This window comes from Chlorocebus sabaeus, chromosome 21, assembly GCF_047675955.1.
Source record: "Chlorocebus sabaeus isolate Y175 chromosome 21, mChlSab1.0.hap1, whole genome shotgun sequence".
Lineage (NCBI taxonomy): Eukaryota > Metazoa > Chordata > Mammalia > Primates > Cercopithecidae > Chlorocebus > Chlorocebus sabaeus.
In genome coordinates, this window is record NC_132924.1 from 91,041,378 (window position 1) to 91,113,466 (window position 72,089).

General features: G+C 35.8%; 1 protein-coding gene across 2 annotated transcripts; it reads left to right on the plus strand.

The window, feature by feature from the left end:
* Positions 1–23,823: 23,823 nt before the first annotated feature.
* On the plus strand, positions 23,824–46,879 carry ANKRD7 (ankyrin repeat domain 7). 2 transcript variants are annotated; one of them, XM_007982704.2, is made up of 5 exons: positions 35,125–35,330; positions 44,704–44,818; positions 44,974–45,147; positions 46,004–46,110; positions 46,738–46,879. In XM_007982704.2, the coding sequence occupies exons 1-5, from the start codon at positions 35,125–35,127 to the stop codon at positions 46,877–46,879; spliced, it is 744 nt and encodes a 247-aa protein (XP_007980895.2). The 2 variants fall into 2 exon arrangements, 1 of the variants encoding a protein (XP_007980895.2); XR_012090070.1 differs by lacking the exons at positions 35,125–35,330; positions 44,974–45,147; positions 46,738–46,879 and adding an exon at positions 23,824–23,937 and having other exon boundaries at positions 46,004–46,180.
* Positions 46,880–72,089: the final 25,210 nt, after the last annotated feature.

A 72,089-nucleotide genomic window follows, 5' to 3' on the forward strand; every position in this document is an offset into this window, starting at 1 on the left:
AAGAGATGTTTCTTGGCAAGATATTTTCATTAAAGTTATTTGGAAAGGGCAATTAACTGCAAAAAGGACTTTTTTTTTTTTTTTTGACTGACAAGATAATATCTAAAATAATAGTTTAAAATAACATTGCTTTTAGGTCAAAGCACTTTGGTAATTTGGCCTCACATGCTGACAGTTTTGGCTTAAATATTACAAATCTTGATCCCAGAAGAACAAGAGAGAAAGTTTTACTAATATTTGCTTAAACATCCTGTTTAACATCCTTCCTAATTTTTAAGCTAACAATGTGAGATATAGGGACGATAAAAACAACTTTTCAACGTTATTTAATGCAAATACAGAATAACGATGTCAACATTTTCCTCAGCCGTGTAACCTAAGATTCATCATGTGAATGAGAAAGTAAAGTCCCTTTATAATGGCATGTGAACCAGACAGTTTAGTAGCCAGGGTTGTAAAGCAACTCTTCACTGACAATATAGTATATTCTGGGCCTTCATCTTCAGAATTAATAGGTAGCATTTATTGAGTGCATATCATGTGCCAAGCCTGATGCTGAGTGCTTACAATGATCATTTTATATATGGGAAAATTGAAGCTCAGCAGGGTCAAGTGCCTTATAAGAGGTAGCACTAGTAAGTAACAGTGCTCAAATTCAACTAGGTCTTTCAGCTCTTTATACAATACTGCCTGTTATCAGAAAGTATAGTCTCAAAATCTGCTATCAAGCATCTATCAGAAGCCTGATGAGAAATATTCAGATGATCTAACGCAGTTCCCAAACCTGCATTGTGGGTCATTTTCATACCTAAGGTGCTTTAAAAATGTTCTTGGGCCCTACTCATTGTGGTTCAGCAGCTGTGTAATGGAGGAAAAAGGAATAGTCGCTAAACAGCGAAGGAAAGCGTGGTGGAATTATTAAAAGACCTAGCACTTACGTGCTAGGATGAGTCTCTAACCACACAGAATTGAATTCAAACACAGGATCTTATTCAAGATAAGGATAATGACATCTATCTTCTTGGGTTGTAAAAAGTAACATTAGGCTGCATTTTAAACATTTGGTATGATTTTGAGGACCTAACAGTAAACAGCTATTTAATACTATTCCAGGTAGTCAAAGGCCAAATGTATAAAAGTTACAAATACAGGTCTTGTCAGCTTAGCTTTTTAAGTGTTTGTCCCACTGACTACCATATCTCTACAAGAGAACAGATTCAGGTTGTGTGGGAAGTATGTATAAGTTTACACTATTTTAACAAATGTACAATAAAATTTGTTTCTATGTCAGCATATACTCTTGACTCAAGGAGTTTGAAAGTGTAAACTCAAAGGTCTTTCACACGTAAAGAGGAACCTCTCCATTCTGTACTTGTATAGTCATTACCTCATATAGATTTAATTTTATTAAATTAAATTTTACTTATTTTGGGTTTAAAAAAACTTGGGCTGTGAATCTCAGTTTTAAGTCATGGGCAAATTTGATAAAAATTGCTTTCTGTCTACATGTAATACTGAAAAAAATGACAAGGTAAAGCTATCTCCATTTAGATTGATACCCATTAAATAGCATAGTGCTCCCATTAAACTAGCGACAAATTCATTTAATTGTGAGATATCTAGTACTTATGCTTCATCCTGTTTATAGGGATTATTGATGTGAGATTTGGTCAGATGCTTTGATGTGATCTTCATTCCTCTGGATAGTGGGAAACTATGAGACATGCTTAGTCTTCGTAAATCGATGCTGCCTCCTAGTGGCCATTGCTTTCTTTTCTACCTGTCCACAAGCTTCAAAAAAGTAGATTTTGAAATTTTGTCAAGGACATTTATTAAGCCATTAATACATGCCAGGCATTGCGCTCAAAGCTGTGGATAAGCCAGGGAACAGTATTCTGCACCTTGTGAAGCTTCTACCTATCTGTATCTATCTCAACCAAATCATCTTGACTCAGATTTACTGTCCAAGGTCATGTGTTATTTCATCAGATTCTTTCAGTGTTCTGGGATATAATTTACGGGTTCTGGATTCATTCAAAACAACTAGAAATAGTCTTGTTTAAATGAATATAATTCAAATCAATTATTTTCCCCATCTATTTTTTTTCTTTTAAGATTGCTGAGTCTGTAGGTTGCATATTTCTAAGGATAAAGGCGAAATAGGACTTCACCAGGAGAATTTCTTTCATTAGTTAACAGTATCCATCTGCTGCCTACTGGCATCATTTGTGAAATGAAGGAGCTGAGAATTGTTCTGCCAGATATCTTTCAGACCTCTTCTTGGTTTTGGCATTAAGTTTTTTTTTAAACTCAATTTTTGTATTAGTTTTTTGTTATGCCTTTTTATTTCCTTCCTTTTTTTAGTGTTTCTTTTTTTAAAGTCCTTTAATTTTTGTTTATTCATTTTTGAGACAAATCTTGCTCTGTTGCCAGGCTGGAGTGCAGTGGCACGATCTTGTCTCACTGCAACCTCTGTCTCCTGGGTTCAAGCGATTCCCCTACCTTAGCCTCCCAAGTAGCTGGGACTACAGGCGCGCACCACTACACCCGGCTAATTTTTTTGTATTTTAATAGAGACGGGGTTTCACCATGTTGGCCAGGATGGTCTCGATCTAACCTCATGATCTGTCCGCCTTGGCCTCCCAAAGTGCTGAATTACAGACGTGAGCCACTGTGCCCAGCCAAAGTCTTTTTATTTTGCAGAGTATTACTTGTTGGAAGTGGCACAGATCAAGCATTGCTACAACTAGTATCAAATTCCCAACAATGTCCTTTCAACCATATGATATGCTTTCTTCTCTTTAGGATAATGTTCAATTATACTGTAAATATTTTGCTTTTACATAGTTTTTTTTTTACCCCGCATATACTGCCTTTACAAATGCCATATAATTACTATGGTACCAAATTGTTATTACATTTGAAATATGCTAAAAAGAATCCAGGAGTCAGGGTGGGTGGGAGACATCTCCAGGGGGACACAATACATTGTGTCTTGTATTAAAAATTAGTGTGTGTTGGGGTGGGGAACAGGCAGGAAACTAATGTGTTTCTGTTTGATATATGAAAATATGCACAAGCTATCTTATGTTTCATCTCATATCAAGATGGTTATAATAAATCATACTCTAGAAAACTCATTAACTGATACAAGTTGCCAGAAAATGCTGCACTATGGCTTATTTAACATTTTAAAACAAATGCCCTGAAAGTGATCACAATGATAGTTAAAAGTTAAATTTTTTTATTTTAAAATTTAAAATTTTATTTTAAAAAGTAGCTGTCTCAATCTGACTTGGATAAGCTTTATTGTAATTGTGCTTCTGCCAATTACAGAGACACTTCAATTCACACTAATAGGAGGTATGATTTTTAAAAGGAAATTGTTAATTAGGGTCTTGAGCTAGTCCAGTGTAGCATGGCAGTGAAAGGCACACACTCTGGAGTCAGATTTAGTTTGTAGAGTTTAGCATATTAATCTTCCCGTGTCTTAGTTGCTATGAAAATGAGTACCTGCCTCCTTGTACTGTCAAGATTAAGATAAGCGTTAGCACTCCCTAGAACATACTAATTTGTCAATATTAATGATAGCTAACAATTATCCTGATATTGAATGAGGGACTCTAAATTATTTATTGTGGCCTAAGAAAAGTACTAAGAAGTAATTGATAGCATTCCCTGATAATTTTGATGAAAAAAAAAAACCCTGAAAATTCTGGACAGACTTAGAAATGTATTGGAAATGAAAGTATGTTTCCCTTGTGCAAAGATAATGTGATGTTTTATCACATTTTTTAAAATTAAAAATTTGATCAAATTTTTAAAAGTAACACGAGGCAGAGAAAGTACAGAAAGGAGCAACCAATGTCAAAGTGATTAAATTATAAAAAGGTTAAGATTTCTTTGGTGTGAAAAGATAAATGAGAAATAAGAATATGCCAGAGATCTGAAATGAATGGATAAGAAGCTTGCATATCTAATTTTGTATGTTAAAACCAAATATTCTATGAAGACAGGAAGGATAATTTTAGGTCAAAATGAAATTCTACATTAAAGAAAGAATAAACCTTAACTCATTAGTAATCCTTCATTTCCTGAGTATTTACTGCATGACAACAATAACAGAGATGACATGCCCGGTAAAGTGGTGTTTGAAGGCAATATATAAAAGTTTCCCATGCATGGCAAAGGTGCATTTGCCTCTATGCATAGCAATATGGGAGATGTTGGAGGAGAATCTTCATGGAAATGGATGACTTGTGCTGGAGTCTAAGGATAGTAAGGATTTCCATAGATGGTTAGGAAAACTTCAAATTGGCAGACAGGAAGGCAGGAAGGAGTAAGATGTGGTTGACTAATAAGGAGTAGACTGACCTCTCTGTACAGTAAAGGCTCAAATCCTTTATATTGCAAAGAAAGGACCTGTGTTTCACCAGTTCCTGGAAGAAAACCTCATGAGTCCTTGGGATATCTTACCTGTTACAAGTGCTTTTGTATGCCTGAGACCATGGGCCTTGCTGTTACAGTTTAAGCTCTGGGAAACTGGAGATTCAGTAGCTAAGGTCAGTTATGAGGGAGCTGAATATTTATGTGACTGAACCCCGATAAAAACCCTGAACACCAAGGCTCAAGAGAGCTCATTAGCAATACTTTGCAAGTGTTGGTAAACACCGTTGCTGAATTAGGTGCTGTCTGTGCAGCTCCACTGGGTGAGGGCATCTTAAAGTTTGTGCCTGGTTTCTCCTGATTTTCACCCTGCATACCTTTTCCATTTACTGATTTTAATCTATATCCTTTCACTGTAATAAACTGTAACTGGGAGCATAGCCGCTTTTCTGAGTCCTATGATTCCAAGTGTATCATTGAACCTCAGTATGATCTTGGGGACCCCCAACTCACTATCTAAATAAATTTTTCATTGAAAATTAGTGAGAAGGGAAAAGATGGCCTTCAATACTAGTGCAAAGTTAATACTTTATTCTTAGAGCAGCAAGTTGCTTTTAGGGGATTAAAAATGTAAAGTGTGTTAAAGGAACATGAATTTGGATGCATTGAACAGAATTGGTAACCTGAAAGAGAAACTGGAGGCAAATTGTTAGGAGGCGATTGCAGTAATTAAACTGAGCTGACACATTTTCAGGTCAGATTTTCAGGTATGATAAAGGCTGGCAGTACAGAGTTTCAAAAGACGTATATGAATTTATGGAAAGGAAATTTTGGAATGGTGATTCTAACCTTTAAGGTTGGTGCCAAGGAAGAAAAACAACTAACTTTACAACAATCTGTTCAAAAAACAATGAGAGTTACCAAACGCCAGACACTGCTAAGTGCTGGGAACTTAGATGTAACCAGACTTACAAGATACTAGTCTTTAAGACAGGCTTTAAGAAATGTTCAAGTATAGGGTAAGGCCACCTCCCTAGCAGGTAAATACTGACATGGTGAAGATATGTATTGGGTGATATGAGAGCCCATAGGATAGACATCTAGAGAAAGTTTAATAGCAACACTAGGCTGGATTGAGTGGTGAATGGGTTGATATAGCAATTTAATAAATGTGTTATTGTCACTGTAGGCATTTTGCTCATAGCTTAGGGCAAGTGATAAAAAATAGAGCTTAACAAAGACTGGATGTTTTAGTTTGACAGCAGTGTCTAAATTACAGATTAGAGAACTAATGACCAGCCATACTGAAGACAATTATCTGGAAATGCCTTCCCTAAGTGCCAACAGATAATGAAAATACAATCAACAGCTTTAAGTGACCTCATGCATCTTAATGCCTTGCAAGCAACATGTTTTTCTGACTTCCAAATATAAACAACCTAAGCATTGTGCAGTAGCCATGAGGGATTAGGTATCCAAGTGCACATTATATTGGCTTTGTACAGCCATTGGAGGGAGTAATAGTTTCAGAGTCATGAAATAAATCATAAGTGGCTGTTCTGGTGCTCTCTTGAGGCAGAACTTGCTGAACTTGAAGACTGTTAATGGTGCAGCTCTCACTGGAACAAGTGAAAAACCTCTCAGCCCTACATAGCATCTTTAAGAAAGCTTTAATTTTGGTTTTTCAGAGCAATATTCACATGACATCTTTAGGATCTGGAATCTTATTACCATTAGGTTGGAACTCTACCTAAACTAAACATAAGTGGTCTCTATCAAGTTGAAATTACTTGAATATTTTCATACTATTTATTTAAATGCGGAGAACATGTCTAACCATTCAGGGCCATTTAATTATCAAATTATTAATGATTCTTCCATAATTAAACAAACATAAACTGTCATATTTGTTGACTTATATTTCATTCCGTGAAATTCAAATTTAATTAATTGATAAAGCACATTGTACTTTATAGTAGTTTATTCCTTAAGTGTTTGAATTCACACTTTTTTCCTCCTGTAACAGAATCTATTCCCAAGGCAATCAACATTTTAATGGAATGAACTGAGGTTTGAAATTGCTAATGTTATTCTCCCATCCCAGTTTTTACTTGTTTCTTGTAAAAAAGGTTTCTAAATCTTGACTCTTGATTGACAATTAATGGGCCAAGTTTCCCGTTAGCAAACACTTTTCACTACACACTAATATTAGTATCTAAATTATATTAAAATCTCTGTAATATGGTAGCAATTGACTTGAAATTTGTGATACTTCAACTTGTGCTAGGTTGTAGTTTTGCTTGTATTACTCATAAAGAATTACTAAAAATGCAAAGGGCAAATTTGACATAACTAAGAATAAACCTTTAATGAACTTTTTAATATAAAATACTCAATTATAAATAACCATTATCTTTACTGAATCAGGAGATGTTTCATTAACTGTTACCAGTTATTTCGAGTTATTTATATATTACAGAATTTTGAACTAAAGGTAAAGATCATCTAGCTGAATTTCCTTTATATTAAAGAAGAGGAGAAAATCTTAATACTAAGTATGTATGAGCCTGGAGCAGCCATGGAGCATGTAGAGAGAGAGTCTCCTAGGTGATACCAACTCAGGAAAGCAGAGTCAAGCAATAAAGAGACATTTTGGGCCTGATGACATCATTTCAGCACCTGGATCCAGCGATGCCTGAAGATGTGACTCCTAGACTTTTCAATTACATGAGCCAAAATGGTTCTTTTGTGTCAATAAATTGCTCTGTGATGCATTTTATAATGTACAACCAAGAATCTTAATATTTATTATTTTGCATTAAATATCAGTAAGTTTGATATAAAAATCTCAGTAAAATTCATTAATTTGAGAATGTGTCTGTATCATAGTTAAGTTTTAAACCTACATAATTTTCAATATTTATACCTTTTACTGCAAAAATAAAAAATGAGTTTATCCTTGCCCTAAAGCTGTGAAATTAAACTCTGTACAATTCTAGTTATTTGAAATATAAAATAAAATTATTGGCCATTTCATGTATACATTTGTGGTAATACCTTAACTTTTTCCCTGTAAGGCTATCTTTTGATGTTTCTGTTTCCATCAAGCAGACTTTGAATGCAGCTTTATCTTCTGGGTTTCCCTATTCATAATTAAGGGTTTGTCCCTAGTTCACAAGTAATCTTCTAGCACAAATTTTATAAACAAATGCCCTGTGAATCTGCATGGCATAGATCAAGTCTCTAGATCCTGATCACTTCTATGTGAATTTGTGATATTCTGCTTTTGGACTTGTAAGACCAAGAGCAGACTCCCTAAACACAAAGGAGGCAGTAATTTAGGACAGCTTAAACATTCTGGCTGACTGCCTCATCAATGCTATTTAATAACAGAATTCTAGGGATGTCTTGAAATACATACATTGGCAGTTTTTTTTTTGTTTGTTTTTGCTTGTCTCACACATAATGCTGATTAAGAATTCTGGAATTTGTTTAGGGTACAAGTTTCACAAGAAAATATGCATACTGATTCTAAACAAGGGCTAGAATCTCAGATTTATTTGATCTTTCGTAAAATAAATCCCTAATGATTGTATTGGGGTAGGTTAAATAAGTAGGCTCAAATGAGACATTTAAAGAGCGAGGGGAAACTCTTTACTAGTAATAATTACAGTTCTACGTGCATAAAAAGATAGCACAAAGGTGTCCACAAGTCTGGACAGAATTCCAAACAAATTTATACAATAAGGTAGAAGAAAGAACAATTGAATCTTCTCTTAATTTCTCAGGAGACAAATAGATGCACCTCGTGATAGTCTCCTGTACACCTCTTAAGAGTTCATTTTGGAGGAATGTGATTATTCCTCCAAAGGCCAGAAGGTCCATACCTTGCATTGTAAAATCAAAAGGTCATGTCTCCTATTAGGCCTATTATGTTTTCAAAGAGACACCCTAATAAGAGGAAGGTAGACAGCCTTTCTCCTCAAAGAAAATCTCCCATTTTACCTTTACAATTTTCCCATTTTGTTACTAGTTTATAACATAACTTTCTAAATAATGCCATTTGCCATATCTATTTTTCTTTGAGCAATAGCAAAATACAAAGCAAAGCAATTATCAAAATTACAATAGGATGAATTAAGAAATTAAATAGTATGAATACGACAGCAAAGCAATCTACTTGCTTAGTAGCAAGCTTGTTAGAATATCCCTTTTTCTTAGGTTGGTGCAAAAGTAATTGCAGTTTTGGACCATGAATTTTAAATCATTATAACTACGCTCAAACACGTCTTTATTAATCAAAATAGGAACCATTACAATCAACACATTTTTACCAATGAGAAATAAGTTTATTACTGTAGTGTAAAAATCCTTGCTTCAGGATTTGACAAACTCTTGGAAAGTATTTTCTGCCTCCTGTTGTTTGTGGAAACATTTCCTGCAAGTTCTCCAGATGCTTGAAGAAGTGGTAGTCGACTGGCAAGAGGGCAGGTGAGTACGGCGGTGAGGCAAAACTTCGTAGCCCAATTCGTTCAACTTTTTTATTTTTTTATTTTTTTATTTTTTTTATTTTTTTGAGACGGAGTCTTGCTCTGTCGCCCAGGCTGGAGTGCAGTGGTATCGTTCAACTTTTGAAGCATTGGTCGTGTGACATTTAGTCGGGCAATGTTGTGGAGAATTAAGCCCTTTCTGTTGACCAATGCCGGCTGCAGGAGTTGCAGTTTTCAGTTCATCTCATCAATTTGCTGAGCATAGTTTTCAGATGTAATGGTTTAGCCAGGATTCAGAAAGCTGTAGTGGATCAGAATGGCAGCAGACCACCAGTGACCATGACCTTTTTTTGGTGCAAGTTTGGCTTTAGGAAGTGCTTTGGAGCTTCCTAAAGTGGTTGCTCTCAACTCAGCCACTGAGCTGGTCATCGCCAGTTGCCATACAAAATCCACTTTTCGTTGCACATCACAATCCAATCGAAAAATGGTTCGTTGTTGCTGCACGGAATAAGAGGACACTTCGAAATGACAATTTGTTTTTACTTCCGCTCAGCTCATGAGGCACCCACTTATTGAGCTTTTTCACTTTTCCAATTTGCTTCAAATGCAGAATGACCAAAGAATGGTTGACGTTGAGTTATTCGGCAACTTCTTAGCTAGTTGTAAGAGGATTGCTAGATGATTGCTCTCAGTTGGTTGCAGTCAACTTCCAATGGCCAGCAACTGTGCTCCTCATCTTCAAGGCTCTCATCTCCTTTGCAAAATTTCTTGAACCATCACTGCACTGCATGTTTGTTAGCAGTTCCTGGCCAAATGCATTGTTGATGTTGTGAATTATCTCCGCTGCATTATAACCCATTTTGAATTCGAATATCACTCGATTTGCTTTTTGTCTAACATCATTTCCATAGTCTAAAATACACATAAAATAAACAACAAGTAATAAGTCATTAGCAAACAAACATAAAGCGAGAAAAGCTCATTAAAATGATGTACAACAACGACATTTCAGAATGTATTCCAATATCAAACGGCAAATTCCAACAATGCAAAAACTGCAATTACTTTTGCACTCACCTAATAAGTTGAGTGCATTAGATACTCTAGCAAACTCAGATATTCTAGGAAATAAAAGATTCTCTAGGGAGCTAATTTCAAGTTCTTTGTGGGAGTCATATATCAGTCTTCTTGAGTCAATGGCTTTACAGGAAAAGCATGAGTCCAGTTGGGTTTTTCTTTGACTCTGATAGCAGTATGAAGTAATCAGTGACATCTAAAAGCTTACCCCTTGGACAGTGATGTCTGTTCCTTCTTCAAAACACATTTATATCGATGAAATTTCCTGGTCACAAACTTCTTCAGGACACAAAGACTTTCTAGGTCCTTCTTCCGCAAATAAGAATTTTCTATCCTTAGGACTCTGTCTCAGGGTTTCTGATTCTGGGGGCATTGCTGAAATTTCACCAGCTCACATTTTGCAGAAAGTCTTCAAGTACAGCTGGCTGTCAGCGAACCCTCTTAATGGGCCTCTAGCATTTTCAGCCCTGCCACTGTTAACGGGGTGTTAGACAGTTAGCCTTTGTTGCCATCACTCCACCAATATGGTTAATCATCTTCGGGCTCCTGATGGGTTTGTTTCATTAAACAAGCAAAGCCTACGGGTAGTGGTATTTCATGCATCAGCCAATGCCCTTCTTCATGCATAAGGCTGTGAATTGAAAACCCACTAAGGAATATTTCTGCAAACCTCTATGGATTTTTCTGGGGTGAGGATAGAGAAGTCTTTAAATGAGCTCTCTTGGCTAGAGAGAAGGGCATCTGCACTCCTAGATTAAGGTCCAGGATAGCTTCTTAATGGATCCATTTCACTGGTGACTCAAGTTCTGATGCCTTCATGTGTGAATACTGTTTTATCTAGGTTTTCAATTATTCCTTGCTCGCCTTTTATCATTTCTGCTTCTCGGGTTACATAATATATGGAAGGTAGGGGATTCTTAGAGATGGAATGTGGGCTTACTCTTCAAACAGGAGACTGGATTTTAATCTTAGCTGTGTCACTTAAATGTACAAATAATTTAAGCTCATAAACGTTCAAATTTTTAACCTGTAAAAAATTAGACAAATGCCCAGACTTCTCCCTGGGTTGTTGTGAAGATTAAATGAGACAATGTATGGAAAGTACTTTAGAAACCATAAAGTATCATATGAAAGGAAGTTATGATTATCATTGGTGAGTACATCAGTTAGAATGGTATTTGGCTATAAGCACTGGAAACTCTGACTGCCAGTGGCTTTAACAGGCAGAAGTTCATTTATCTCAAGGAAAAAGAATAGAAAAGTGAAAAGGAAGGCAGTTCAGACTGGGGCAGCTACTCAAAGAAGTGACCCAGTACCCAGGCCACTATTTTCTGTTTGCCATCCTTTTGTTCTAATAATTTGTCTGTGACATCTCGTGACTCATATTTTCCATCTAATTAGAGAGAATAAAGAAAGATGAAATAGGAAAGTGAGATTATCACATGGGAGAAATAAATGCTTTTCCAACTATAACCAGCAGACTATACTGGCAAAATATACTGCTTGAATGCCATTGGCCAGATCTTTGCCATATGGTCACCCTAACTACAAGGGAGGCTAGGAAGGTGAGGGATTTTTTTCCTTTTATAGTGACATTTTCCCATTCCAAATAAAAAAAGGATTGCTGTTAGGAAAAAGAGAAGAATGGGGATGGGATGGACAACCAGCAATGCCTGCCATTGTGCTAGTATAGAAGCAAGTATCTCAGAGGCATGTGAAAACAACTTCTATGCCCAAACAGGATTCTTTTTATATCTCTGATATAAAATGCAGAATATGAATTTTAATAAATTCCCCAGGTGAATCATATGCATATTAAAGTTTGAGGAGCACTGATCTATACTCTTTCTACACACTTTTTTACCTTACTTTATCCCTCAGGATTCTGGCATCGAGTCCCTCCCTATCAGCCTTTAAAAACTGTAGCCTTAAATCAGTAGGGATTTAGAAGACATGAACAATATTCTCATCCATCTTGACCTAATTGCCATTTATAGAACGTTCTATCCCAAGACATCAGAATATATATTCTTTTTAAACATTTAATGAAAGGATTTAACTCCTAAACTCCAAAGAAAGATATTCTAAGAAGACTCATTGAAAAAATTAATCTTAAAAAACAGATTTTTAAATTGTACAGGAGAAATGTGTATATGAGTACAGAATTATGGGGCATTCTGAATATTAATTTAAGAAAGAAATATAACCCCCTTTTAAAACTCACATAATTTTCCCATTTCCCTCAAAGAAGATACTAATATTTTTGATATGACATAGGAGTAAAAATTGAGGAGAGGTCCTAATATCCAATATTAATAGAGCTGTGATTATTCAAGCTTTAGACTTAAATTTTTTAAATAGAGTAACAGTTGTTTAGTAGAGATTAATATCTAAATAAGGAAAATGAAGAAAGGGACCAAAAATCAAGTAAATAGGATAATTGAGTTTTAATGGGGAAGAATTCGTATATCATGATTTTACCACCCTGAATACTAAAGTCAGTGATGTCTCCAAAAGGCAAAGGGAAGTGTACCATTTTTTTGAGCACTATAAAAAGTGAAAAGTCATCTGCCAGATCTAACATGGTATACTCTAATGGAAAAATCAAGATTCTCTTCCTTCTTATGATTCTATGGTAACAGTTGAGTCGAGAAAATAAATCATAATTTGTGATTTCAAACATTTAATATGTGCACATGTATATTATAACATACTCATCCTTTATATTTATCATGTTTTTTTGAATAATTTTTCCACCTTATTGAATATGAAGTATATCTCCATGTTCTTATAGCTGTTTTTCTTGGTTGCTTTCGAATTCCTTTCCTCCCTTATTGGTTACCTATGAATTGTTTAGTTCCAACAACGATTTGTAAATTTTAATATTATAGATGTATTGCTGTTAATTATTACATCTAAAAATAAATTATTTTACAGAGGCTACTAAGTATGTCCATGTTTTTTTCTGAGAGTCTTGCCATATTTTAAGGGTGATATGTAATTATGGGGATAAGGGATGGTATGTAAAAACGGCAAGGACACACTTTTTAAAAAAAACAAAAGTTTACATTTGAAGAAAGCCCTGGACTTTGATGATATAAGAATAATTTTAATTCTTGTCCTCAAGCAAGATTCAATTTTCTGATTTGATGGGGCTATATTTTTCATTTACTACAGTAAAAAATAAAGCATATGACACTATAAACAAGACACCTGCACGTGTATGCTTATCATTGCACTATCCACAGTAGCAAAGTCATAGAACCAATCTAAGTGTCCATGAGTGTTTGATTTGATAAAGAAAATGTTTCATATATATATACACACACACACACACATGCATATATAACATTTTTGTATATATACACAATAACATTTATTGTATACATATTGTATATATAGTGTATATATATAGTGTATATATATGTGTGTATGTGTATATGTACACACATTCCATGATATATATAATATATAAATATATAATATATAATATAAAATTATATATATAATGGAATACTATGAAGCCATAAAAAAGAATTAAATCATATCCTTTGCAGCAATGTGGATGGAGCTAGAGCCCATTATCCTAAGTGAACTAACTTGGAAACAAAATCAACTATCACATGTTCTCACTTATCAGTGGGAGCTGAACAGGTACACATGGACACAAAAATGGAAATAATAGACACTTGGGACTACAATGGGGGAGTATAAGAGGAGGCTCAGGGTTGAAAAATTACCTACTGGGTAATTTTCACTCTATGAGTGATGAGTACACTAGAAACCCTATCTCCACCTTTACACAATATATGCATGTAATAAACATGCACATGTATCCCCGAATCTAAAATTTAAAAAAAGTACATGAAATTTAAATTTCAAATTGTTACATAACTCAACTGACAGATTTCAAATACCTTACTTTCCTATATGGATGAGAGGTAGTTATTAATTTGTTAAACTTAGGTTTGGTATATTCTGGAAAAATATTAAGAATAATGAGTATCAAATTGGGCCAAATAATAATATTCATCTTTGCTATGTGATCTAATTCAAAGAGTACAGGTTTGGGGTCAGACATATTTGAGATCAATTCCATGTTCTGTCTATTACTAATTCCTTTTTATAAGGCTAGGGTATAGATCAAATGAGATTAAATGTACATAATCTACAAAAGATTACATTCCTTCCCCCTATTTTTTGACTATACATAGAATAGGGTATTCATTAGGTTATCATTTAGAGTATTATTGATGAATATTAGTTTTTGGAAATGAATCTAATTCATTATATATTGAAATGCCAGGTTCATGCCATCCAAATGATCTCTTGTAGAAAAAAACAGTTAAATTTAATTATTGGTAGGAAGTCATTTAGATAAGTGAAATTATTAATGGTACAGGTTGCTTTGATTTGTTTAAAAAACTAAAGAAAAATGATTGTGTAAATTCAGGTCCTTCCCCAAAAAAGAAAAAGAAAAAAAAAAAAAATAAGCACACACACACGCTGTGAGGGCAATGGGAGAGTGTCTGCACTTACATATAGCTACTATCTCTACATATGGTTTGAAATACATATTTAATGATACATGGGCATGGGTTAAAAAATGAGAAATTATGGTATAAAATTCCCTGTATAAGCTTACAATTAAAAAATATCAGAGAACATACTGTGTTCTTCTTTTTTATTTATAGTTCTTCAACATAACTTAATTGAACTTACATATCATAAACATCAATAGGGAATACAAATGTATGCCATACATTTAGAAATTCAAAAATACTAATTGCTAGGCATATTATGCAGATTATATTATTGTAACTTTGCATTTTAATGCCTTTTATGTGCTGGACATTATTCCAGGTACTCCAGGAAATCTACAAATATGACTCCTGATCTCAAACAGCTTAAAATTATGCAGGAAATATAAAATGGGTAGAAAATAACTATGAAACAAAAATTCCTGAGGTTGGGGAGCTCTAGAATGTGGTTATCAAGAGCTATTGCTTCTGGAATTATTTTAGCAGAGCTTGCATTCTGGGATTTGGATGAAGAAATTTTACCATACTCTTAATGAATATATTTAGGAAGTATAGGGAAATTCCTTTGTAATATTGGTCTGGGGAAGATAATTTAAATTCGTCTTACAAGATAAGCAATATTTATAAGATTTTGTTCATTCGAAGTATAGAACCAGTAATGAAGATAGAGAAAAAGTTATCTCTCTTTATATACATAGAGTTCTCTCTCTATATATATAATTACTAATATATATTAGCTTTATATATATTACATATATAAATATATGTATATATAATATATGAACATATTTATATTATATATAAATTTAGGTTATATAAATATATATATATATATATATATATATAAAAGTTTTGGAACTGAGAGGTACCAGGGAGATTTCATGATTACTATAGTAATTAATTAATTCAAGAAAATAACATTTTATTAGGTATAGCTGATATAAAAGGCTACAATTAATTTGATTTAAATTCACAGTAAGAGTCCTTACCCTCGACTTATTTTCCTAAGTAGAGAAACCAATTAGAAACACTCTCTAAATAGATGCTGAATCTAATTAGTGTAACATAGTCCATATGCATAGTATATTTGCATTGTACATTGTGTTGCAAAATATGTATTGTAACTTCTAGAAGAACAGACTTGCCAGAGTAGGTATTGCTTATGTCAGTTTCATGAAGATAAAGAAGCCAATCAACTCATCTATGGTCCTGAGGCCATGGTTAACTGAGATCTGCCTTCAAACACTGGATGAGGAAAACAAGTATTATCACTTCAACTAGAACAAACTCTAGGCCTAATCAATTTTCTCAGAAATAAATTTCAACTGGAGTGAAAACATAACTAAATCTCACTTCTTCAAGTGGATCTTATTGGATCCCACATTTTGATACTATTGCTGTACAAATACCATGGGGAGAGGAAAGAGAATGGGTTTGGGAGTCAGGCACGCTTGGAGTTAAATTATGGTTTAACCATTTTTTTAACTGTAGAATCTTGGGCCAATTAATCTCTCTGAACAGCATGGCAACCTTGTAGAGTGATTATAATTATGCAGAGAAGATATGCTTAGCACATAACATGGTGTCTAACCCAGAGTAAAACACTGAATAAATACTAGTTCTGTCTCTCCCCACTCTCTTATTTAAAAAATAACAAAAGAATCATAACATTTTGCCAGCTTAAAGACTATTCTTCAGAATTCTCATCCATTACTAAAAAGTACAAGGAATTCAATTAAACAATAAACAGATATATAACAACATTAAGAATATAATGTTCTGAGGCTTTGCTACAAAGTAACCCTTGGAACATACTTGAACAATATTCCAGAGTGAATATTCATTATACTCTTGTTAGGCAATTAATGCATTAAAATGTCTCACGTGGCACACCATCATATGCAAGGGAGGATGTGATTTATGAAAATTTGATATCTAAAAGTGAATTATAGTTATCATAATCCCAACCTGACCCTATCAAACTAATAGAAAATGTCATCATGAACAGAATTGGTGTCACAATTGGACAATGACAAATTTAAATAGCGTGATGTTTCTGAGTTTATTCCAGTAGGGTCAGAGAGTATACTTATTTTGCTCTTTAATCCTTAAGTCCAAGGAGGGAATATTGGTAGACACCACTGAGTGTAGCACAAAGCATCCACTGTAAGGTCTAGAGGCACTGTATTGCACAAAATAGCAGATGATAGAAAACAGGTAAGAGATAACGACCCTTGCAAAAACTTTCAAGGTACCAGGCGAGAGATGTGCAAGAGAGACCAATGTACTTACTTACTCTCCCTATTCTTCTTCTCAGGAAGATGTTCATAAATTCATTTAGTCCTAGCCATTTTATCTATCCTTTGACTGAATCCTGCAAACGTGGCCATTTCTGTCTCTCTTGGAAAGAACAAATGAAAAAGTCCCATGTTAAGAATTCATATATTCTGAACGACTTGGAGGTTACACTCAATGAATTAAATTGAAGAGGAACCTCTGAGAAAGTGGAGACATGTGCCAGAGTGGGACCATCTGGAGGTGCAACTCATATCAACATGTTCAAGCTTCCAGAGTCTGTCATCAGTTGTCCCTCCCACAGTGGGATAAATGGTTGTTCATATCATGTAAGCAAAACTGTACCTTTTTTTTTTTTTTTTTTTTTTGAGAAGGAGTCTCGCTTTTGTTGCCCAAGCTGGAGTGTAATGGTGAGATCTCGGCTCACTGCAACCTCTGCCTCCCGAGTTCAAGTGATTCTCCTGCCTCAGCCTCCTGAATAGCTGGGATTGCAGAAAGGCACTACCATGCCAGCTAATTTTTGTATTTTTAGTAGAGATGGGGTTTTATCATGTTGGCCAGGCTGGTCTCGAACTCCTGACCTCAGGTCATCTGCCTGCCTTGGCCTCCCAAACTGCTGGGATTAGAGGTGTGAACCACCACGCCCAGCTCTGAACTCCATTTCTAATAAAGGGTTTGCGATTCTTGTTTTAAGTGATGATCTCTTGGGATTCTTTCTTTTAGGTGGCAGAGAAGCTGTCTGGACTACTTCTTATGGCATGATGGTTAAAAGAGTTAGCATCATATGATGTCACTTTTCTAACCCTTTCCATAATCATGCTTTATCAAGCATTATGACAAGACCTATGCCAAAGGACAAAAACAAATAAACAAACTTGAATGGCTATAATCCATTAAATTGGCATTTAATTTTTTAAACTATTGAAAAAGCGATTTGCTGATTATTCTGTTATGGTATATTGTAACAAAACTTAGCTGCCTTGAAAATTGAATGTAATTAAAGATTTAAGTAAGGGAACATAGATATCACCCTCAAAGTAGAAGCATAGGTAATATATAAAGTAATTTTAAAAGTATATTTAGGTAAGAAAAATATGTTTTATTCCCCAATATTAGGTCATAACCTAGTACCCCTGAAAGATACTTAATAATTACATGTTGAATGAATAAGTGAATGAAATTAATTTGAAAAACCATTAAAAGTAACTGTTCTGTATGGATACCTTGAAGATCAGAACTACACCTATTTCATGTTTGCATTTCCGGCATCTAGCAAAATGCCTGACTCATAGGAGTTTCACTAAACGTAGGCTAAACTCATGGTGGCCTCATGCAGTTGTTCAGGTCATGCACTACACAAGTTACCACACCTAAGGAGACACAATTTTCACTGTAGCATTATATTTTTGTTTTTGTGACACATTTTTGTACATCTATTAAAACTTTGAGTAGAGTCCAGAGATGGTCTCTTTGTATATTTATTAAACAAATGCACATCTTCTGGCTAATGCCAATAAAGTATCTTTGTTGTAACAAAATTAGTAAATCATGACGATTAACCAACAGATGAAATAAAAGTATTTTGTTCTAATGGGAGTCAACATATATCATTCCTTTCAACTTATGAAAGGGAAAGGATATTAGTAGACTGTTAATACAACATGTTACAACCATGTTTAAAATAACTTGTGATTTTCAGTAAAAAGTTGCTTTTAATTTCTATAAGAATCCACAGGAGTAAACTGAAAATATAATTTGGCATTAATGTACACTGTCTAAACCTGACATGTCTTTTTTTTCTTTTAAATCTGACATTTCTTATTGTAGTTCATATTTTCTTCTGTTTACAGTCTTAGTTTAAATAGACAAGCATTTTTATTATGAATGTCATTATATTATATTTAATGGTTATTTATCAGTAATAATTCACTTCTAAAAGCAGTAGATCCATTTTATAACAAATCTAATGTTATAGAGAAACAAATAATATACTTATTTTTAAAGTATATATGTATTTAAAATAATTTACTTAATTTAAGTAAAAACAAATACTATACTTAACTTATTTTTTACTTATATAATGGTACTATATGGGCTTTTTGAACATAGTGAACTTTAGAACCTAAACATTTCTCTAAACGTATATATATACAATGGAATACTATCCAGGCTTTAAAAAGCAGGAAACAACATTGGCATTTAATTTTTAAAACTATTTATAAATATAAATATAATTTATAAATTAAAACTATTCATAAGTATAATAAATAGTTAAAAAATTGGATGTCATTTGTAACAACCTAGAGGGCATGTGCTAAGTGAGATAAGCTAGGCACAAAGGGACAAATATTGTATGATCTCACATATAAGTGGCATCTAAAAAATTGGAACTCACAGAAGTAGAGGGTGAACGGTCGTTACCACATGCTCCTGGTGGTAGGGAGGTAGAGAGAAAAAGGGGAGATATTGGTCAGTGTACAAAGCTTCAGTTGGACAGGAGGAATAAATTCTGGTGATCTTTTACACGGTATGATGACCATAGTTAATAATAATGTATTTTATACTTCAAAATGGATAAAAGAAGATTTTGAAGGTTCTCACTGGAAATAAATGATAATATTTGTGGTGGCAGATATGTTAATTACACTGATTTGAGCATTCCACAATAAATACATGCATCAAAACATCACATTGTACCCCATAAATACGTGTAATTATAATTTGTTAATTGAAAACTTAAAAAAACCTCAAAAAGCACAAAAGTTGTACCATCTTCCAAGCATACTCACTGACGGGAGAACAAGAGCTTCAAAAATAATGGGAAAAAAAGGCATGAGGTAGAAAAAAATGGAAAAAATATTTATTATTTAAGGGATATTCATATTTTATATTTCTACTCATTCTGGTTCTGGTATAAGATTCTAAAGAATTTATCCACTTTATCTAAGTTGTTAAAATTGTTGGTATTAAGTTTTTCATAATACTACTTTATTATTTTTTAAATGTCTATGGAGATCTCCCCTTTCATTCCTGATATTGGTCATTTGTGTTCTCTCTGTCTCTGTCACTCTCTTACATGGGCTAGCTATGGTTTATCAATTTAGTTACTCTTTTCAAAGAACCACATTTGGTTTCATTTATTTTTCTCTACCTTTTGTACATTTTATGCTTCATTGATTTCTACTCTCATTCTTTTCCTTCTACTTTTTTAAAGTTTAAGTTGGAAGCTTAGGTCATTCATTGTAAGTCTTTCTTCATTTGTATATAAATATTCAAAGGTACAAATTTCTCTCTAATCACTGAATTAGCTTCATCCCACATTTTTGTATGTTATGCTTTAACTACCAATCATTTAAAATGTTTTCTAACTCCCTTCATGGTTTCTTTTTTGATCCATGGCTTACTTAAAATGATCTTAAAATACAATTTTTAAATATTTGTGGGTTTTCCAGAAATATATGTTTTGCTGAATTCTAATTTCAATCTGTTGTGATCAGAGAACATTTACTGCTGCGTTTCAGACCTCTAAAATGTATTCAAACTTGTTTTATGGTCCAATGGTCTACCTTGGTGAATGTTTCATGACTATATAAAAATAATGTATAATCTTCAGGCATTAGGTGTAATGTTCCATATATGTTAATAGGTTTAGCTGATTGGTAGTGTTGTTAAATTTTCTGTGTACTTACTGATTTTCTTTCGTCTAGTTTTTTATTGGAAGAGGAGTGATGAAAATCTTCAACTACTATGAAAGTAAGTTTGGCTTCAGATATTATTTCATAATTTGACAAATCACTTCTTAAATAATCCAAAATTCTTGACTTTTAAGAGAAACTAATAAATTTACATAATGATTTTAAAAATGATCTTTCATTGTCAAAACTTTCATAATCTTACTTTCCTCTTTAGTAGGACTACCAAAAGAAAACCTATATCAGAAGTTTTAACCAGATTGCTGTGTCTGAAAAAAAACATTTGTGTCTCTTATTTTTCCTGAGAAATTACTTGGTGATTGCTAAGTAAAAAAAAAGTGTGATAAATAACACTACTATTTTAATACTGATATTAACATAACAACTGTATTACATAACACTCATTTCTGACAGAAGAGACAGCAGCTCATAACTATATTAATAATTATATAAAATTAGTATATGTCTATCCACTTCAAATTTCTGAGCTGTATGAGTTTTATATTAGTATGCAATTGAAAAATTATGGCTGAGTAGTCCTAAACTGAAGTTGGTATAACTCTTTAAGCAGAGGTGGCATGATGTGATGGAAAGAGTCCTGAAGTCAAAATAGTTTAGTAATTCTTGCCCTGGCTCTTACACGTAGCTGTATTTTCTTGGTTAAGTACTTTCTCTTAGGCTCAGGGTCTTCTGTCAGGTGTAGATCTTAGCTGTACTTCTTAACTTACAATAGTTGTTGCAAGGATTTAACAAGATAGCATATACTACTATTTTGTGAGGTAGTGAAGTAACAGAAGAATTTGCTCTTGAGCTTTACTACTGAAACTATTCTAGAACCCCAAATAAAACCCACTGTCTATTTTAACATAGGTTTTATGATTTCAAAGTTCTGCAGTTTTCACAAAATGTTGTAAATCCTGATATTGATTATTAGGTAGCCTATTGTTTGTGGTTTATAATTTCATGCACACAGGTTTCTATAGCAGCCTTATTCACAATTGCCAAAACTTGGAAGAAACTAAATGTCTTTTGACACATGAGTGTATACTTAAGCTGTGGCACATCCAGATAATGGAATACTGTTGAGTATTACAAAGAAATGAGCTCTCAAGTCATGAAAACATGGCTAGTGATACAGTTTGGATATTTGTCCCCGCCCAAATCTCATGTCGAATTGTAATCTCCAGTACTGGAGGTTGGACCTGGTGGGAGGTTATTAGATCATGGGGGTGGATTTCTCATGGTTTAGCACCACCCTCTTGGTGCTCTACTGGTGACAGTGAGTGAGTTCTCATGAGACCTGCTTGTTTAAAAGTGTGTGGCACCTCCCTTCTCTCTCTCTCTCTCTCTCTCCCTCGCTCCCCCTTTGCCGCCTTCTGCCGCGACTGGAAGCTTCCTGAGGCCTCCCCAGAAGCAGATGCTGGTATGCTTCCTGTAAATTCTGCAGAACTGTGAGCCAATTAAATCCCTTTTCTTAAAAATAACCCAGTCTCAGGTATTTCTTTATAGCAGTGCAAGAACGACCTAATGCAGACATGGAGGAAACTTAAATGCATATTACTAAGTGAAAGAAGCCAGTCTGAAAGGTTACATAGTGTATGATTCCAACTACAGTATATGACATTCCGGAAAAGGCAAGGGCCTGGAGACAGTAAGATCAGTGGTTGCCAGTGGTTGGGGAGAGGGAGAGATGAAAGGGCAAAGTAGAGATAATTTTTAGGGCTGTGAAACTATTCTATATGACACTAAAATAATGGGGGATACATCATTATACATTTGTCCAAACCCATAGAAAGTACAAGACCAAGAGGAATCCTAATGTCAACTACAGACTTTCGGGTGATAATGATGTCTCAATGTAGGTTAATCAACTGTAACAAATGTACAACTCTGATGGGGTGATAATAGTGTAGGCTATGCATGCGTGAGACCAAGCAGCATATGGAAAATCTTTGTATGTTCTTTTCAATTTTGCTGTGGATTTAAAACTGCTTTAAAAATTGTCTATCGGCTGAGCGCGGTGGCTTACGCCTGTAATCCCAGCACTTTGGGAGGCCGAGGTGAGCAGATCATGAGGTCAGGAGATCCAGACCATCCTGGCCAACATGGTGAAACCCCATCTCTATTTAATACACAAAAATTAGCTGGGTGTGGTGGTGCATACCTGTAATCCCAGCTACTCGGGAGGCTGAGGCACTAGAATCGCTTGAACCCAGGAGTCGGAGGTTGCAGTGAGCCAAGACCACGCCACTGCACTCCAGCCTGGTGACAGAGCAAGACTTCGTCTCAAAATAAAAAAACAGGCTATTAAAAAAAGAAAAAAGTATGTTGACTTCGTCAAAAATATTTTAAATTCAGAATTGAATATGTTATGGGAGTATTTTTCTCTTATTACATACTTTTCTATAATATACTAATATTTGATCATCAGAAGTGTGTCTACTAAAATGGAAATGACGGTGTATATACTTTATTTCTATTGTTATTTATATTTAATGAAACCACTTTAAAGTTGTCAATCAAGTGGTCTATAATGGTGAGTTGTAAAAAGACAAGGATCCAGCTAAAGGTGTGTTGTCCCCCGACCCCCCAGTTCCCACCCCCCATTCTTTGTTCTGTTTTTAAAGATTTGATTTATGAAAGACTGACAGGCACACCTGGCCTGGAGTCTGTGTGCAGTTACTGTTCTAGGTGCTTCGGTGTCCCCGGCTGAAGGGGCCTTAGAAGGACAGAAGAGGCCTCTCAGAACTTGAGGACCTGACCAGCTCCGCAGTGGTGGACTCGAGGTCAGAGCGCGCCTCTCCCAGAATCTGTCCCCGGCTCAGACCCACGGGGCCTGTGTGCCTCCTGTGGCGCCGTCCTGTTACCTGTCCTCTGTCATGGCGCACGGTTCCCATCCCTCGTCTCTAGCCAGCGCCCCGAGGCCTCTCCTCTAGTCCTGAAGGAGCCGGGGGCCACAGTCCCTTTCTTCTGCGGGAGAATAAACCGTTTCATGTCTCTGGGGAGAGGGCTGAGGACAGCCCAGACAAGTCCAGACGCGCAATTCTCCTCTCTGCTTTTCGCAGGAACCCCTACACTAGCGCTGGGTCCCAGAAGCAGGTCTCGCTGTGCTCCGCCCCGCCCCCCCCCCCCCCCCCCCCCCCCCCCCCCCCCCCCGCAGTAAAGCCCTGCTGCTTACAAACCGTGGCTTCTGAGGCGGGAAAGGACGGCACAGCCAACTCCACAGGTCTGCTCCTGTGCGCGCCCTTTCGGTCGGCGCAGGCCAAGCGCGCACGCGCAGACCAAGCACGCCGGCTCTAGGCTCTAAACTGGGTGGCGGTGGTGTTCACTGCTAGGTCTGGAGGTAGAGTATCTGGGGAGGCGTTCAAAGGGAGGCTGATGTCTGTGGACAAGCAGACTTGCACAGGACCTGGACCGTGCCGACCGGGGCTCCAGGACCCTGAAAGTCTCGACGCAGTAAGCTTCCCCTGGCATCTCGCACTTAACTTTTTTTTTTTTTTTTTTTTAAAGAGTCTTCTTATCCCACCTCAGTCCCGGAGCATATTGTCTTCCCACTTCCCTCTGAGCTCTTCCGCATATGTTTCTAGAAAGTAAAGGAGATTGTTAATGATTGAGAGCCCATTCAGCAACCCATGTCGCGACTGTGGTTTCAGAGTGTGGCAGCACATCTCCAAGGGAAACTTTTAAGAAAGAAGAGAAGTACGCAGTCTAGATGTAAAGAAAAAAGGGTATTCTGCAGAATCACTCCTCCTCTCCTCTTCTGGCTCTGTCTCATTCCATTAAACCTTACCTTTAAATGTTAACCCTCATGTCAAATGAGTGTCATGAATTCAGTCACAGAGGTACACATACAAGATTTGAAGAATCCAAATTTGTAGCCAACGTATGCAATTCATATCAAAGATACATGGTTCCAAGGATGCTGAAGTAACATACACGTAGGGTAAAGGAGAAAACGTTCTCCTTTATGAGGTCAATCCTGGGAAGTGACCAGTACATCATCTTTATATTACATCGAGGGAAGTGGAGCTATGGTTAATGTCTTAGTCTGTTTGTGCTGCTATGAGAAAATTCCTTGGGACTGGATAATTTATAAACAATAGAAATTTATTTCTTACAGTTGTGGAGGGTGGGAATTCCAAGATCAACGTGCCAGCAGTTTTGGTGTCTGCTGAGAGCCCAGTGTCTGCTTCCAAGATGATGTCTTAAACACTGTGTCCTCTAGAGGGGATAAATACTGTGTCCTCGCATGACAGGCAGAAGGAAAGAGTTAAAAGGGCCAAGGTAGTTATCTCCAGACCTTTTATGAGGCAGTAATCTCATCCATGAGGTCAGAGCCTTCATAGCCTAATCACTTCCAAAAGGCCCCTCCTCTTAATACTGCTGGATTGGGAAGTGAGTTTCAACATAAATTTTGGAGGGGATGCATTCAAACCCTAGCAGTTAAGAAGCTTGAAAATTATGATGCTTCTAAGTGACTAGGTAGGAATTTGAATCTACTATATCATTTTTATTCTATTACTAAGATTATCAATGGAAATAGTAAATATATTAAGGAGGCATACGATATGGAGAGTTTTTCTCTTAGGTTTGTAGAGGACAGAAAAATAATTTAAAAGCTTTAATAATAACTCTTATTAAATAGACACATTTTCCAAAGATTTAAAACTTAAAAATCAGGAGGCAAAGACATAATATTAGAATATGTGTCAGAGAGTGAATGTACAAATAGACAATGGCCAGACCATGTATAAAAGTAGAACTCTGACCCACAGCCTCTGCAGCAATCAGCCCAGAATGGTCAGTGACTGCCAATATTTTGCCTCGCTCCAACCAGGACCAACCAGAGAAAACCAAATAGATCCTCAAACCAATCACATAAGTTGTCCCATTTCTAGTTCGCCAACTTCCAGCTTCCCCATGCCAGCAACCCCCCAATCAGAGCACACCGGGAGTCTTTTCTTTTTTTCACCATTAAAGTTTTTTCATTTTCCTTTTTACCTTTGAGTCTCTGTCAGATGCAAGTAATGGTGGCTGACTCCCTTGCCATGCAAACTCTGAATAAATAGGTTCTGGTTATTCTTATTTGGGTTATCTTTATGTGCACAGTTTCCCTAGACCACCAGTGAGATTTGGTCTATACTGCTTGTTACTGCAGACCCCATCCTTCAACCAGTGGTTCCCGTGGAGACTCCTTGCACCTTGCTTTTCATGGCTTGTTGAGTCTTTGCTGATGTGACTAAGTCAGCACAAGTCTGCATTCTGCTTTATGTGTATGTGTTCAGTTCCTCTACTATTTTTTCTTCGATTTTCTTGGTTTCTTAATTTGGTATCTGGATTTTGCTACTGACTCTCATTTGTTTGGCATCTTTGGTGAAATCAGGCCATTCTCTTTTATTCCTTCTTGCTCTATATTTGGACTTTCATTTTGCATTGTGTTGTCTAAAGTGTTGTTTGTCATAAGAAGGAGAATCACAAGATAAAATATATCCAATGTTTTGTAAGCCTGGTGTTTAAGCTGGTCTCACAGACCCGTGAATGCACCAGGCTGGCATCCTATTTGGACCGACTTTGTTTTTGATCACCAATAAAACTGGATGAGGCGTCAATTGTTTTTTATCCTGAGATCTTGAGTTTGAGTACTGTTTCTGATTTTCCACCTGTCAGGGGATTGGGAGAGGGACACATTGTAGAATCTGTGTTTGGAGCAGGTCAACCATCAGATCGGGTACCTGAGGTACAAAGTGTACAAGCATCACTTTTGTCAACATAAGAATCACAAATGCATAAATTAAGAAAGGAGACTTTATTTCTTATAAAAGGTTGCAGCCTATAAAGGTGGCCGGCCATTCTGACAGGCTGGGAAGCCTAGCCTTTAGCAAAGACTGTTTGCAGGCACTTTGAAGGAGGAAGTGTTGGGGCAGGAACTTTGTGTTGCACGGGTTGGCTAAAGATTACATATTTAACAGGTGATGGAGAGAGCTGTGAATAATCATAAAAGGGGTCCTGACACATGAATGAGGAGCATACATACATGCTACATGCATTCCATGTTCAGTTTGCATTTAAATGCATTACAGTTAGGCCCATATGTCAAAAGGTGAAGCAGGGATATAAAGGCACTCAAGCACAGAGCCTCTGTAAACTGGCCAGAGCCAGTCTATGGTCAGCGATCTCTTATCAGAAGAAAGTTACTGAAATCAGTCTCTTGTCCAATCAAAGCAGAGGTTATGGCTTGTGGAACAGAGGAGTCAGTTATTCAGTGTCTGTCGGTTGGTAAAATGCAATTGTTTGAATATTGCTTATCATGAGGTCAGTGCTTGTTTAGCTGCTAGAGAAAAAAAACGTCTCCTGACAGAACAGTTTATTCTTTAGGTGTTGGGGTGTGTCACTTAACCCTTGCCTGGCATGACTCTAGCAATAAGATACCAAATTAAAAACAGGACATAGATTCCTTATTGCTTAGGTATCTTGTTCCAATTTGATATCTTATTGCTACAAAGAGTCCATTCTGTCATTCTTATGATCTCTGTTTTGACATTAATGCTGATCAGTTATTGTGTCTGCACCACAAAAGGGAGGGGGTATAATGAGGCATATTGAGCCTCCTGTACTGTCATGGCTGGGAGCTCAGTTTTTAAGGTTTCTCTGGGGTCCCTTGGTCCATTCAGTCAGTTGCAGGGATTAGGATTTTATTTTTAGTCCTCACTTTAGACTGACTGCTGCCAGCTGTTATGGATGGAATCATCTAAATCAAAATTCTCTCCTCCTCCAGGAAAAGCTGCTTCTTCTTGCATGTACACTCTAAACCATGGAGGAAAAAACACTGATAGTACAAAACTGAAGCTAAAATATGTCCTAGACAGAGAGAACAACATGTGTGAGAGCCCTGAGATCACAAATGGTTTGTGGCATGAGCACAAATGAGCAAGGGAGAATGGTTTAAAGATATACTCAGAACATAGATCATGTAGAAGCTTAAATATACTTGCTAAGAAATTTTCATTTTTCTCCATGAAGAGACAACATAGAGTTTTAAGCAAGGAGAGTGACACAATTTGATTCATATTTTGAAAGAAGTATCTATATAAGAATTATCTAAAAGGTTTCTTCTCTCAGGCACAGCCTGGTCTTATAAGATAAGCAGATATCAAGAGCTCAATAAATTATCTGAAAAATACTCCAAACCAGCTCTGTTTCTTCTGTGTTATCTCTTCTGTGTTCAAGGTTGTGTGTTATAGGGCTTGGGGAAATTGCTCTATGTTACATCAGGCTAATGTTTATATTTTGAGTTGTAGGAAGTGAAGATATATTGGAAAGTTTTCATCAAAGTTTTTAATAAAGTTAATGCTGGGAGCAGTGTGGAGGATGGGCAAGACTAGTCATAAAAGTTGCGGCTCAGTGATCATTTAGATGTCTGTTGTAATAGTTTAAGGAACAAAGAAGAGCCTGGACTAAGGCAACAGGAATGGGAGACAAGGGAAAGAGGGAAAAGATAAAAAACAGCTCGTTAGAGATAGGCGGCCATACCCTTCTCTGTGTCTGTGTGCCTCTCACATAAATGTAGATCTCCTGGGCTCTAGGTTCTGATGGGCGGTCCTATAGGATAGAGGTGTTTTCTTCCTGAAGTGAAGGAACAGATATCTGGTGGAAGCAGGTTTGAGAAAGAATGTGAGGAGAAAAACTACAAAAATAATCCCACACAACTCCATTAAGGAATTTTTGTGCTTTGAGAAAATGACATCTAGGCAGCAGCTGTGCTTGTGTGTGTGTGTGTGCGTGCGCGCGTGTGTGCATAAGCACACCATAAAGCATTGAGAAATTGCAGTATCTATTGAATGAAGGAAAAAGAAAACATCATATTCAAATCAGAAAAGGGAGAATTAGTGGAGCAACATCCTTCAGAAGTTAAGAGGTGATGACTTGTTTCTCAAGGGCTGGCCTACTTAGGAGCAGGCGCCTTTAATCCATAGTAAGAGGGAAAAAGGAGCAATGGGCAAGGTGCAGGCAAGAGGGTCGGAGTGGTCCAGGAAGCCTGTGTAAGTTGCCTTCTGCTGGCTTCTCATGTCAGTGAAATACAACGTCATCAGAGTAGGAGACGGGTAGATATAGAAGATAAGAAATAGTGATCTGCAAGGATGGAAGTGTCAGTAGATCAGGGAACTATCATTTTAGCCAAGTGACATTTAAACTAAGTAGAGGAAAAATTTCACAAAATATACACACATCAGGTATTTTCAATGACTCACTTAGAATTTAATAATATTGTAAATGGAGCTTTGAAAGATTGTCTAGTACAATAGCCTTTATTCAGAAATGCTTTACTTTGAAGAGAAACAGAGAAATCTTCAATTGGCACTTAGTACTAATACTTTTACATTTTTTTTTTTTTGAGATGCAGTCTTGCACTGTGGCCCCATCTGGAGTGCAGTGGCTTGATCTCCGCTCACTGCGAGCTCCGCCTTCTGGGTTCAAGCCATTCTCGTGCCTCAGCTTTCTTAGTAGCTGGGACTACAGGTGCCCGCCACCACACCTGGCTAATTTTTTGTATTTTTAGTAGAGATGGGGTTTCACCATGTTAGCCAGGATGGTCTCGATCTTCTGACTTCATGATCTGCCCGCCTCAGCCTCCCAAAGTGCTGGGATTACAGGATTACAGGTGTGAGCCACCAGGCCCGGCCACTTTTACATTTTTCAATCACATTGATCAGAAGTAGATAAAAATTGTTTAGAGCTGGAAGGTCCTGATAAATGGGAGTAAATGTCACAACAGGGCTCAATTCACCTCTGAGGTATGTATGAATGAAAGAATTAATGGATAAAGGTCCTTGGAGGACTATTTTTAAAGAAAATTCAGAAAGGTAATAATTTTGGTGTAGAAATATCTCACAATTTTGCTATTTTTAATTTTCAATTTTCTTGAGTAGGACTTGATTCTAATCTTTGTAAAATCTACAGAGTATACTAAAATATACATTCTTTAATTTGGAAGGGGAATTATATATTTTCAAGTAATTCAAAGAAACTACTAATATCATAACAAAAGAGATATAATCTTTAGGTTTATGAGATTTCTGTTCCTGTACTTCCCAAGAACAGTTTATTTATACTAAACTTTTAGGAAAATTTTGTATATGAGTATTAATGTTGATTATAGAAAGTAGGAAATTGATGAAAAAAGATAAAAATAGTAACTGTAAACAAATGTGAAAAACAACCATTTATCACTTTAAACACACATAAGTCATTGTCACTTTTATTAAGAATCTTTTTTTTTTCGTAAATCTTGCTTGGATACTTCAACAGTTGATTTCAATTATTATTCTTTCTAAATTTATATTATCTGTTTTTTACTACTTCTTGGAATAGGCATACTGTAAGTATTGAAAATAAGCCCTGATATGTAGTTCTTGTCAATTTTCTTGATGACCACTGTCCACACTGTCCACTCTGGGACTGAGTCATCTGGTAAAAATCAATATATAAGTCAATATATAAATTTGGAATTTACACCGATTTTTATTTTTTATTTTTATTTATTATTATTATTACCATCATTTTGAGACAAAGTCTCGCTCTGTTGCCCAGGCTAGAGTGCAGTGGTACAATCTTGGCTCACTGTGAGCTCCGGGTTCACGCCATTCTTCTGCCCCAGCCTCCCGAGTAGCTGGGATTACAGGGGCCCACCACCATGCCCAGCTAATTTTTTTGTATTTTTAGTGGAGATGGGGTTTCACCATGTTAGCCAGATGGTCTCCATCTCCTGACCTCGTGATCTGCCAGCCTCGGCCTCCCAAAGTGCTGGGATTACAGGCATGAGCTACCGAGACTGGCCGCCTATTTTCATTATGTAAATACTCCCATTTCTGAGTGTAAGCTTCCAACAGTTCTTGTATATTTAGCAATCTAACCCTAGGTATGATATGAATGACCTCCAGCTCACCACTGTTTGAATGATGTTTAAAGTGAAGGTACAGAAGCTATTTAAAAGGTCACAGAAGTAATCTAGGCAAGAGATAAAGAGACTAAATTAAGGTACTGGAAATAGGAGAGACTATTTCCGAGTAGAAGAGATGGAAGGGAGCTCCTGAGGGAAAGAATCCTTCCATATGTCTTTATATCTGTCATATGGATGTTGGACTCCTGTGTTCTGATGACTTATTCTGTCAAGCAGAGGGTATATTGCCCTAAACATAGTGGATTTTTAAAAAGCAATCATCCAAATAAAAGACATCCTGGAAGAGGAAATGAAGAATTGAGTTGCGGGTCTTTATCACATGGTAGAACAATTCACTAGTCTCTCAGTGCTGGACTCAGAAGATTTTAAGACATGAACGAGGGCATATTCTCTAAGTTGATGGCCTTGGAAAAGCAAAACAAAACACATAGGTACAATCATGTGCCACTTCACAACAGGGTATTATCTGAGAAATGTGTTGTTAGGTGCTTTTGTCATTATGTGAAAATCCTAGAGTACACTTACACAAACCTATATGGTATAGCCTACTACACACCTAGCCTATATGGTGTAGCCTATTGCTTCTAAGCTACAAACCTGTACATCATGTTACTGTACTGAATACTGTAGGCAGTTGTAACACAATGATAAGTGTGTATCTAAGCTGTCTAAACATAGAAGAGGTACAGTAAAAATACAGTATAAAGGATAAAGAATGATACACATATATAGGGCACTTACCATAAATGGAGCTTTCAGGACCGAAAGTTGCTCTGGGTGAGTCAGTGAGTGAGTGGTGAGCAAATGTGAAGGCCTAGGACATACCTGTATACTGCTGTAGACTTTATAAGCACTGTGCACTTAGGCTACACTAAATTTATGGAAAAACATTTTTTTTTCTTCAGTAATAAATTAACCTTAGCATACTGTCATTTTTTTACTTTATAAACTTAAATTTTTTGACCTTTTGACTTTTTGTACTAACACTTAGCTTAAAAGACACATTGTACAGCCATAAAAAAATATTTTCTTTTTTTACATCCTCATTTTACAAGATTTTTTCTATTTTTTTTTAACTTTTTAAACTTTCTAGTTATTGTGCACATTAGCCCAGGCCTACAGAGAGTCAGGATCATCCAGACATCCAAGACATCAGCAGGTCACAGAAATTTTTCAGCTCCATTACAATCATATGGGCCTATAATTGTATATGCAGTCCCTTGTTGACTGAAATGTCATTATGAGGCACATGATTGTATTTTTTTGATTTACATACTAAATATATGAGTTCATGTGTCAGTACACTAATATATCATGTCTATTGTAGAGCATATAAAATTATTTTCAAGGGAAGATGTAGAAATAGGTATGAAGAAGTTCTGATACTTTTTTCCCACCCGGCAGATCACTGTTTTTTATCACTTGAGTGTTATGCACTGCTCTTTAAAGATTCCTGCTCTCAGGGGCACCCTAAGGGTAGAATAGGAACTGGCAGTCTCCCATGGCCAGGACCCTGCCTTCTGGAAGCGCTTATGGAGATGGACTGGAGTCTGGGGTCTTGGAAAGTAGGCATATTTGATGGGCCAGTTTTACATTAAATTCTGTAGTCTCATTGCATCTGACACCCTCAAATTTTTTATTAAATACTACAGCCTGGTTTTTAGCTTTGTTCCATAGTAGGAAAAGTTTGAGCATAGGAAAAATTCTGTCCCCAAAATTGCATCCAAGAATTCAAAGGGCAAACAGAAGCAAAGGCTATTTTTCATATACTTATCCGTTCATTTGACATACATTTACTGAGCACTTAATGTGCCAAGACCTTTTCTGAGAGTTGAAAAGTAGCCTGGAGTAAAGCATACAAAAATGGCTGCCTTCTCAGAGCTTATATTGTTGTGGCAGGACCAGCATTCTAGGAAAGGGGAGCAACAAGGTCAGCGTCCCTGAGACAGGAACATGCCTAGTGTGCTGGGAAATAAAGAAATCACTGTGAGTGTACCCTAGAACTTAAAGTATAATAATAATAATAAATAAATTAAAAAAAAAAAAGAAATCACTGTGAGTGAAGCTATTTGAGCTTGGGTAAGAAGAACTTGAGGTCAGAAAAGTAAAAGTGGAGGCAGGGCATATGGGATTGGGGTCACAGATTGCATAGGGCCATGTGGATCAGTATAAGAAATTTAGCTCTTACTGTTAGGAATTTGAGAAACGATTGGAGTTTTTTTGCAAATAATTAACTTCATCTGACAGTATGTTAACTGGATAATTCAGGTGGCTAGGTTGAGAATAGACCAGGGCAAGGGCAGTGTACAAAGGCAGAAGCATGAAGATCAGTCAGGATTCTAGTGTAAAATATTAAAGTAAGGTAATGCAAATGAGAGAGATGATATTAGTCTGGGATACATCGACAGGAGTGGTCAAATTCTGTTTATATTTTGGAAATAGTGCAGTTAGGGTTTGCTAACTGATTAGATGTGGCCTTTGAGAAAGAGAAAAGTCAAGGATGGCATCAAAGCTTTTGCCTTGATCAACTGGAAGAATAGGATTACTCGATCTCAAGTAGGAAAGACAGTAAGAGTGGAATGTCAGGAGACCAGTTTAGACCTGTTGCAAGTGAGATGTTTTATGAGTCTATAATAGAAACAATCTAATTCAGGTATTGAATAGGCAAGTGGATATACCAGTTGGGAGTTCAGGAGAGGGACCAGACTGGAACTCTCAATTTGAGTGTCAGTAGCATATAGATGCCATTTAAAGCCATAAGACTGTGATAACCCAGAAGGGAATATGGATAAAATAAAAAAAATAAATTCTGAATATATTCTGTAGTTACAATTGACAGGTTTTGCTGGCTGTGTAAATGTAGGTATAAAAGATAAAATTTGAGAATGTCTCCAAGGATTTATAAAGAATAAAAAAAAGCTGTTGGTGGATTGATTCTGGGGCTCTCCAATAATTGAAGATAAAGAGGAAACAACAAATTGGATTGAGAAAAAATGTTTAAAGAGGTAGGAATCAAACCAGGCAAGTGTGATATCTTGGAAGCCAAAAAAAAAAAAAAAAAAAAAAAAAAAGTGTTTCAAGGAGTTAGCAATGGTCAGCTGTGTCAAATGCTGCTGTATTTACATGAAAACTCAGAAATGACCATTAGCTTTCATGTGATAGACATCATGGTCAATCTGGCTTAAAAGTAGTGTCAATTGAGTGACGGGAGCAAAAAGATGATGATGGGAACTGCTTTAAGTGAGAACAGAAGGAGAAAAATTGTAGCAGAAATGATAACATTTTAGACAATCCTACTGAGGAATTTTGCCACAAAAGAGAGCAATTGCAGGGATGATTTCAGGGGTAGATGTGGTCAATCTTCCTGTTTGTTTTTTTAGGATGAGGCAAATACTAGAATGTATTTAAGCTAATAAGAATTGGTTAACAGAGAGGGAAACTTTAAAGATACATATGAAAGCAGGGAAGAAGGGTTTATTGAATAATGTTTTTGGATAGGCTAGAGAGGATGGGGTCTAGTACATGCAAGAATGGTGCTGGCCTTTGCTAAGAACATGAACATATCATTATATGAACAAGAGAAAGGTAAAGGGTTTTTTGTTTTGTTTTGTTTTGTTTTTGCAAGATGCAGGTAAGTGGGTAGATATCTTGGGAGCAGGTACAGTTTCTCTTTTGACTGTATCTTTTTCTCAATGGATCAGGAAAAAGGGCCATGAACCAAGGAGGTGTGAAGACAGAGGAAGAATAACAGACAATTTGAGGTGGATTTTCCTGAACTGGAAATGAAAGATGATGGCAGGACTGTGTTTTTTCCTTCGGTCACATTTCAGTGGCTTAGGGCAGACCAAACAGTTTAGATTTAATGAGGGTTTTGGTTTAGGCACAGATAGGTCAGAAAGGGAATGGGGGAAAACTTATTGAAGGTATCTGCATGGGAGTGATTATGACGATTGACCGTGGAATTTAGTTAAGTACTGAAGTGAGGACACAGGGTGTGGTGGTCCAGGCCAGGGAAAGGATATGAGACTCATGGACTGTAGGCGCAGTGAGTTAGATTTTCAAAGGACTTTTGGAGTTTTGTGACCAGACAAAATGAGCTGGAATATGAGAAGTGGTGTTAAAAAGTATGAAATTGAGGTTATTGAGGAATTACAGTTAATATGAAGACAATTTGTAGCATGTGGCCAGGGAGGTGAGAGGCTGGGAGTAGGTTGGAGGGAAGATCACTGGAAGAGATCCATGCCCATCCCCATCCTCATCCCCATCCCCATCCCCATCCCCATCCCCATCCCCATCCCCATCCCAAGGAAGGTAAACATTAGTTTGCAAGAGTTCAAGCCCTTAGATCTACTTTTGAAGGAGAAGAGGCTATTTGTAAGAAAGTTGGTAAGTTTCTATTCCAAGGTTCATGATCTAATAGGAAGACTGCAGGTGTGGCTGTCAGGCCCAAGTCCTAGGTGAGAATGCAGATCTGCGAGCCCCTGGGACCGGACCATAACGACCTTAACAGCCATAACGACCATAACTGCCATAACGGCCGGCTGCGCAAGGCCCTTCCAGCATTTCCACTTTCGTCGGGTACTGGAGAGAGCCGCCGGTCGGGTGCTAGGGCAGAGTGGCAGGGCGGACGGCTAGGAGGCCAAGGAACATCCTGGTCTGACGGAAAGACTGCAGCCTGCATCGCTATGAATAAGCTTTTCAGCTTCTGGAAGAGGAAGAATGAGACCCGCAGCCGTACCTCCTCAGACCCGTTCATAGGCCAGGGCTACAACCTTCGAGAAAAGGATTTAAAGAAACTTCACAGAGCTGCTTCAGTCGGGGATTTGAAGAAGCTGAAGGAATATCTTCAGCTCAAGAAATACGATGTAAACATGCAGGACAAAAAATACAGGTGACCAGACTGAAGAGCCAGCGGGGGAGGACGGGTTGGGGCCCGGGTCCTTCAACCAGAAATAAGACAAGTAGGGGCTGTTTGACCCTGATTGTCACTCAGGGTTTCCCAAAGAAGAAAGATTGTCTGGTGATTATTGGCAGAGGGTCCCACTCCAACTTTTGGCTATTTATTTTTAAATGCTGGGCTGGGCTCGGTTGCTCATGCCTGTAATCCCAGCACTTTGGGAGGACGAGGCGGGAGGATCACCTGAGGTCAGGAGTTCGAGAGCAGCCTGGCCAACATGGTGAAAACCCGTCTCTAACCAAAAATACAAAAATTAATGGGGCGTGGTGGTGGGTGCCTGTAATCCCAGCTACTCGGGAGGCTGAGGTAGGAGAATCCCTTGTACCCGGAAGGCGGAGGTTGCAGTGAGCCGAGATCGGGCCACTGCATTCCAACCTGAGTGACAGAGCAAGGCTTGTCTCAAAAAAAAAAAAAAAAAAAAAAAAAAAAAGAATTGTTACTTGAATTTTTTCTGTCCTGCCTGAATCCATCCCCTCCTCTCATCGGCTTGGTCTCCACTGGCAGTCCATCTTTTCCCCACCTTGTTGTTTTGCTTCTTGGTAATTGATTGTCCCCAGGCACTAAGATGCACAATTTTGCTAATTGGAGAATAGTAAGAGTAGAGACGACCCCCTAGAACATTGGTTAGTCAGATTTTAACACTTGGAAACATCAAACAAGTAACTTCTTAATTTTTTGAAAAAGAAGCTGGCTGAGTTTATTGATACTTAGCAAACTTATTTGGACAGAGGATGATTTTTTTTCTCCCTTCATTGCTACCCATTACGCATCACCAATTTTCTTAAATCTGATTTCATTTTCTCACCAAATATGTGCTGCAAATATGTGTAACAACTGTATAAACGTGTCAGTTTCTGGGATAATATGATGAATAAGCTGTACTATTCATTAACCACACTCATTACCATTGAACTTGTCAAGTCACAAAGGTCCCTTGCAGCCCCCTGGGGACTTGATGCAACACAATCAGCTATATGAACTCTGTTAAACCACTGTCCTTACTTTAGTTACAATTTAAAAGAGACTTTGAGAGTCTCCAAACTCAGAATTGCTGTTGAGCTGGGGTTGACAAAGAGAGGGACTCCCCAGATAGCTTCACACCTGGGTTAGCTTTATAACAACTACAGTTTTAGACTGTATCTTGGCATACTTGAGAGCACAATGGCTGCTTCCAAACAGGCATTTGAACTCGCTGTTTAATCAAATTCTCCTTAAATCTAAAATGAGTTTCTGATAGCATATACACTTAACCCTTGAACCACATAGGGATTGGGGTGGGGAGCCAACCCCCTGTGAAGTAAAAATTTGCTCATAACTTTTGACTCCCCTAGAACTTAGCTATAAATAGCCTACTGTTGATTGGAAGTGTTACCAACAGCATAAACAGTTGATTAACATATATTTTGTATGTAATATGTATAACCCATTGTATTCTTACAATAAAATAAAGTTAGCAAAAGAAAATGTTATTAGGAAAATTATAAGGAAGAGAAAATATATTTACTATTAAGTTGAAGTGGATCATCATAAAGTTGTTCATCCTGTTTTCTTCACATTGAGTAGATGGAGGGGGAGGAAGAGGAGGGGTTGATCATAGTATCTCTGGTATTTTATGGTAGTTAATGATAAAATAGACTGGTATATACATATATTTTATGCATTCATGGCATATGTAACCGTTTCTTAATTTTTTAGTATTTTTAGGCTACTTGTTTCATCTGGAAGTTTTTTCAAGTTGTTGCAAATTTCCAAAATTTTTCTAATATAGCTATTGAAAAAAATCTGTGTATAACTGAACTTACACAGTTAAAACACTGCTGTTCAAGGGTCAACTGTAGTTGCACCTTGTGTGTTTTATCTGTTCAGCCACTCTTTGATTACAGAGCTTAATCTATTTACATTTAACGTATTTATAGATAGGGAAAGTTTTACTATTGCTATTTTGTTAGCTTTCATGTTACTCTTACAGTTCCTTTGTCTTTCTTTCTTCCTGTCTTCCTTTGTATTTTCTTGATTTTGTGCTTTGATATTGATGTGCTTTGGTTCCTTTCTCTCTTTTTTTTTTGTGTAACTTCTACAGATTTTTTGTGGTTACTTTGGGACTTACATAAAATACCTCATAGTTTAAGTTGCTAACAATTGAAGTCCAATAGCATGTAAAAATTCTAAATTTTATCTGCCCCCCAAACTTTATCATAATTAACATGTATTCATATAGTTTATGGGGAAGCTGGGGTGCTGGCAGGCCACCCCCTTTGCTCTCTTGGGTAAAGCTGGGAGCTAGTGGGTCTCTTTCTGATCATATGGCACTGTGTTGGATCTTCAGCAAGAGGGTGTTCTGAATCTATTAGTTCTAGTACCTCTGGTTTTGTATTCTCCCAGGGTGCAGGAGACTTTCAATTAGTTTCTGATTTTTCACAAAGGGAGTTTGTCTTTACGCTGTTGCTGAATTGGTGTGTTTGTTGTGGGGAAGGGTACTTCAGGGTTTCCTACTCTGACATATTGCTGACATCACTCTGGTTAATCTTTTTAATGTGGATCACTTATGAAAAATTTCCTCAATTACATAATATCTTCAAACCCATTAACAACCATTTGCTGCAAAAATTAATACATATTAAGAAAAAAAGTTTTGTGTTTGGCATTAGTAACAGTAAATATGTACTCTCTGTGGCTGCCTTAAAATATTTTTGGGAGTTTCAAGTCAAAGGGTATGAAAAGCATCATCTTTCATCGCAATTGGCTAAGTGAAAACTATATGGTTAGAAAAAATATTTGTATTTAGCTTACTGGTAGTATTATGTCTTTTTTTTTTTGACAAAAACAGTGTTGTCCAATCTTCTAGATGGCTTTTATCCTACACCACTCCACTGAATGACTTTATAAGGTAATCGATAACTTCAACATGACTTCATTCAGGGGTCAGTTTTCAGTCTTACCTTGCTGGCATGTCAGCAAACTATTTTATTTGCCGTATCAGCAGTATTTGAATTAATGTCTTTCAGAACAATGGGGCCATCTGGCATTTCTGCTAATTCTGTGGACACTTCTTTTGAGACTCCTTTGCTGGTTTCTCTTCATCTTCCTGACTTGTAAACACTTAAGGAGTTCCACCAGAAATGATTTCTCTCTGTATTTTGATCTTCGCTCTCCTGGTGAAGAGAGATTAGCTTTAAATATACATATTCCAGTGCCTTCCAACTTTTAATCTCCAGCCAACGAGACCTCTTGCCTGCCTATATTTATACTTGGATATCTAATATTCACTGGTGTGCTAATAAATGTTTAATAACAGGCCTTAATGGGTAGGGGAGGGAAAGAGGGAAAACCCTGATTCATAAGGTTTGTAAATAGTGGCCAATTTTAAGCTACCAATGTGATATCAACTGGCTTGCAAAATTCCTGAAAATTTAACAGTTAGCTTGCAAGAACCACGAGCTCCATCACATTACTACTTAGCTTTCTCAAACTGAGGTCTCAAACATTCCCAAACTAAGATCCTGTTATTTCATTTCTGACCTGCCTTTTCTTTTTCTATAAATGCCAAATGTTGTCTTTCAATTGGTTTAGGCTGAAATTCTAGAATATTTTTGATTCCTCTAATTCCTTCACATCCTTCATTTGATTAAACAGGAAATCTTGTTGGCTCCTTCTTCAAAATATATCTAACATCCAAGCATTTCTTACCACTTTTATCAGTACTACGATAGTCAAAGCTACCATTATGTCTTAACTAGAATTACTACAGCACCCACTTAACTACACTTTTCCCTTTTCAGCTTATTCTCAATACAGCAGTCAGAATGATCCTGTGTAATGTATGTCAAATGATATTACTCCTTGTTTTCATAACTTACAATCACTTCCCATCTTATTAGGGGTAAAAGCCATATCCATCCAGTGTCTCATACAACCCTATATGATCTTCATCCTTACCCTGTTACTTTTCTGATCTTACCTCCTGCAACTCTTCCTTTCATTCATTTACCTCCAGCTACACTGGTCTTCTTACTGTTCCACAGAAATGCAAGACATGCATTCAGGGTTTTTGGACTTGCTGGTCCCTCTGCCTGGGGTGCTTTTTCCTCAGAGAGTCGTATCACTTGCTCTTTCACTTCCTTTAGGTGTTATTCAATTGGTAACTTACTAGTGAGGCCTTCCCTGGCTACTTTTTACCTACAATTGTACCCTTTCTCCTCACTGACATTTCCTATCCTTCTTCCCTGCTTTTCTCTTTAGAACTTAATATTGTCTGATGTACTTTTCATCTTTTAAATTGTTTGTTGTTTACCTTTTCTACTAACATGTATGATTTATAAAAGCAGGTATTTGCACATGCTTTGTTTGCTGATATATCCTCATCAGCTAGAACCCTGCCTAGCCATAGTGTTTAATATTTTTAAAATACATGAATGAAAGAATGAATACATACATACATACACATATAAATAGGATAACTTAAAGATACTATTCAGCAATAAATGCAATGAATTATGGATATATGCAAAAAATATGGGTGAATCTTGAAAGTGTCATACTAACTGAAAGAAACCAGACACAAATGACTCCATTTACATGAAATTCTAGAAAAGGTAAAGCATTGTAGCATACAGGAAACAACAAAAAAAGAAAACTACAGTCCAATATTCCTGATGAACATAGACACAAAAATGCTAGCAAACCAAATCCAGCAGTACATCAAAAAGATAATTCAACACAATCAAGTGGGTTTTATTCCAGGTATACAAGGATGGTTCAACATATGCAAATCAATAAATGTGATTCACCACATAAACAGAATTAAAAGCAAAAACCAGATGATCATCTCAATAGTTGCAGGAAAAGCATTGATAAAATCCAACATCCCTTCATGATAAAAACCCTCAACAAACTAGGCATCGAAGAAATATACCTCAAAATAATAAGGACCATCTATGACAAACACACAACCAACATCATACTGAATGTGGAAAAGTTGAAAGCATTCCTCCTAAGAACTGGAATAAGGCAAAGATGTCTGCTCTCACCACTCCTATCCAACGTAGTACTGGAAGTCTTAGCCAGAAAAATCAAGCAAAAGAAAGAAAAGGCATCCAAAATTGTCAAAGAGGATATGAAATTATCTCTATCACATGGACATAAAGGTGGAAATAATGGACACTAGGGTCTCCAAATGGGGGAATGTTAGGATGGTCATGAGAGTTGAAAAACTACCTATAAGATACTATGTTCACTATTTGGGTAATGAGTTCAGCAGAAGCACAGCATTATGTAAGATACCCATGTAACAAACCTACATATGTACACCCCGAATCTAAAAAAAAAGGATAGTGACATAATGCAAATTAATAGTTACCAGTGGTTTTAGATATAGGGGCAGGTGAAAGAATTGACTACAGAGAATTGACTGTAAATTGACTAGTCAAAATTCATAAAATTGTATACTTTAATTTTATTATAAATTACACCTCAATAAAGCTGAATGAAAAAAATCTCAAACTGTATATTTCTGTTTGAACATTTGTGTGTGTGTGTGTGTGTGTAAAGAGAGAGATACCAAAAATGAGAAAGATAAAATCTTAAAGAACATATACTTAAATTGCTATTTCTGAGAGAGATGAAATGTGGGGAGAGGAAAGTGGATAGAGTGAGATGGTCATTGGGAACTATTCGTTTTGTTTGAATTTTTAATAAGGTAAATTACAATGTTTTATCAAATGTTTCACAGATTCATTTTGGAAGCATTGTGCTTAAGGTCTCTGAAACATATGTGCATATTAATGGCCTAATGGAAGTAATATTTTTATATATGTTTTCTAGTAAAAATAATGATACTGAAAATTGGAATTTCTGGTTAAAAAAAAAAAGGGACAGGGGAAATAGCATAAGCAGATCGTTCAGGAAGCCATAGTGGCCTAGTAGGAAAAACATTGTTCTGAGAGTCAAGATCTGAGTTTGAGGCCTTCTCTACATCTGTATAATGCAGAGATACCTTCAGTCTCATCTTTCAAACTAGAGCTACTACTTGATTAGTGTTTTTTAAACAAAGATCTTCAAAGCTCTGTTATAGGCATCTTATTAAATCAGAATAGCTCCCTGTTAATGTGCTCTGCATAGTTAGCTTCTATTTTTGTTTTTATTTCAAGAGCACTGTGCCTGATAAGTTTGAAAATGAATTGGAGATGTTTAATATCTCTCCTGCTATAAAATCACTTTTATGGTTTTTAATAAAAAAGCCCTTCAGATCACCTTCATAAATTGGTGAGTGGAGGCCCAATTCTAAATTAATACCTTCAACCTTACTACTCAAACCTAGATTACATCGAAAGTGCCCAGTCTAGAGTTGAAAATAAATGACCTAGGGTGAGTTAGCTTCCTTGGTTACTTCTCCTTCACTCACCCTGAACTCTTAAGTTATCACGAGTCCAAGAATATTACTTAAAAAGGACATTCTCATGATGAGACTCAATGGAAGGCTACAGCTATGCTCTGACCGTGTACTCTGTCTAGCAGATGACACTTTTCACTTCAGCTTTCAAAGTAATCATTCAGCCTTGACACTCATCTGAGTCATGTCTTTTGCTGAAGTTCAATTTGAGATTTCTGGTATCTGATCATTCATCACCTGTCCACAGTCTATGCTGACAATTTTTCCATTGATATAAAAGAGAGTGGGAGTCTGGGAGAAAACAGAACTTGAATGAAGCAAAATCATACCAGTTAGCCTGAAAACCTAGCAATCAATACTAAGCTTCACAGGAATTTAGATTTCTGGTTAGATTAAGTACTATGAGTTAAAAAGTAACAATATAAACTAAAGTCTTAAATTCGGAGTATAATGTATTGATGAAAGTTAAGGATTTTTGACAAATGGAATAATATTGATTTAAAAATGTTTCTCCAAGATATCTGTAAATATACTTTTTGCATTCAACTATTTCAAAAAATAGAATGGCCTTTGTTTTTGACATTAAGTGGAAAAGCATTCCTATTGGCCTTGAGGCATTTACATTATATGTGTAAACATATAGAGAAGTGGCCATGACAATTTTTTTTTTTTTTTTTTTGCTGCTTGCTCCAATTGTGAGCTCTAAAATTTTACACTTAAATCTAAAATTTAAAATAAAATCAATGTAAATGTTAAATCTGTATGTTTTTAAAACTTTTTTTAAACTAAGATAACTGCTTTAAAAGGATGTCAAATATTCTAAGTAAAAATCTTCTTTACAAGACTGACGGTTTGAGTGACTATTGTCAACTTTTTAGTATTTTGTGCACGCTCAAGCTAGATTAGCTCTTGTTTTCAGATTTTGTATAAATGACCCCAGGCTGCATTGTTCAATACCTCCTTTGAAGCTGGAATCTTTCAAGGCTATTTTATTTTATTGAATTTATGGCTGATTTCCTAAGTTCTTGGAGTTTAATATGGGCCATGAAATTTTTTTGTAGATTTGTTACTGAAGGTTTTAGATTCAGTTGGTAGAAGAGTGAGGTATACAGCAGGATGCAGCAGCTATTTTTGGAGGACCTATTGGGAATCCATTTACTTTCTCTTAGTAAGAACAGTGTCTCTCTCTCTCTCTCTCTCTCTCTCTCTCTCTCTCTCTGTGTATGTGTGTGTGTGTGTATGTAATTTTATGTATTTATTTTAAATTAGGTAAAAAATAAAACTGGAGTTGGAGGGAGAGGCAGATCTAAAAATTGGGTGGAAACCACCAAAGTTCCTTGGAACTAAATTCTCAAGATAGGTATAATGGCAGATGAAGGGGACACACCAAAATGTTTGCCAGGAGTTGCTATCTACTGCAAAGACTTATCTTTGGTGGGCTTAAAGCTATTTAGCCCTGTGTTGTGTTGGGATTGAGGACTCTGAAAACTCCTATTACATAAGGAATTTCATCCTTAAACCAAATTGTAAATGTGAGCAGAAAGGTTAATCAATGCTTCATTGTATCAGGATTACTGAGAAATTAGTCATCAGAAATGCTTGGTAAGGATGGAATCACAGTAAAGTAAGGTGGATAGTTTTGAGGGAAACATAATTTAGACCATGGTGTTTGATGAATCACTTTGGTCCTACAACAAAGTTCTTCTTTGTTTGTTCCTTAAATTCAGATTATCTTTTCCATGAAGTATGTTAATTATGGATAACTTCTGGTTTTATTCTGTTATGTTAGCTGACTGTCCTCTTCCTGACTGTGCTCTCTCTTTAGCTAAATAATAATATAATTGGTTAAAATTTGGCTTTTTATATTGTAGTTATATTACAGTCCTGCCTTCCAGAGATTACATTCAGGTAAACTTAATTAGATTTTTAACTTTCTCCAATTTTTTCGAACTGTTTTTATGTTTTTTTGGTTTACTGCCAGAGATGGTAAGTTATTATGAATAGGTTTTGTTTATCTTTTTGAAAATTGCCTTATTTTTAAGTAGTTATCTTATTTTTGAGGTTCATCCTTTTGCTACTCCTGTGTGTCAATAGTGGGTCTATTTAGGTACCCTTAGAGTACTTCTGAGGAGCTAGAGTGAAACAAGGAAAATATATTTAAGCTTCTTGTTTTAAATGGATTATTTATATGTGGCCTTGGTGTTATAAAATTATCTAAAAACAAGGCTATAATGATATCACCTTAGAAGACGATAAATGTTTATTAAGGGCCAGTCCAGGCTAAAAATTGCAAAATTTAAATGGCTCTAATTAATCTTCTGTCAAGTTTCATTAATGTGTGTCTGGTTTCTGGTAGGCTACCTAGAATGCGGTTCTTTAAAAGTGGAAATTAGTGTAATAACTTAAAATAGGGTTAAGATCTACAACTTAGAGAGTCCTTAGGCATTCACCTTTTACTTCTCAGATACAAATGCCAACTTTAATCACTGAGTAAATAAAGAAAAACACACAATTAGGGCTAGCATGTCATTGATTAAGTAATATGCTTTCCTCCTGTTACCTATTAGATGCATCTCGGGTTTTAAATATAATTTCTAAATTTTATTGTGATGCATAACTTTATTATCTTTTCCAAGCCCAGATATCATTTTGGTACTTTTTAAAAAATCTATTTTTCATCTAATTATAGTTACATTTTCCTTGAAGTGAAATCAGTTAAATATTTAATCTTCAACACATTTGCATAGCCCTGAAATTTCAATAAAAGGCAATTGTAGTTAATGTACATTTGTTTAAATAGAAATATGTGCATGAAGCAAGTACTTTACCAATGTACAATCTGGCTTGTTTTTGAGTAAAATAAGTAACTTCTCAAACAGAGACTTATCTCTAACTTTGTGTTTTGTTTTATTGACATAGAACACCTTTGCACCTGGCCTGTGCGAATGGACATAGAGATGTTGTACTTTTCCTAATTGAGCAACAATGCAAAATAAATATCCGGGATAGTGAAAACAAATCCCCATTGATTAAGGTATGCCATAATTTTTCTTTTTCAATTGGAATGTGTTTGAGTTCTCCTAGTTAACTTTTGTTGATTTTTCATGTTTTAAAACATAGTATCAAACATTAATTTATCATATCCCAAATAGTACATTTGTTAGTCATCTACTCTTGTTGCATTCACAGGCAGTACAGTGTCAAAATGAGGATTGTGCTACTATTCTTCTAAACTGTGGGGCAGACCCAAATCTGAGGGATGTTCATTATAATACTGCTCTTCATTATGCTGTTTGTGGTCAGAGTTTCTCATTAGTTGAACAACTGCTTGATTACGAAGCTGATCTTGAAGCGAAAAATAAGGTAGTTTTCTATTAAAGGAAAAAATCCTATATTTTAGAAAGCAACTGAAGAGCATATTTCAGATAATTCATCTATGTTGAAATATATGTTATATAAAGAATGAATTTTCCAAACTGAAATTGGGGAGAAAGAGAAGAGATGATCAAAAACTGATAAAATTTTTCTTCTCTTAAAGTCTTTCTTTATTTTATTGCAGATTGTAATCCTGACCTCCAAAGAAACACTATATTTAACAATTATAATTGTTTAACAGGTCATAACAAATGAGGAATATTTAATTCTCTTATAACTGGGTATTGATAAAAACATAAAACCCATCTTTTTTCTATTTTATTGATATACTCATGAATAATGATAATAGGGTTGAAATAGCAAATCACATAATATTAAAATTAATCTAACTCTTCTATTAAGGCATTATAATAACCGATGAATTTTTTTAAAAAGCATAGTGGTACTTTACTGATATTTTGTCTACATGACATCCAAAATAAGTGCCAGCCTTGGAGGTTTAAATGAAACCCAATGGAAATCTGAATATGACAATATTATGAAGTGTGAATTGATGGTATGCAATACTTGCATTAAATGCTAGGTGCTCATCACTTACTTATTCTAGGCTGCTCTTACCTACAATTTGAATTAAGCCTTAAATAGCAACTTTAATTTTTTGTCTGGCTCAACCCTGATTTGTTTATTGGTCTTTGAAATCACATTTCTTTATGTACTAAAATCTTTTAAGAGTTACAGTGTATATTCAGAAGTTTTTATACACACGTATTTTAAGTTGAACTTAAATCTAAAGAGCATAAAAATTTGCTACAATATTTTAATCATTTTGAAATAATTTTTTCAGGATGGTTATACTCCACTATTGGTTGCCATTATTAACAATAATACAAAAATGGTAAAATTTCTTCTGGAAAAAGGGGCTGATGTGAATGCTTCAGATGATCATCAAAGGTATAATTAATAAATAAGATAGCACGTAACTAGAGCTACCTAATAGGATTATATGTGTGTGTGTGTGTGTGTGTGTATGTCCACAAAACACAGGGATATGATAACGAGAAAATATAGAACCATAAGACCCATAGGATGTATGCTCACATGCTTTTGGACAGATTATCTGAACTTTCAGGATTTGTTTTTCCCTTTGTAAAATCAAACAGTTGGACCAACTACTAATTGGTTATTATTTATTTATCATTTATTATTAGAATTTAACATTATACTCTTACATAGATGACCAACTGTTGTAGTTAAATGGGATTAGGGGACCCAAAGTCCCAAGACACATTCCTTCATGGAATTTTGAGACATGTTTTTGAAAACACTAGGCTTCCAGGAAGAAGAGATTGAAAATGACTGACCTAGCTGCTTCCTAGGTACTGTTCATGTTTAGACTCCATGATATGATCTGTGACTGGCACACTTTTTTGAGCAGATCTGCTGTACTTTTTACATTCTTGCCTTGACTCTTTCTGATAGAGGCCCTACATTTGAGTAGTAAATTGAGAAGACTGACTTTTTAAAATGAGGCATGTTTAAGATCTTTAAATGGGTATTTGTTTCTATTTCTTACTCCAGAACAGCCCCTATTCTTGCTGTCAGTGGTGAACCAACACGTTTAGTAAAGCTTCTTCTTCAGCAAGGTGTGGAATTATCTTGCCAAGATATTTGTGGATTCATAGCTGAGGAATATGCTTATTTCAGTGGTTTTACTGTGTAAGTGATACTGCATGTCTTTTAACAACTGTGTGGGGTTTGATTGTAAGGACCAAAGCCTAAGCCCCAAAGTACAAGCCTGGAATAGGCTCAACAGTAGGGGTAACCACATACAAATCTGTGCAGGGATTCTTGATTTTCTCTGTGAGTTCAATCAATGTAAGGGCTACAAATGGGCTGAATATGCAAATAAACTACCAGAGGCACGAGCAGTGGAAGTGTGCCAGGACAGGGATTTAGACACTTGTAACATAGCCATTAAAAAACAAAAGGTGATAGAGTTGGACAAAAGATGATTCATTCACACAAAGCCTTTCATTGCCTTTAGATATTATTAATGTATGGATTTTATTCATATTTTGAATATTATTATTAACATTTCATTAGCTAACTTTAGTTTGATAAGTGTTCAGAATTCTAAAGTACACTCTATTTACACCCAAAAGAAAAACTATTTTCATGTATGAATACGAAGTTCGGATTTTTAATAATGAGAAAATTAGATATGATATAGAGAAATTTAATTTATAGCTAATGAATTAACTTATAGATAATTTATAACTAACAATTTATAGCTTAATGAAGTTAAATAACATACAAGGTATTTTCTCTATAATTTTAAGAGCAATTTAAAATTATAAGTAGGTATTTTTTTCAGTTTTTATTCTTCTTTCACTGCTTTATTCACATTCTAGGAATACTTGTTAATCATTAATTCCATTATGAAAAGCATAGGTGGGAGGGAAGAAAAATAATCACATATAGATACAGATGTTTAGTCTTAATTTAACTTTAGACACAAAAGAATTTTTATTCTATTAAATGTATGAACCATGATTGAATAAATATAGTATTTTCATCTTTGTAATATGGAACATGTATACTTTGTTTTACTTTGGTTTAAGCAGATCATATGCATAAAAACTTAAATGAAAAAAACATGTAAATTATTGGTGAATATCCAAACTATAAAAGGATTCTTCACTCTATAAAAGGGATCCCTAATGTTTCTTTTATGTACAAATTTTTTTCCATCACTTAAAAAGCTTAGGTATATGAAACTGGAAGACACATGTATCTGTTTAGTAATGTATCTATTGGTCAAAAACAGTACTTGTCTATTAAAATACTTATTTACATCTATGTAAGCAAGTCTTATGAAGGCATTATTGGATAGTTTGATGAGAAGGAAATCTTACAATCTTCCTTTATCTACCCCAAATGGCTTTTAGAACAGAAAATTCTTTTTGTAGATTGCTCCATCATTTATTTAAAAATAAAAACATATTGACCATGAAGTTTTTGTCCTCTTAATAGATTCACATTTTCAATGTTGAAAATTCTAAGAGAATTACATTTTTTTTCTTTTTTTTTCAAAGAGGTGAAAGGGAAGAGAAGTAACTTTCTAATGATTAAGCAATTACCTCTAGGATGTGGAAATGATCAACATTTAATAAAAATTGCAAGTGACTCTTCAAAACTACAGTCTAATTCCCCTTGTTCTTTTGCAGTATTTGCCCCTTTTTTGCAGTGGGAACTAAGCTTTCTGTAATTGTGACTTTTGTTGCTTGCGTAGCTGTTGCCTATCTAACGTACTCAAGCACGTGCTGCTTCATAGCATCATTTGTTGACTCTCTATGTAGAATCTACATAGATTCTATGGCTTAGTAAAGTGGAAGCATAGACAATATTCCTTATATAGTTTTAAGAAATTAGTGAAACACTTCCAAATGAAGGAATTATATTTAAGTATTTATTTTATGGTTAGGCATAACCCATGCATTTCTTCATTTCTCGCATTAAAATTCAGAAGCCATATGGCTCTTTTCTGTCATGGAGAAAAAGTATATTCATCACTGGATGTGTTTCAGTCCCTGACTGAGTTAATTGTCTTCACTTTTTAAATTTACTATTAAACCTGAGTGCTGTGGGCTGAATTTCCTCCTAAAATTCACACGTGAAAGCCCGTGGCCTAGTACCTGCGAATGTGACCATTTTTGGAGATAGAGCCTTTAAAGGGGTGACTAAGTTAAAGTGAGGACATTAGGGTGGGTCCTAATTTAATATCTAACCTGGGTCCTTATGAAAACAGGAGGTTAGAACATGCAGAGAGACACTGGGGTGCTTGTGCTCAGAGGGATGACGTATATGAAAAGGACAGTCATCTAAAGGACAGTCTCCTAAAGCAGGGGTCCCTAACCCCTGGGCCATGGACCAGACCTGTTAGGAACCGGGCAGCACAACAGGAGGTGAGCCACAGGCCAGCAAGCAATGCCACCTGAGCTCTGCCTCCCATCAGATCAGCAGAGGCATTGGGTTCTCATAGGAGCACGAACCCTCTTGTGAACTGCTTTGCAGGGCATCTAGTTTGTGATCTCCTTATGAGAATCTAACTAATGCTTGATGATCTCAGGTGGAACAGTTTCATCCTGAAACACCCCTGCCCCTCAACTTCTGTGAAAAAATTGTCTTCCACAATGCCGGTCCTTGGTGCCAAAAAGGTTGGGGATCACTAATCTAAAGAACAGTTATCTAAAAGGCAAATAAGTACCTGGGACAGATTTTCCCTTAAGGACCCCAGAGAAAGCCTACCCCACTGGCACCTCAATAAATGTGTAGCCGACAGAACCATGAGAAAATTAGTTTCTGTTTAACCCACCCCATTTGTGGTGTTTTGTTATGGCACCCCTAGCAAATGAATACACCAAGTATAAATTAAAGCCATTTTTACTACCTTGATAGTGGCTTTAAAAAAATCGTATTTTTGATAGCAGGAAGAAAAGAGGTGCCAGAGAATGGGAGTACATGAAATAAAAGTGGTGTCTGTTGACAGAGTTGGCTCAAGAGGAAGCTTGTCCTCAAGTGTGTTACATTCTTGGGATGGCATTGGCTGGTGTCTAAGGTTTTGATTTGATACTTATATGTTAGGAATTAAATTTCTCTGCATGTTGGCATTCACACATAATTTTCTTTATGGATAGATATGCACAATTCACTGTAAGTCATGGAAAGAAGAAACATGTTAAATAGACACCTTATTCTTGGCACTACATGTGACTAAAGGAAGGTAAGAAGATTGCTAACTGGATTAGGGTTTTTTTCCTTGCTTTTCGTTTGTTAACTTTTTAGGAAAGGAAACAACTTTGTTAAGTAACATTTAATTTTAAAATGAAATTTTGTATTATTTTGAAATGTCAATTATTTTTAAGAACTATTCTAAATAATATTTGTGTTTAAAATATTCTGACATTGTGTTGGCTGAAAATGTAAAGATGTAATGTAAAAATATGCTTAATGATTAAGATAATTTTTTAACCCATTGTCTCATGTCTAGCTATAAAAAACAAAATTTTTGCACATATATAGGCGTTTTAATAGATGAAAAGCTATCATAAAAATTTTAATTTTATTGTAAAAATACATTAAATAAGCAGTGTTGATAGTAGTTGATATAAGATATACCAAATAATTATGTAAAATTTAAAACAAAACAATATTTGTAAAGAATTTACTGTGCATCAACTAAAATAAAATTTTGTTATTCATTTTCAAGAATGTATACAGTTATTTAGGTCTGTAAAAAATAGTTTTTATTGACAAGTATGTTTTACACTGACTTGTTTTATTGGATGAGAGAAACTTTTAGAACTCTCCTCTGTATTCACTAGCAGACTCCTGCACTACAATTCACCCCCAGTGTAAAATGGAAGAAAATAAAAAGGACATAGAAGGAGTGTGTAGGCAATAGGAGATCATATAAATTCACAATTATTCAAGCCCTCTCCATCCTCCATCCCCACAAATCTATAGTGATAATGCTTATAACAATGTTTGGTCCTATCAATTCCAGGTGAATAAACTTAAGGGAGAATTTCTCTGAATTATCTTTTTGTTTGTTTGTTTTGTTTTGTTTTGTTTTTGAGATGGAGTCTCACTCTGTCACCCAGGCCAGAGTGCAGTGATGCAATCTCAACTCACTGCAATTTCTGCCTCCCGGGTTCAAGCGATTTTCCTGCCTCAGCCTCCCAAGTAGTTGGGATTACAGGCGTCTACCACCATGCCCAACTAATTTTTGTATTTTTAGTAGAGATGAGGGTTCACCATGTTTGCCAGGCTGGTCTTGAACTCCTGACCTCAGATGATCTGCCAACCTCAGTCTCCCAAAGTGCTGGAATTACAAGCGTGAGCCACTGTGCCTGGCCCTCTGAATTACTCTTAATGTACACTCTTATTTCCTCTTCTCCTGCATCTCTCTCTCTCTTTTAAATGTCTCTGTAGCTCTAAGAAGTGAAGAATTTCTGTGATTTACACTTCGTTTCTTAAGGGAACTAAAGCAGTAGAAACTACAGAAAAATCATTGCTGCATTTTGAGTGCTTCTTGAGGGTAGACATTTAAAACCAGGCTCAATCATTTTATTTTGGCAAGCTTTGTTTACAGTTCATAGTGAAATGTTAATCTTAATGTTTTAAAGCATAGATGTATTGTGTCAAGAAAATTACCAAAAGATGTTGCAAAAATGGTGAATGTAAAAAGTTATATTTATGTCAAATTCAAAAGGGACAACTTAATCATTTAAAAAATTACTATTAGATATAGAAATGCTAAATTATAATTGTGTCGTAGCTAAGGCATGTAATTTAAGAAGTACATGTAGAAATGGAAATATTTAGACATAAGTAAAGACATTATAAATATCATTTGTTTCCTAGATATGGAACCCATTTCTACAATTTCTTTGCTGCTTCCTTGAATTGGAAAAATATATTTTGAAAGAACCATTAAGTGAACTATTTTAACATTTTTGCTGACTACCCAGTTGAAGAAAAGTTTGTTAAATGGATGGGATTTTTTTTTTTTCACATTAGAAGACATGAAGAAATTTTAAAAGATAAACATCTATATTGTGAACCATCAGCCAAAAAGATATAATTTGTGTTCAACATACAGGCAGAAAAAAATTTGTGTCAAAATATTGAATGGAATAATAATGAGTAAACTGTGTTAGGCATGCATTAAAACATTTAAATAAAATAAAAATACATTTCAGCTACAAAATGAAGGAAAACATTATAAATAATCCCATATAAATCAAAATTATCTTTTATTTACAAGTATTTTCACTGGTAAAGCCTTTTTGATTTTTTAGAAACACTGCAGTACTATAATATATATTCAGAAAACTTGGGTATTACAGAAAAGAAAAAAAGAAAATGCATCACTCAAAGTCTCATTACGCAAACAAAACATTTGTTAAATTTTTGGCATGTTTTGTAGTATTTTAAAATTTGCTTAGATTTTTTTTTTTTCCTCAAAGAGAATTTCCAATTTTACATTTTTCTTCTTGAAAACACAACACATTGTTCAGTTTTCACTGTGCTCTTTGCTATAGCTTGAACACATCAAGTGTGGTCTGGCTTCAGAACAGTTCCCAATAAGACCCTTTTTCCTTTAGCTATTGCCTAGGACAACTCCTCATGGGACCTCAGTTGCTGCTTTGTCATTCTGTCACTTACAATGCACAACTCTCTACTCTTCTTGTATCTTGGAATTAAAGCTCCATGAGGGCTTGAACTTTTTGTTCTCTACTACTTGTAAAATGCCTGGTATATAGTAGATATTCAATTTGCTGAATGATAAATGATACTTATCGGGCCCTGTTCCAGTAACCTTACGTATCTTACCTCATGATCTTTGCACAGTCTTGTTGAGGTAGAAAGTATTTATGTCCTCATTTTAAGATGAGAACATTGAGGTGCAACATGGTTCAGTGACTTGCTTGAGGTTACTGAGCTAGAACACTGGGAGCCGGTGTATAAACCCATGCTCTCTGGATTTGAATCTAGCCAGTCCCATGCTAGAATTCGTACCGTAAACCAATATGCCATGTCATTTCTCTCATGAATGAATGAATGTATATCATCCTTGTAGGCTCTATTTTTAATGGCTCAGAAGGAAGATTTAATTTGAAACTTGTTTAAATCACTCTTTTATTTAAGTATGTTTGTTTCACTTATTTCTAGTGCTAGGTGATGTTGAAGAACTAAAATGGAGGGAAAAAAACCCCAGACAATCCTGACTTCAAGTCAAAGAACACATAATTTCTGCTATGGTTTCAATCAGTGATTCTTAACTGGGAGCAATTTTGACCCCAGGGGATATTTGGCAATGTCTGCTGAGATTTTTGGTTGTCAAGACTGAAAATCAGTACTGCTAAATATCCTATCATGCATGGGACAGTCCCCACAACAAATAATTGGCCCCAAATGTCAACAGTTTCAAAGCTGAGAACTCTGATCTAGATTCTATGTTATGTGCTGGGGACCAAAGATGAAAAAGATGTTTTTATATACTCTGTCTTAAATGAGCTCACAAATGTTTAGTTTCCCCCTTCCCAGTCTTTTTAGTAGTTAAGTAAATGAGAGTTAGAACCATGTGTAATGTACCTTCGCCATTAGCAGAAAAGGAGGGAGTGGTAACTAACTAGAGTAGGGAGGGTCAGGGGTGATTTCAGCTAAAAAGGAACTTTTTGGCTGGGATCATAGAATAAGTAGGGTTTCTTAAGGGAACTAAAGCAGTAGAAACTACAGAAAAATCATTGCTGCATTTTGAGTGCTTCTTGAGGGTAGACATTTAAAACCAGGCTCAATCATTTTATTTTGGCAAGCTTTGTTTACAGTTCATAGTGAAATGTTAATCTTAATGTTTTAAAGCATAGATGTATTGTGTCAAGAAAATTACCAAAAGATGTTGCAAAAATGGTGAACGTAAAAAGTTATATTTATGTCAAATTCAAAAGGGACAACTTAATCATTTAAAAAATTACTATTAGATATAGAAATGCTAAATTATAATTGTGTCGTAGCTAAGGCAAGGTCTCCGAATCAAAACTTACTCAACCATAATAAAAAGTTCATAATAGAGGCAGAAGCAAAACACCCAAGAATCAGAGGAGAGAGGAAGTCACCACAAGGTTAACATTGGTGGGGTAGATGAGATTTTAACCAGGTTTTGAAGGGTAGGTGGAATTTTGACATAGTACATCTAATAAAAAATTGGGCTTAGCACGTTGGCTCACACCTGTAATCCCAACACTTTAAGTGGCTGTGGTGGGAGGATCACTGAAGCCCAGAAGTTTGAGACCAGCTTGGGCAACATAATGACATCCCATCTCTACAAAAAATGTAAAAACTTGTCAAGCACAGTGGCACATGCTGGTAGTCTCACCTACTCAGGAGACTCCTGCTGAAGTGGGAGGATTGCTTGAGCCCAGGAGGTCGAGGCCACAGTGAGCTGTGATTTTGCCACTGTACTCCAGCTTGACCTTGGCACAAAAAGAAAAAACAGTAGATTAGGTGGAATGAAGAACTTTGTGTATTTTGTAATCGAATTTGTGTTGACTACTCTTTGGGGAAAATGTGTACTCTAAAATGGTATGCTGTAGTGCAGATGTAGTGCACAGATATTTCATCTGATTTTGCCAGCTCTGCTTCTCCATAACTGTTACCTCTCTAGGAACATTTTCGTGAATTCTCTCAAGTATTTCAATTCTTAGAATATTGTCAAATTGTGAATTACTTTTTAGTGTGTCTGGTAATATCTAAAACAGAGAACATTTACTTTTCCTTTAAGAAGTTTAACAACAGAAAACTATTTAATACATACCCAACTTTAGGTAAACATGTACACTTACTTTAAGCAACCATATAAGTAGACTACTTTTCTCACTCATGTAGACAGCTGGGAGGAATACATTTCTTCATGAATGATCTCTTCCCCTAACCAACTTAGAGTTATGGCATGAAGTGGTGCAGATTTAGAGCACCCTCGTGGAGGGAGTGATGCTGACTAAACCAAGTGCTTTGACACAAGTCTGTGTCAAAGAAAGGGCACATTTTTCTAATTTTTCAAAGGTAAGTGGAAGTGACAGGTTGCCTTTTTTTTTTTTTTTCTCCTATCAAAGCCCATCACCCTCTTGCACTCTTGCCATCCTCTCCAAGGAGCGCATGTTTAGATAGCAGCTACTTCTCCAGCCTTGGTCTCCCAATGAGACACACATGGGGCATGTCTGAATGAAACCCAGCTGATAAGAGGAACCCTGCCGGACTCAGCAGAACCACAGCCAATACTCAAAAGTAAGAAATAAATGTTTAGAGTTTAAACCACTGATACTGTGAGATTGTTTATTGTCCCCAGCAAAAAGAAGACTGAACAGAAATCATGGACTCAGCTTGTCAGATCAACAGTGTGCATCTTGACCCATGTTCATTCTCTAGAAATCAAGCCTCTCCCCACAAAAGATTCTTTTACCAGCTGCAAGGAAAACCATTTCATGTGTTACATAGGTGACGCTTTTATTCTGCAGTCTTTACTGAGATTTATCATACGTTTACATAATCACTTTTTGCCTTAAAAGAAATACCTGACATTTCTTTCCTAAGGAGTTCTATGAGTTTGCTATTGTTGCTTTAACAAACTACCACAAATGCAGTGATTTGAAACAATGCAAAATGATTATCTTACAGTTTTGGAGGTCAGAAGTAAAAAGTGGATCTAGCGGGGTAACCACAAGATGTTGGCAGGATGAGTTCCTTTCTGGAGGCTCTGGGGGAGAGTTTGTTTCCTTGCCTTTTCTAGCATCTAGATGCTGCCCACATTCCTTAGCTCCTGATCCCCAGCAATTATATCACTCTGACCTCTGCTTCTGTCCCCAAATCTGCTTCTCTGACTTTCCTGCCTCTTCCTTTCACTTATAAAGATGCTTGTGATTACATTCAGTCCACTTGGAAAATCCATGATAGCCTGCCTCCCATCTTGAAACTCTTAATCTAATCACATCTTTACATCTTTTTTTGCCTTTTAAAATAACATATTCCCAGGTTCTGGGCATTAGAATATGGATATCTTTGACAGGCCATTATTCTGCTACCCACAGGTGCAGTGGAGTGGATTGGAGATTACTTACTGATTTTATTTTAAATTTTGAAACAATCTAAAATTTAGAGAAAAATTGTCTTCTCAGTACAATTTTTTTTCTGAACCATTGTGTGAGTAGCTGACCTTATGTTGTATCACCCCTAAACCTTTTGTGTGTATTTTCCTCAAAGAAGAACATTCTTCTGCATAACCACAATATAACTATCTAAATTGGGGAATGATTAATATTGATACAATACTAACATATACTTCTCAGATTTCATTCATATTTTCCCAAATGATCCAATAATGTTCTTTATAGCAAAATAATCTAATATTGCCTCTATCTTATCTCTTGATTCTCTTTCACTTTCCAATAAATCTTTGGTCTTTCATTCATTTTTATGGCCTTGACACTTCAGGAATTATAAGCCAGTTGTTTGATAGGATGTTCTGATTTTGAGTTTGGTAATTCTTTATGATTGGGTCCATATTATGGGTGTTTGGTAAAATTATCCCAGAAGTGTTGTTGCATCCTTTCTTGTGCCACACCACTTCAATTTGCGGTTTACTTTGATCACTGGATTAAGGTGGTATTGTCAGCCAGGCTTCTGCAATGTAAAGCTGCTCTTTTTTTTTTTTTTTTTTTTTTTTTTTTTTTTTTTCTATTTGTAGTAATATGTATCTTGTGGGGAGGTATTTTGAAACAATGTAAAGATCCTGATCCTCATTACACTTTCCATTTGTTTACATGGACTTGAATTCATAGTTTCCTATTTCAATGGATTGTGTAACTTATTTGATGCTCAAATTTTCTCTAAGTTGCATGTCTAATTTTTTTGTTTTTTGTTTTTTGTTTTGGTGAAAGACTGGACATTCTAGAGAATATATTTAGCAATTCTGGTTTCTGTTTTATTTTTCTGAGGGATTTTTTTAAGCCTAGTATACATTAGTTATTTTTCCTGATCCTCTGCCTCCAATTATCCGCCATCTGATAGGACCCAGTGTGTTCCCCTCTATGTGTCCATGTGTTCTCATAATTTAGCTCTTGCTTATGATTGAGGGCATGCAGTATTTGGTTTTCTGTTCCTGGGTTAGTTTGCTAAAGATTATGGCCTCCAGCTCCATCCATGTCCCTGCAAAGGACATGATCTTGTTCTTTTTTATGGCTACATAGTATTCCATGGTATATATATACACCACATTTTCTTTATCCAGTCTGTCATTGATGGGCATTTGGATTGATTCCATGTCTTTGCTATTGTGAATAGCACTGCAATGAGCATATGCATGCATGCGTCTTTATAGTAGAATGATTTATAATCCTTTATGTATATACCCAGCAGTGGGATTGTGGGGTTGAATAGTATTTCTGTCTTTGGTCTTTGAGGAATCACCACACTGTCTCCCACAGTCATTGAACTAATTTATATTCTTAACAGCAGTGTAAAAGCATTCCTTTTTCTCCACAACCTTGTCAGCATCTGTTATTTTTTGACTTTTTAATAATAGTCATTCTGACTGTTGTGAGAAGGTATCGCACTGTGGTTTTGATTGAACTTTTTTCATGTGATTGTTGGCTGCATGTATGTCTTCTTTTGAGAAGTATCTATTCATGTCCTTTGCCTACTTTTTAATGTGTTTTTTTCCTCATAAAGTTGTTTAAATTCTTCATAAATGCTAGATATTAGATTTTTGTCAGATGCATGGTTTGCAAAAATTTTCTCCCATTCTGTAAATCGTCTGTTTACTCTGTTGACAGTGTTTTTTTTTTTTTTTTTTTTTTTTTTTGGAGGGGGTGGTGTGCTGTGCAGAAGTCTTTAATTAGTCCCATTTGTCAGTTTTTGCTTTTGTTGCAATTACTTCTGGCATCTTCATCATGAAATTTTTGTCCATGCATATGTCCTAAATGGTATTGCCTAGGTTTTCTTCTAGGGTTTTTATAGTTTTGGGTTTTGCATTTAAGTCTTTAATCCATCTTGAGTTGATTTTTGCATATGATGTAAGGAAGGGGTCCAGTTTCAATTTTCTGCATATGGCTAGCCAGTTATCCCAGCACCATTCATTAAATAGGGAATCTTTTCCTCATTGCTTTTTGTCAGGTTTGTCAAAGATCAGATAGTTGTAGGTGTGTGGTATTATTTCTGGGTTTTATTTCTGGTATTATTATTATTTCTGCTATTATTCTGTGGTATTATTTCCATATTCAATGGAACTATTCTGTTCCATTGTTCAATGTGTCTGTTTTTATACCAGTACCATGCTGTTTCAGTTATTAGTATAGTTTAAAGTTGGGTAGTGTGATGCCTGCAGCTTCATTCTTTTTGCCTATGATTGCCTTGGCTATTTGGGCTCTTTTTGATTCCATATAAATTTTAAAATAGTTTTTTCCAATTTTGTGAAGAATGCCAATGGTAGTTTAATGAGAATAGCATTGAATCTATAAATTACTTTGGGCAGTATGACCATGTTCATGATATTGATTCTTCCTATCCATGAGCATGGAATGTTTTTTCCATTTGTTTGTGTCATCCCTGATTTCTTTGAGCAGTGGTTTGCAGTTCTCTTTGTAGAGGTTGTTCACTTCCCTTGTTAGCTATATTCCCAGGTATTTTATTTTCTTGGGGGCAATTGTGAATGGGAGTTCATTCACGATTTGGCTCTCAGATTGTTGAATTGTTTAAATGTTAGACCATGCCAATGGTCTAAAATTCTAAATTTTAAATGCCTAAAATTCTAAAATGTTATTGAGAAGAGACTTAGGGGCTCAAAAATCTGGCTGATATTTTACTCTCCCATCCTCACATATGTGAAATATTTTGAAACATAGACATTTCACAGGATGAAAACAATGTTCATTCTAACTTGGTACCTTAATCAGCGGTATTATAGGGCTATGCTGCTATAAAAATAAACAGATTAAATGGAAACCACTGGATCCATATGATTATATATAGGATGCACAATCATCCTTTTTGTGAGGAGACTATAACCATTTCTAACAAAAAACAGCTGTCGGTTCTATTCGTTTGAAAGTTACATATGCATCATTCATTGTAGCAGACAGTATGTGGGAGAAGTGGACACAGAGGTCAGAGGATCTCTTATATCCTGAGTCAAATGTTTTCCCCACATTAGTGTATCTAATCAGTAAGCACATAAACTCTTGCTGAAAAGCATGCCTAAGAAGGAAGCAACACTGTGTGCCTCAGAACTCACTATATTTTTTAACATGATAACTTTTAATATTTTGATATAACATTTCAAAAATAATTCTAAGGACATTTTTGTGGAAGCATCCATTTTTGGAAAGATGAACCCTTTTGTATTGGATAACTCAAGACTACTGTAAATCAGCAACTGTACTATTAAAAGTATATAATTGTTAGTGGACCTGGCCATTCCACATGTTGGCATATATTCTAAGAAAATGACAAGAAAATAAGACAAATATTTATATACACTGATGTACATCACAGATTTATTTAAATATTAGCAAAAGTTTGGAAGTCATTTTTGTTCAGTCATAGGGGATGCCTTGGACTTCTTGGGTGAGATGATCTTCTCCTAATGCTAAATACGAAAAATAAGTTTCTTGCCCTCCTGCTTACTGGCCAGTAGCCTATCTTGATGATTCTGCTGATTCTTTGCTGTTCTTTACTGTATTTGTTTTGTCATTTTCTTTTGATGCATAAGAAAATATAAACTTGGGAACAATTTATATACTTACGAAGGGAATAAATTGACTTACCCATCAACCTTGGCTGTGCCTCTCTTCTCATCTGGCAGCACTGGGTATTAGCAATCTTCAGAGTCTACCTGTTGGATACTAGTGGTGAGGGAATATCTTCATATTTATTAGCCATTTGATTTCCTTTTGGGACAATAGTATAAAATGCCTGACCTATCCTTTCCTTTTTTTTCTTAATTACCTTCATTAATACTTAAAATATGAAGACTACAAATACACATTCATATGCATTTATTGCATATGACATACTTTGTAGTTGATTTAACTTTGGTTCAACAGATTTTTTCAGTGATTTCTTACAGCAATCAGCTCTACCCCCAATAATATATTTATTCTTCACTGAACTACTACATTTGAATAGGTCCTCTTCATATGATTAATATTTCTCTTCTAGACATGGTTATTATTAATAAGTGATTACAGTCTTTTACAATCTAGACTGTTTTACTTACAGAGTTGCTTATGGCACATGTTTATCTTATTTACACCTATTTCACTGAAAAATAACTGTGCACCTTGTATTTAATCCCTATAGTTAAGAAAGATTTCCTTTATATAACTTTTCATTTCTTGTCTTTTTTCTCTTTCTGGCCATGTTTTTGATTTCATAAGCAATGATAAGGTAATAGGAATATCAAAGGATTTTATTCTGGATAAGATTAAGATTCAAGGTGCTTTTAGAATATTTTATTTGGCATTTGCTTCATTTGTTGAAAACCCTGCCTTTTCTTTATAACAGAATCTGTAATTCTATAAAGTATTTGTTCTATTGTGTATTTCCCTGTGTAACTATTTGCCATCTAGTGGACAATCTAAGTGCTGCTCAGTTTTGCAAAATAAAGTTTCCAATTTGATCTTTTCACAATATCTTGTAGGGAGAAAACCTTTTTTCCATGTTTTCAAGTTTTAAGCTATTTTAGTACACAGGGATTTATAAATCAGTTCAGATTTGTATATAAAAGAATTGTTATTTTGAAGGAATTTGTATCCTCTCCCATATCTACTACATTTCTTAGCAGGCACCTATTTAAATTAAATATTTTATTGAATGGAATATTTGTTGAATGAATGAATAAAATGTTTAGTGAACTATACATGTCTTTCAGTGGTTGCAGCATTTACAATTTTTATACTTCATTATTTCCATTTAGTAGAGTTAGCAAAAAGAATGGCTAGAAGTCAGGGGATTTGTTCATATATTACCAAAGAATGTCTATGTTACATGACCAATTTATGCATCTAGACTACATGTGAATGAATGTTGACTGATTTGCTACTTTCGAATTTTTTCATAGTCAGGGTTTTCATAATTCATGGGCATAGTGAGTGAAGCTATGCTGCTTTTACTAGGAACTATTTCCTTTGGGATTTCGCTGGGGTATTCAACTAGCAGGGAACTTCAAGTGGAAGTTCAAGGCAGTGGACACCTGATTGCCTTGAGCAATTAAGGCAATTGAAGGTGCTGGAGAGTAAGGTTAATCAATGCATGTTTTAGAAGTCTGTATTCACAAAGGGAAGTCAAGTGTTCCATTCAACAAATACTGAGTTTCTGTTACATGTCGGTCATGTATTATGCATGACAGTACTAAGATAAACAACGTCTTATGGTCTATAAGATTTTTTAGCTAACTGGAGAGATAACACATTGAAAATCTCTTACCTTAACTTCTTCTTTGAGAACTTATGCTTTAGCTTTTTTGGTTCCCCATGCCTTATGTGATAGGCAGAATTGTAAAATGTGCCCCTGTGACCTATGCCCTTATGTATTCTTCTTTTGAGTGTGTTTGGAAAGTGTGAATATGATCAAGTGTCACTCCTGTAATTATGTTACCTTAAATGGCAAAAGGGAGATTAACCTGTTTGGGCCTGACCTAATCACATAGGCCCTTTAAATCTAGGTCCAGAATTCAGACACGGAAGTCAGAGATGCAAGTGTAAGAAAGACCTGAGGTGAGGGAAACTCTCCTGCTGGCTTTGAGTATGAAGGGGGCCATGTGGCAAGATCTGAGAGCAGTTTCTAGGAACTGAGAGCATCCCATGAGCAGTAGCTAGCAAGAAAATGGGGACCTCAACCCTGCAGATACAAATTATTGATTTTTTTCTGCACATATATGAGCTTGGAAGAGAACTCTGAGGAATAGCTGAGAAAGCAGCTTGTGAACACCTTGATTTGAGACCCTGAGCAGACAGCCCACCACCCTGTGCCAGGACTCTGACATATAAAACTTTGAGTTTATCAATGCTTTATAGCTTTCAGTAAGCCTTTCACCTCCATAGCTAAGTTTATTCTTTTGGGTATTATTATAAATTGAATTGTTTTCCTAATTTATTTTTTAGGTAGCTGGTTGTTGGTATATAGAAGTGTAGTTGCTTGTATATTGATTTCATATCCCGCAACTTCATGGAATTTGTTTATTAATTCAGAGTTTCTTTGCAGTCTTTAGAGTTTTCTATTTAGAAGATTATGTCATCTGCAAACAGACAATTTTACTTTCTCCTTTCTGATTTGGATGCCTCTTCTTTCTTGTTGTGTAATTTCTCTGTCAAGGACTTGAGTACTTGATTGAATAGAAGTGCTGAAAGTGGGAATCCTTTCCTTGATCCTGATCTTACAGGAATAGCTTTCAGGTTTTCACCAGTGAGAATGATGTGAGCTACAGGCGTTTCAAATACAACCTTTATTATATTTAGGTAATTTCCTTATATTTCTAGTTAGTTGAGAGTTGTCATCATGAAATAGTGTTGAATTTCATCAAAAGCTTTTTTCTGTATATATTATGAGGATCATGGGAGTTTTGCCCTTAGTTCTGTTAATGGGCATGGTCATACTGATTGATTTTTGGATATGGAACCACCCTTGTGTCCTAGAGATAAATCCTGCTTTATGTGATATACCATCTTTTAATGTGCTGCTGAATTAAGTTTACTAGTATTTTGTAGAGAATTTTTGCATCTTTGTTAATTGGGCTTGTTGACCTGTAGTTTTTTTTCTTGTGTTGTTTGTCTTTGATGTCAGGGAATGCTGGCTTAATGAGTTTGCAAGTGCTCCTTTTTCTTCATTTTGGGGAAGAATTTGAGAAAGGTTGACATTAACTCTTGTTTAAATGTTTGGTAGAATTCACTAGTGAAGCCATCTGGCTCTGGGCTTTTCTTTGTTGAGATGCTTTTGATTACTGATCCAATCTCCACATTAAAATAGGTCTGCCTTTATCCTTGAAATAATCCTCTCAATTGTCAACAAGAAGTGTATCTGAAGACAGTTTGCAATCCTTTTTTGTTTGTTTAATGTTGATTATGTCCCTGATAATTCAGGCATAAATAAAAATGTAAAGTAAAAAATTATATGTATAAAAATCTATGTAGTCAATGTAACTAAAATATTTGAGGAATTAATGCTGGATTTTGAGAAGAATGTATACATAATGGAGATTCTGGAGAAAATGCAACTGAGCCACCCACAACAAGTGTAATTTTTCTTCTTCTTAGAAGCACATGAAATTAAAAGACTACAGTGATTATCTGTTGTTTACAAGTATGATACTGTAAGTATTCTTTCCTGCTTTCCGGAGATTGACCATTCAGAGACGATAAGGAAGGGGAACATGTGTTTTATGAATCATTCTTGTTTATTTTTATGTTTCTTAAAAGTAAGAAGCTTCTCCTTTCTATTTAAGTAAGATAAATTTAAGATGTGATAGAATGTCACGATGGATTTCTGATTTCTGCTTCAGGTTTAGATGTATGTACCCAACCCTTCTTTTAGTCACATACACACACACTTGCTAGAAGGATCATCTAACTTCATTCAAAAGACTTGGCTGTACACTGAAGGCCTTCATAGCCAAGTGAACCACACCTACTCTGGGACTCAAAGCTATTGGGATTGTTGAAGAATCCAAATGCCAGCAGAAGCTCTGAAGCCTTAAGGGAAATGTTGATCTTCTGATGCCCTGGAATATTTCTTTTTTTTTTTTTTTTTTGAGACGGAGTCTCGCTCTGTTGCCCAGGCTGGAGTGCAGTGGCCAGATCTCAGCTCACTGCAAGCTCTGCCTCCCGGGTTCACGCCATTCTCCTGCCTCAGCCTCTCGAGTAGCTGGGACTACAGGCGCTCGCCACCTCGCCTGGCTAGTTTTTTGTATTTTTTTAGTAGAGACGGGGTTTCACCGTGTTAGCCAGGATGGTCTCGATCTCCTGACCTCGTGATCCGCCCGTCTCGGCCTCCCAAAGTGCTGGGATTACAGGCTTGAGCCACCACGCCCGGCTGCCCTGGAATATTTCTATTATTATAATTAAATAATCAAAGTATGATCTTAAGGAAGACAAAGTATAAGAATAGGAACTTGGAAGGTGGGAGTTAAGGAGGCCACTGGAATTTAATCAGTTAATTGCTCCAATATATAATGGGATATCAAGATTTCCTCAGAAAAAAAGTTTGTGTAATACACTAGAAAAGGAAAATAGCAACATTTTCCTTTGACCTCTCTCTTAATAGTGATTCTATCTATACACTAAAGGGCCTGAATTGTTATGGTAATAGAAGGCATAGAATTATAAGGAAATTGCAGCTGGTATATAGTATGGATACACATTTACTTTTCAACTTTTGTGAATATTTCCTCATTTGAGTCAGGCATAGAAACTCCCTAAAGTGCTGATAGATACTATAAAATAAAAAAATTCATTGTGATATTCTATTAACTGAATCTGTCTCAGTCTTGTTTACATTGTTCCCAAATCTCAGACGCTACAAGTAAAAGAGCCTTTTAACAGTAAATCTGTCAATGATTACATATGAAAACCAAACCTCACAAAATTGACCAATGTATATTAAATACCTGTGAGAAGATAAAAGACATGATTGTCATGCTATGAATTCTACAGACAGTTAACAATTTTTGAAAAACTGTGAATGCTACAATAAATTATCTGGTACCTTATCGGTCCCATAAGGTAAAAGCTGCTATAGGAAGTTATATTATGAACATGCAATTCTCTATCAGTATTCAGTTAATAGTGTGTTAGTGTCCAAATAGTTCATAGAAAAAGATACATGCTTTACATCAGGTTTTCCAGTTTTACAGCTGGTGGTGGGAGTGGTGTCTAGCATCACCAAATTGTTACACCTAGGTATGATGGACGTAAAAACTTTGTGTTGTGTAATGAAAATGAGTGCTTGCCTAGAGGGTCAGGAAACATTTCCAACTTAGTTCCATCACAGAGAAATATGAACGGGAATAAATCTTCCAATCTTTTGGGCCTAGGTTTATTCATTCATTAAGAATAATAGAACTTAGTTTGACTAAAACCAGCATGAAAGTAAATAAAAAAGAATAATAGAACTTAGGACTTAAAATATTTAAGATATCACCTCTACATTTTTTTCACTGTAAATAAAACGTGAGTTTTTCCATGATTACCTTATGGATCACTCCTCTGTAGATGTTGGAACATACTCTCCATCACTGGAGGCAGTGATCCTAGGGAAACTACAACAAAATTACAAAGTGGATATTTTCTCTTTGCTTTCATTTCCTAATCTTCCTAAATGCTTGAGGTCTTTGTGATGTCATTTGCCTAGTGTGTCAAATTATGCTACAGTGCTCTAGGGTTTAAGCATTTCCTAACTTCTATTAATTAAATTGTTTTTCCTCTTCACTAGAGCCTTGTTTTCGTTTAGGTGAAATTGACTGGTAGTGACTTACAGTCAATATATTTATCCTACTAATATTTTTACTAACTAATATAAATTACTTATTTCAGAGGGCTGTAAAGAACGATATTCCATAGTGATTAAGATAAAGTTTTGTAGACAGATACCATCTATTTAAGTGTAGCTACATTTAGGTGTATATCTACTCTGTCTTCCTGGGTTCCATAACAGTCTATGGTTATAGTATTATTTAGAGTTGTTTCTAACCAGGCTGGTAGAAAGAAGTTAGTATAGAATCTCTGGTTAACTTTTGCTCTCTTCCTATAGAAAGACATAAAAATAGCTGACAAATATGTGTGATAGTGTGAATAGGTGATGGCGGGGATAGAGGAGAATGGAAGAGAGAAAAATAATGAAGGTATTTTGTTTTAAAAGGCTACCAGTGATTATGGCGTGACAGATTTTCCCTGTTTTGCTACACTGCCCCTGGATTTTGAGAATCGTTAACTCAGAGTTTACTTGAGAAAGGAGTATGCATTTTATTATCTAATTTAGACAAGAGAGGAAGAGAACAAATGAAAAAAGAAAAATAAAAACAGGTTCTTATAGAAGTAAAAAGTATATTACTGTATTCTTGTATAAAATTCTTGCTTTGATATTGGGCTGGAAAGATTAAATAACTATGTTGACTTTTTAAATATTTATTAGGCTAAAATATACCTAACTTTTACTTTAGTATCTTTATGGGTGTTTCTAATGCCATGGATTATTGAAACCTACACATAATTACAAAATTTTATTTTAAATGATATTCTTGACAGCCATCCTTTTTATTCATTTCCTATATTATCTGAAAAGTATTCAATTTAATTGGTTGGAGGTTTATATTATCTACCTATTGGCACAGGATCAAAAACTAGGCAAATGTAGGTTGCAGGTGTGACAATTGATGACCTAGACTTGAAAATTTGAGTTTTTGTCCACATACAAGTCTAACTGTACTAGACTGAAGTATGTTTCAGAAATATCTTGCCATGTCCTTGATGTGAAGCTTGGTATGATCACTTGCTCTGACCAGGATTTTGGAGTGTAGACAACATAGAGCAGAGCTTCAGTCAACCAGTAGTGGACGTCTAGCATGGACATAAATAAATCGTTGTTGTTTTAAGCCACTGAAGTTTCTTTAGCCAGAGCAAAATACAGTCTATCTTGACATATACACTATCCTGAGCTTTGTATGTGTAATATCAAAAGTATGTATCAGAAGAATAAATGTATTTGTTCTTCCTTAATTTTAGAGGTATGGTCAGTGAGAAAATAAAGCTTAATACCACCAAAGGAATCTGTTTCTATCACTTCGAAGCAACTTGTTTGACATTTAAAGAAATATCTTAAAAAACAAGCAGGAAGTACAATGATTCTTTATGTTCTCACATAGAGTGGCTAATTAGAAATATTAAAAATAATGGCATATTTTCTTTAGAGAAGTAAAACAAATGCATCACCTTTGAGAATATCATATTTATGTACATTTTCTATGGTAAATTAATTACTTCAAATGTATTTGTGTATCAGAAATGACAGGAATATCAAAACTATTTATGAATAGCTGTAATTAAGAACACTTGACTTTTGTGAAAATTTAGAGATCAAAAATATTTTTTCAAGTTGGTTTACATATGTAGCAGAAGGCAGCCTAAGAAAAAAGAAAGTTAACTTAGAGAGTAACCAAGGAAGAAATTACAACAGAGTTCTTTTTAGAAACTATGCAATCCAGAAGATAATAGAGGGCATCATCTTAATAATACAGATTGAAAGAAAAAAAGTAAACCCTAGAATTATATACCCAGTGAAAATATCTCTAAAAAAGGAAGGTGAAAGTCTTTTTTACACAGCAAAAAGCAGAAATAATTCCTTTCCAGCAGACATGAAATGTTAAAAGAAGTTCTTTAGACAGAAGGAGTATGAAAAGAGATGGAAAGTTAGATAAGAACAAAGAAAGGATTGTAGAGGCCAGGTGCAGTGGCTCATGTCTGTAATCCCAGCACTTTGGGAGGTGGAGGCAGGCAAATCACGTGAGGTCGGGAGTTCGAGAGCAGCCTGACCAACATGGAGAAACCTCGTCTCTACTATAAATACAAAATTAGCCGGGCGATGTAGTCCATGCCTGTAATCCCAGCTACTTGGGAGGCTGAGGCAGAAGAATCGCTTGTACACAGATTGGGAGGTTGCGGTGAGCCAAGATCGTGCCATTGCACTCCAGCCTGGGCAACAAGAGTGAAACTCTTTCTAAAAAGAAAAAAAAAGAAAAGAAAAGATTGTAGAAATGGGAAATGTGAGAGTAAATAAGAAGTTTACCTTTTAAAAATTTATAACATAGGTAAATATAGAGATGTAGCATGTATAAAAATAAAGGACAATGCAGGAAAGAAAATATATGGAAGTATATTGTTTGAAGATTCTTATGCTACATGTGAAGAAACATATAAACTAAATGGACTTCTACATACTAAAGAAATGTAGATAAATATTTTTCACAAAGACAACTCCAGATTCAGATGGCTTCACTTAGTCAACATGGTAATATAATTTCTAGACAGCATAATAAAGGCATGAAAAGAAAATAAAAGGCATAAAGATTGTGAAGAAAAAATAAAATTGTTCTGATTTGTAGATGACATGATTGGCTACATATAAAATTCAAAGGAACTTAAACCAACAAACAAAAACCAACTACTAGAAGTAATGAGTTCGTCAAAGTCACAAGATAAACATACAAAATTAATTATATTTCTGTATACTAGCAATGAACATGTGGACATCAAAACTAAAAATACTTTTTCATAAAGGAAACACTTATATGACATACTTGTAAATGAAAACATTACAGGATTTCTATGCTGAAAACTACAAAATGCTGATGAAAGAAATACAAGATCTCAATAAATGGAGAGACTTAATACGTTTGTAGATTGGAAGACTCAGCATGGTGAAGATGACAATTCTTTTCAAGTAGATATGTAGGTTTAATGCAATCTCATCAATATCCCAGCAAGATATTTTGTAGGTACAGACAAGATTATTCTAAAATTTATATGGAAAGGCAAAAAGAACTAGAATAGCTAAAACAATTTTGAAAAAAGAATAAAGTGGAAGGAATCATTCTACCTGATTCAAAGACATTATATGGCTATAGTAAGAAAGTCTGTGTGGTAGTATTCTTGGAGGGATAGACACATAAATTAATGAAACAGAAGAGAAAACCCAGAAATAGACCTACGCAAATATGCTTGAATTTTGATGAAGATAGAAAAGCAATTCAACAGAAGATAGACAACAAACAAAGAGGGCTGGAGCTATCATACATCCATAGGCCAAAAAATGAACTTTGACCTAAATCTCACTTTGTATGCAAATAAACTAGAAATGGATCATGGAATTAAATATAAAGCACAAAAATATAAAACTTTTAGAAAAAAATCAGAGAGAAAATCTTTAGGCTTGGGCTAAACAAAGAGCTCTTAAACCTTACACCAGAGACATAGTCCAGTAAAGAAAAATTCAGTGAGTTACATTGCATTGAAATTGGAAATTTTTGCTATGTGAAAGACCTAGTTGTAGAGAATAAAAATTCAAGCTACAATCTATTATAAGAGAAAATATTTGCAAATTACATATCTGATAAAAGACTAGTATATGAATTATATTGAGAATACTCAAAAGTTATTAGTAAAAAACAATCAATTAGAAAAAGGACAAAATTGATGAAAAGACACTTCACCAAGGATGATATATAGATGGTAAATAAGCAAATGAAAAGATGTTCAACATCATTAGCCATTAGGGAAATGGAAATTAAACTGTAATGAGATACCACTATATACTTGTCACAATGGCTAAAATAAAAAACAGTGTCAATGTGAAATGCTGGTGAAGATGCAGGGAAACTCTACCACTCATTCATTGTTGCTAGAAATGTAAAGTGGTACAGAAACTCTGAAAAATAATTTAGCAGTTGATTAAAATACCAAACATGCAACTATTATACAACCCAGTACTTGCACTCCTGGGCATTTATACCAGATAAAAACTTATGTTTACACAAAAACCTGTACACCAATGTTCATAGCAGCTTTATTTGTAATATCGACAATCTACAAACAACCTAAATGTCCTTAAAGGGGAGGAGCAGTATTGTATGATATGGATGTGCCACAGTTTGTTTAACTGTGATCCTTTCCTAAGTTTGTTTAACTGTGGTACATTCATATCATACAATACTACTCCACCCCTTTATGGAAATCTACGTTGTCAGATGACCTAGATGGATGTGGTACATCAATATCATACAATACTACTTAGCAATAAAGCGGAACAAACTATTGGTACATACCATGACCTGTGTAAATTGCCAGAGACTTACGCTTAATGAAAAGAGCAAGGCCCAAAGGTTCTTATATTGTATGATTCCATTTATAGAACATTCTTGAAATGACAAAATTATAGAAATGGAGAACAGATTAGTGGTTGCAAAGGGCTAAGGAAGTAGTGCAGGGCAGGAAGGAGGTAGGGATGGCTATAAAAAGGCAACATATGGGATCCTTGTGATGACAAAAATGTTCTATATCTTGACTATGTCAATGACGATATTTTAGTCATTTTGCATGGGTGAAACCAGGATAAAGAGTAAATGGGATTTCTCTGTATTTTTTTATAACTGAATGTGAATTAACAATAATTTAATATAAAAAATTTTAATTAAAAATTATATATATATGAAAAAAGTTACTAGGCTAAAACATGCTCCTCTGAAGATATGGGTACTTAAGGATAGTTTACTTCTTCCAACCTAAGATAAATTTAGGGACACTTTACTTTATATATTTGTGGCCTTGAAAACTAACTCTTCTATATTTTTGGAGAGCCCAGACTGTTTTATGGGTACAATATTCATATTTTTCCAGAGACATGTAAGTTAGCAAAAATAGAACTCAAAAAAAGATGTATTTATTTTTCCAAACAATAGGTGGCATCTGAGTTTCACAAATTGATAATTCATGCTTGTATCAGAAAATGCAGTTTTATTTTTCAAATTAATTTAAAATTTAGTTTACGTAGTACTCATTATGGTTTATAAGTATTGATTAATTAAAAAAATACTTTTTTCTAAAATTAACACTAGGAATTTTGCTAGTTTTGAGGGAAAATATGAAAATGAGCCATAGATTTCATAATGTAATATTTTTTGAATATGTTATAATTTATACATTGTATAACAATACACTTTTACTCTCAAATCTGTACTGGAAATTTTAACCAAAATTTAGTGAATTCTAATGCATGTCGAACGTTAATTTTTCTAATTTTCTTTCACATTATTCAGCTGTGTAGAAAAATCTAAGTATGCAGTGTATGAATGATATATAACTTCATTTTCTAACAAAACTTACATTATTTGGAAATACCAACCTTCTTGACTCTCAATTTTGACTACTGTTTTATACCTCAGGCACCAAATGTTTTCTTGCTTCCCTCCCTTTCACAGTTTGGAACTTATTCTTGGGGACTATTCTAAGCCTGAGGAACCAACAACCCAAGGTGATGTGTCTGGAATCGGTGGATTCTTGGTTTCCCTGACTTCAAGAATGAAGCCACGGACCTGCGGTGAGTGTTACAGTGTTACAGTTCTTTTTTTTTTTTTTTTTTTTTTTTTTGAGGCGGAGTGTAGCTCTGTCGCCCAGGCTGGAGTGCAGTGGCCGGATCTCAGCTCACTGCAAGCTCCGCCTCCCGGGTTCACGCCATTCTCCGGATGTCTGGAGTTGTTCCTTCTTCCCGGTGGGTTCGTGGTCTAGCTGGCTTCAGGAGTGAAGCTGCAGACCTTTGTGGTGAGTGTTCCAACTCATAAAGGTGGAACAGACCTAAAGAGTGAGGAGCAGCAAGATTTATTGTAAAGAGCGAAAGAACAAAGCGTCCACAGTGTGGAAAGGGACCCAAACGTGTTGCCACTGCTGGTCAGGGCAGATTGCTTTTTATTCCCTTATCTGACCCCACCCACATCCTGCTGATTGGTCCATTTTATAAAGAGCTGATTGGTCCATTTTGACAGAGTGCTGTTTGGTGTGTTTACAATCCTTTAGCTAGACATAGAGTGCTAGAAAAGTTCTCCAAATCCCCACTAGATTAGCTACATACAGAGTAGATTAGCTAGATACAGGGCACTGATTGGTGCATTTACAAACCTTGAGGTAGACACAGGGTGACTAAAGCTTGACATAAAGGTTCTCCAAGTCCCCACTAGACTCAGGAGCCCAGCTGGCTTCACCTAGTGGATCCTGCGCCAGGGCCGCGGGCAGAGCTGCCTGCCAATCACGCACAGTGCCTGCACTTCTCAGCCCTTGGGTGGTCCATGCAACCAGGCGCCACAGAGCAGAGGGGGGCATCCGTCAGGGAGGCTCGGAGGCCACCTGGGTGTGGGTGAGGCGCTCGCGCATGGCTGGATGCAGGTCCCGAGCCCTGCCCTGTGGGGAGGCAGCTGGGGCCCCGCGAGAATTCGAGCACAGTGCCTGCAAGTCAGTACTGCTGGGGGACTGGGCTCACCCTCCACAGCTGCTGGCCCAGGTGCTAAGCCCCTCACTGCCCGGGGCCGGTGGCACAGGCCGGCCAGCTGCTCCCAGTGCGGGGCCGCCCAGCCCACGCCCATCCAGAACTCGTGCTGGCCAGCGAGTGCCGCGGGCAGCCCCAGTTCCCGCCCGCGCCTCTCCCTCCACACCTCCCCTCAAGCCGAGGGAGCTGGCTGCGGCCTTGGCCAGCTCAGAGAGGGGCTCCCACAGTGCAGCAGTGGGCTGAAGTGCTCCTGAAGCGCGGCCAGAGTGGGTGCCAAGGCCAAGGAGGCACCGAGA

Excerpts from the sequence above, each read along its gene's own strand:
- ANKRD7 (XM_007982704.2), top strand. The coding sequence starts at position 35,125 with ATGAATAAGCTTTTCAGCTTCTGGAAGAGGAAGAATGAGACCCGCAGC. Across the intron at positions 35,331-44,703 it reads ATGCAGGACAAAAAATACAG|AACACCTTTGCACCTGGCCT; the intron begins GTGACCAGACTG and ends TTATTGACATAG. Across the intron at positions 45,148-46,003 it reads ATCTTGAAGCGAAAAATAAG|GATGGTTATACTCCACTATT; the intron begins GTAGTTTTCTAT and ends TAATTTTTTCAG.